This window comes from Hermetia illucens, chromosome 2 (assembly GCF_905115235.1).
Source record: "Hermetia illucens chromosome 2, iHerIll2.2.curated.20191125, whole genome shotgun sequence".
NCBI lineage: Eukaryota > Metazoa > Arthropoda > Insecta > Diptera > Stratiomyidae > Hermetia > Hermetia illucens.
This window is the reverse complement of record NC_051850.1, coordinates 172141683-172213771: the sequence shown is the minus strand read 5'-3', so window position 1 is coordinate 172213771 and position 72089 is coordinate 172141683. Positions and strand designations below refer to the sequence as shown.

Sequence of the window (72089 nt, the reverse complement as noted above, 5' to 3'; positions counted from 1 at the left end):
TACTGGTTTACACTCAGCATTCACAACGGTGAATGCAACACCTACCTAAAGTCTCTACCGCAATTTAAGAGTACGGTTGAACTCACAAAACCACAACCCCCATAAAAATCACACAAAACACAACCAAAAATACTCGGGCCGAGAAGATACCCCGCAATTCTTTTGAGTCATTAGCCTTCAGATGGCTGTCCTGATTCCCATGTTACTAGATAACCTCTGGTGAGGCTTCGTGACCGAAGCCATTTCAGACATTTGAAGGCCCAAGGTCTCGCCGCATTCCGCTGCTGCATCACGATCAGCAAGTTAATGTGAATACAACGTTTTCCGGTGCCACAACTTGGAGGTTCTCTTTCGATACTTGGTGTTGACTAGCATGACCTCTACAATATTTTTCGCTGCTAAGAGGCAATCTTGTTTCCTTTCTTCCCCTGCTGATTAGAGCTACTTCCGTTTTATGTTCAGTAAATGATAGTCCGGAATTTTTCAACCCGGAACTGATTATCTATGTATGATCGCTTCATTTGTGTAATCTCGATCCCGTCCGGTTGTTTTGCAACTATTTTTATTTATCTGTCATCTGCGAAGCCAAACTCTACTTTGTATATAATTAACCACAGTAAGGGATCTAGGCTAGGAGCCTGTGGCTTCCCCCAAGTTATCAGGAATGTTTTTCGTCCATCGTTCGAGTTGCAGTACAGTTTTCCCCCGGAGACAACAATGCATTTAATGTATTTCGGGGTCAGTAGTTTCGCCAAACCTAAATGGTTTTCTTCCACTTTGTAGCATTGAATACAGTTTTTACATCTAAGATTAACACTGCGCAGCATTTGGCTTCTTGTGTTGCAGCCTAAGCCAGGCAAGTCACCATATTGACTGCGGCAACGGTTGATCTCGTAATACGAAATCCGGTTTGTTTGTCGGAAAGGCCTCCTTTCTGTACCGCAATAACGAACAGTTTATTGTGCATTACTCCTCTAAGTAGTTTGGCAATGGTATTGATCAATTTCCTTCTCTAAGGCATGGCGTGAAAACTTTGGCAAACATACCTAGTGCTGCTCTAGCTGCTACTTTCAGGGCGATTTTCGAGATTCCATCCAGCCACGGGGTCTTATTTCCAACGAGTTTCCTTACTCCACCTAGAACCTCCTCATCTACCATTGCGGGAACTTCGTCGGAGGTTACATGCACTCCAGGAAGACTCCACATGCAGGGAGTAACATATTTAAACTTTGAGTTTAAGGGAGTCCCCATCTATGATATATAAAGAGGGCTTGTACAATTTTTTTTCTGAGTATAGTCGGGTGGGGTATCAAATGAAATTCTTCGATTAGTACTTTACGAAGCCGATATTAGTTTTGACATTGATTGCAAAAGGGATGAATGCGGAGGTGTGAAAAAGGTCAGTTACTTCAATCACCCGTTCTCAGAGACAACCAAACTTCTGAAAAAAAATATAGCGGTCTTTGCACATGATATCTGGGTCTCAAAATACTTTCTATACCAATACCTATTTAAATAAAGTTAATAATAGTATATTACCATATTTATTATGAGTATATTTTTTAAAAATTGACTCGTAACCCCCCTTAAGTTTATCCTAGAATCATTAACTATATAGGCTATACTATAGAGCATGATATTTTGTCTACGTGTAATTTCACGGTGTTTCTAATGATTAAATTGTTTTGAATAATGAAAATTTGCTTTTTCTGTTCGCTAAAGTCATTTATTGATCTTGCGAATGCGTTATTCCGGGAACCACTTGTTCCCTTCATCAGTGCTAACAAGTCCAAGGCTTGTTGCTTTTTCCCTTCATCAGTGCTAATAAGTCCAAGCCTTGCTGCTTGTTCCCTTCATCAGTGCTAACAATTCTTGGACTTGTTGCTTTGTAATTATTTCAGCTGATACTTTGGTAGAAATCGCACAACTACTTACAAAGTTACAGTAGATCGAATTTGCTACTTTTGTGCTAATTGCGGGCATTTTATGACTTTCAAAGGTAGTATCACACTAAAGAGTATAGTCTGGCAAATTAAATTCATAAACGTTTCGAGTTAGGTACAAGTGGGATGAATACACAATCAAATGTGCTTATGTAAGAAATACACAAAACCTTTCATACCTGAAGTGTTCAGCTTCCGGTTTCCCGACTTATTTGTATTGCACATTCAACTCCTCGAATTCAGGTTCCAAGTGAAGAGAGCTTTGAGTCAGCTTTCTGATAATCCTCAATTTCTATATTCCACCAAAGATTAGGATTTTTTCTTCGGAAAACTCTACAGCGTGGCATCGAGGCATCGCATTCTTTCCAGAAAAAGAAGTGTAATGTGTGGAAGGATACATTTCTACTTTCCTCGGTGATGTTTGGTGATATACATCGGCACTAAGAGTAGTACCATCACCACTTGTATACTCAATGGTTATACGGTGATGTTAAATGATGCTGTGATTTTAATAAGTGTTGTGATGTTTGGTGATGTTTGCATCGAGATCGGCGACGGAAATGTGATGTTATACTTTATGGTATTACATACATACATTACTTACTTATCTCTACTTAATAGATATGGTCTACCTTGTCTTCAGGCTTTGGAATATTGAAAAATTGGAATATGAAAAACTGAAAAATTAACCCTTTTATCCAGTTTTTTTATTTGAAAACTGCTACATTTATAGTAATAATATTTCCTGTCCGGATGGCACACTAATTAAAGCGCTAGGCTTCAGCAACATCTCGGAAAGGACTACGCTTACGACAACGACTTTTGACTATCAAAAATTTACTATGATTCGTTTCTGGAATGCGCACATGCTCCTCAACAACGATATCGAAAGTCTCCATAATGGTCGCTTTCTCAAACTGCAGCGACAATTCTGGTTTTGGTTGTTTCTGACGGCTACCGGAAGGCGTCCTCTCTTCACTTGGAAGCCGGTTTCTGACAGTCTCCTGACTACTTGATTGCGGTCCTGGTTAAGGAACGTCACAGCTGTGTAGTGCTATGCATTAATAGAGACTTCCGATATATTGGAGAACGATGGTTTCTATGAGCAATTCCACGTAGTTCAAAAGACGCGTCCATCGTTTTCGCGATGGGTGATCTGAATGCCAAAATTGGTTCTGACGACACCTTGCTTCGATATATGATGAGAAGCACGGCCTTGGTGACCGTGACGATAGTGGTGGGCAACATTGGATTGGTGACACATTGTTTAAGAACAGAACTTGCTGTAATGTCGATTGGGTCTAATTGGCCGACACCATACGACCAATCAGATTAATGACCGGCAGTAGATTTAGGAGTTGGCTCCTTGATGGGGGTAATAAGAGAGGCGTTGCCATCGACCTGGAAAAGGGATCACTATCTGGTGATCGCTTGCGTTTGCCACTTTTCGCAGTATTGTACGATCCAGCGGCCGCTCAACAGTGAGAGTGGTATCTTACTGATCGCTCGGGAGGTACAATGAGTAATGAGAATATCGATTAACTTTGGACCGCCATCCAAAATGCTCTTTTCCCGGGCGCTACGCAGGTCATCATTCGCGTCCCAAAGCGGCTGCATAAGATCTAGCTGACTACGGAATTGTGGCAGCGGATCAACGAAAGGAAAGGGTTGAGGGTTCTTTTGCCCGCTGCGGACGATGGCGAGCGTAATGCATTCGAACTCCAATGCCATACGAAATCCCGAGAAGTTAAGCGTAGTGTGCATTGTCACAAAAGGGTATTTGTTATTGTGCTGATCAGGGAAGCGGAAGATGTCGCAGAACGCAATGATTTCAGAAGTGTATACTGCATCACGAAAGAACTTGCGTGTGTATCTGCGTGTTCCCTGCCGTTGCAAAGATAAAAGATAAGATAATCCTGGAACACATCAAAGAATACTCGAAAGCTTGATTGACAGAAAGCAGGCTGGTTTTCGCTCACGGTCCTGATACATCGAGCACATCAACATCTCACCGATCAGTTTGGAATAGTGCACGGAATTTAGACCTTCACTTCACTTATTCTTGATTGATTTCGGAATAGCATTCGACGGCATGAACAAGGAGTATATCTTTCGTACTTTACGCAGGAGGGGTATCTCAGAGAAACTAATAGCTTCTATCAGAGCGCCATATGAAAGCGCAAAATGCTGCCCGAGGTTAAATCTCAGAGGAAGTCAGGGTTGAATCCTGTCACCGATATAATTTCTTCCTACCCTGTTCGAAAGAGAAGGAGTTCAAACCACCACCACTGTCGCTCCGCTACACCTACCTGCGTCGTATCATCGGAGTACGCTGGCTTGATACTATTTCAAACGAAGAACTTACTCAGCACGCAAGGCCTGTCGCTCATAGCGGATGTGATCGAAAGACGAAAATGGCAATGGGTAAGTCACATTAAATAGGGGCAACAATTGCATTACTGCAATCGAACCCATGCCAAACAGAGGAACCCACTCTCCCAAGATGACCAACGATTAGGTCGCTCCAAAACTACATGGTACAGAATAGAAGGGAAGGGTGCTTGCGGTTCGGGAAGTCGTGGGGGGAGCTGAAGCCCATTTCAGGTAATCGTGAAAGATAACGCATAGGTTTGATTGACGGGCTATGAGCCAGCAAGGGGTGATTGGCAATCATATAGTTTCGGAATCGGCATAATTAAGCTTAAAGATCATCTACATTCAGCCGATCGGCTAAACATCGTAAATACCGAAGCTGTTAAAGCCAACCGAGCGGCCAATAATTACTAATTTCCTGTTGAACTCGCCACCTCTATGTTCTTGGAAAAATCACCAAATGTTATAGGAAAGAACAGAAAAAAAGTTCAAGCCTACACATATGGAAAGTGAATGATGAAAAAGATGAAAAATGTTGACATAATTGAACTAACAAAGAACAAAAAAGTTGACTGACGATTTCGTCCAGGACAGAGGGAATATCCAGGCCGAAGTAAATTGTTTGTTGAGGATGCTAGTAGTCCTGAGTTCGCACCCACTTGGTGACGCACCGGACCACTTGGGAAATAACTTAATTCCTCTTTTGTGGTCCTCGGACTCATCTTTTTTGGGTTAAACACCAAAGTTTTCAAAAAGAAAACGAAAAAGTTGTCTGACGGTTTCGTCCAGGGCAGAGGCAACTCTTCAGACGCTACCTCACCTCTGCCTTGGGAGCAGCATGACCGAAAGTAACGACAGATTTTTTTTCCTTCTTTTTTGAAAACTTGGGTGTTTAACTCAAAAAACAGGAGTCCGTGGACTACAAAGGAGAAAATAAGTTGCTTCCCAAGTACCCCGAGTGCTAAGACTCGATATACCAGAAGAATCGTATCTGGTCGATTATACAGATGATGTTTCGCATTCAAGTCGGCTAATGGTGAATGTTGGGGTCCCTCAGCTACGGGGAGATGCCTTCTTATAGAAACAATGCAATCTGTCTGCTCTAGATGTATATTAAGCGCCTTGCCCAAGTGCAAAGACGAGAAGCTTTGCGAATGGTGGTTTCCTGTCGCACTATTTCCAAATCGGTTGTGATTGTAATCCCGGGAGTGATCCCCGTTGCCCTTTTTTTCTAAGGAACTAAACCCATCTACAGCCGCCAAAGTATGGCAAAGTGCAGCGACCGAGTGGTCTTTTAGAAGTACCTCCTTAAACATGTCTGCATCAATTTTGTTGGTCCTGCAGCTTATCATTATTCTCTTTAATACCTTCATATTATGCCTATATTAGGTTTTGGAAAATAGAAGCCTGATAATCGCTGTGTGTGTACTCTTCTTTGAGGTGCCACTGCAAGTCCTTCATCAGAGTGTCGTTTAGGAAAGTGGGCTCCACTACCGATTGTATTTCCCCCCTCCGAAACGTGTTTGCTCCTCAAGTTTCAGGATGTCCCCAGCGACATACGCCCTCGTCCATTTGTTTTTTCTCCTACCCCATCCTACTCTCCATTTGTTGAAGTCACCTTCTCTCGGTCTGTCCGCCCAGTGAGCTACATTGCTCTACGTTAAACTTGGGACCTATGTGGGGTATCAAAATCAAAGTTTCGAAACGTATGTTAGCTTTGACATTGTTTGTCAAGGGAGGAGTGCGGAGGCTCGAAAGGGATTTTTAATGAGGTTAAAACTGTTATCGAGGTAGCCCACTATACGCTTGAGCCAAAAAAATCATTGTATGCATAGTTTGGGACTACAAAAACATAATTTTGATTGAATCACTGATTGACTCATGGGGAGACCATCAACGCGGCACTATACCGTAAGACCCTAAAAAAAATAAAAAGGCGATTCGGAGTAAAAGGAGAGGAACACTGATAAAGAGAGTCTGCCTCTGCTGCACTACAATTTCGGGCCTCACACGGCCAGTGCCAAGAAGCAACTCCAGGACTCATTTGAATGGAACATTTTGAGTCATGTGAATCATTCTCCTCACTTGGTATCTTCCCTTACTATATGTCCCTTCCCCGAGGGTATGCATGATAGAAAAAGGGTTTCTAATGTAAGAAGAGCTGAATGGGGAGGCAGGTGGTGGAGAAGTGGGCGAAAGAACTACCTGGAGACTTTTTCGAAGAAGCATAAAAAAAACTACCCCTCTCCTCACCACCTACGCCGAAATAACCATGTATTTTTTGTAAATATTTTTTTTTAAGTCTACACAAATTAAGTACATTTATTTTCTGAAATTGGCTCGTAGAATTGCTAAAATGGTATAATCTGTAGATAATCAAAACGTGGAACATCCATTAAATTAATTTAACTTGTATATATTACCAGTTCGAGAAAAACAATCAATGCCTCCCTATCTATTTCGTATGCTCAAATTGTTTGAGAAGTATTGAGGCTTCGCGTGGCCTTTATGACATTTTTTCCAATTTTCAATCACGAGCCTGCAATTTGATAATGTATGCCAATCTGTATCACGTGCTTAACAGATATTTGAATATAGATTGGCCATCAGTTCGGTGTAAATAGGCCAAACCGCAATCAATCAATCGTAAACTGATGCTCGTGTGAATTTATTATATAAATTTGTGGAGATGAAGTGGCAATTCTAAAACTTTTCTCACACACTCTAGTTAATATGTTGCAAAATTGGGAGGAATGCAGATTGTGAAATTGGAATCATTATTATTTATCCCAAATAAAATATTTGAGACCAATGATTCCACCTTCATATATGTATAGAGTCAGCTCCCAATCATGTACATATTCTGATGCCTATTTCTTTTACTTATACATATTTACTTTTCCTTCTTCTTCTTGGAAGCGTTCAATAGCTTTCAGCAAGGCACATATTGTAAAATTCCAAGAAACATCGTAATTAATCATTAATTACAACAATTTAGACAAGGCATTAAAAGCTTCTTTAAAAGAGTCGTTCGACAGTCTAGACATTTCTCCAGACAGAGTACACCAAATGGTTTCGTCTTTATAGCTGGCAATTAAAAAGTTTTTTTTCAAAATTTGAAGAGAGTTTTAATTTTGCTCTAATATTATAACATATAATATCAAAACCAGTACGATTAGTCAATGAATGATTATATAAGGCAATTTAATCGAGTTTTTCTTCAGATAAATGTGAGTACATATAACAGAAAGTCAGCTCTTTTCCGATAGGTGTAATATGAATTGAAATACAATCCCTTTCGAACTTTTAAAGGCACACTAAAGATTGCCTTGAATTTAAGATACATCTCTTTCACGGCAATAAAAGTTGAAATTAAAGTTGTTCCAGTCTTTCTGCCATAGATATATAAATGTCCCTATGTATAACATTCCTGTTAGTCACCCCCAAAATCATTTTTTAGTAGCGTGGGAGCGGGCTTTGATTTATATAATGGCGCCCTTGTTGTCCATTCTCTCTAAGTAAAATGAGTGAACAAACTACGATTTATCATCATCGATTTATCAAAAGGAACTAAGCCCATCATCAGATGATCCACAGATGGTTCCTCTGTGATGGACACAAAATGGATGCTAGGAAGTCTGGACTACTTACATAGGTTCACTAGAAAAGTTAGCAATGAAATGGATCTATGGATATCAAGGCGTATATTTTGACTCTAGATTAACGTGGAAACATCACATCTAGCAATAATATCAGAAATCCTCCATATTGTTGTGATGCTATTGTTTGGAGATTATTAAGACCTCAGCCACAAATTTTGCTTGCTTATAAATTTAGCGACCCGCACTTGCGCGTGTGCGACACGCACATTGCTCCCACCGCTACAACACTCGACCCCCAGCTGATACCAAAGGGGGGTTTCAGTGATCAACTAAACGCATAGCTCCCTCAACTCGGCTGCCGCAAGTCAAAGTGGATGCGTCGCGCGCTTCTCGTCCTGGACGCGTTTTTCTGCTAGGTGAAGAGCTTTAGCCGAGCCAATGAGACCCGTTTGGTCAGGTTCCCGAAATTGTGACTATAGTAATATCGACCTCGTTCGAGGACTTCGAAAACGCCCTCATAAGGTAGCTGCAGCGGTTTCCGAGGAGCGTCTGTCCTAATTACAGTTCGAGATCCTGGGGTACGTCAGTCACGATTTTTACATGGTTGGCGGGTGGTAGCGGCTTCAGGCTTGGCATTACGTCCTTGAGAAGACGCAACAGACCAACAGACCAGTAGCGTTGAGACCTGACCTGATGTCGAGAACAGGGTCGCTGAGGAGTCTCAGATTCTCCCAGTATACTCTTCGCAATTGGCTGTTCGGAGCCCAAGTAGAACAATGGGTTATTTTGGGCTATTATAGCGACCTTCAGTGTCCTGTGCCACCTTTCGAGCATCCCATTGGACTGTGGATGGTGTGAGGTTATCTGGTGGCGTTTAAAGCCGAGGAGTTTGCTTAACTCTGAGAAAAGGGAGAACTCAAACTGCATTCACTGATCGCTGATTATAAGTCCTGGTACACTAGTTAGTTAGTTTAGCTAACTGGGGGGGGAGCCGCAGCTCCGAGCACTCAGGCCATTGCTAGGCCCATTGTACTATCCCCGCAAGTTGCCTATTCAATGGCTTCCCGCCTACGCTGTTCGCAGGCTTTAGCGAATCTTAGAACATTCTCCAGAGAGTGTGCAGATTCTTCATTGAAGAAAACCTTGCCAAGGTGGCTTAGCGATGCCGGGCAGCTGCATAAAAAGTGCAGGGCAGTCTCCTCCTCCTCCTCATATTGGCTGCACATAGCCGAAACCACTACCCCAATCTTTTCCATATGGTAGTTTCCTGGTACACTAAGGCATAGAATCCATTCTCGACAGGGAGCCTCTGCACACGATTGTGTAGTAATGTCTTTCAGAGGTATTGCCTCAGTCCACCGCGTGAACCTATCGATAATTGTGAGGCAATACCTGAAACCGTGCGAGTCTCGCAAAGGGCCAATGAAGTCGAGATGGATTGTGCCTGGCTTGGCGGATCGAGGGAACATTCCTATCGCTTTCCTCACATGCTATGTTGGTTTGCAATTCTGACATACGATGCACCGTCTGAGAATTAATGTCTTTATTCATTGACAGCCAGGAATATTTCGCGGTGACTAATTGATTCGTTGTCCGAATGCCTGGGTACGGTAGATCGTGAACGGCGTAAAATACTTCCTTTCGGAAATTGGCCGGAATATAGTATATACCGGATGTTGAGCTGAAGAGTGAGCTGAGAGTTAGTAAACTCCCTAAATGTGCATTTGAGGTTGGTCCTCAAGCTCTGAAGAACTGCGTCGTCCTTCTGCGTCTCGGCGATTGCGGGAAAATTTACAGTGGCCGAGATTTTGACCACTGCAACTCGTGACAAAGCATCAGCAACCCCGTTATCTTTTCCAGAGACGTTTTGAGTGTCGGAAGTGAACTGACCAATAAAACTCAAGTGCCGAAGTTGGCGAGAGGACACTTTGTCAGGCTTTTGTTTTAATGCAAAAATGAGTGGCTTATGGTCCGCGAATAATGTGAAAGGTCTGCCTTGAAGGGAATACCGGAAGTATTTAATTGCGAGGTACGCGGCGAGTAACTCACGATCGTAGGTGCTGTAGTTTCATTGAGTGGGATTGAGCTGTTTGGAGAAGAAGTTCTACGGCTGCCAGATTTGATTCACTTTTTGGTGAAGAGTAGCACCTACGGCAATATCTGAGGCATCGACGAATACAGCTAGGGTACATTTTACTAAGGGAATGTTAGAAGTTTAGCATCCACCAGGTGCTGTTTGATGGTCTCAAACGCCTTGTTAGCCTCTGGAAACCACAAAATCACACGGGAGTCGAGGATTGATTGATGGTGGGCGGCCTTGTGCAAGCAATGACGGTAGAAGTTTAACGTGCCCAAGAACCTTCTCAGATCCTTAACAGTTTTCGGCAACGGGAAGCTCGAAATCGCTTGTACTTTGACTGGGTCCTGTTGGATGGTTTGTGAATTCTATCGATACTTTGGATTTTCTCCGTTGGTAAGATGAATCCTTGGGTTCTGGCACAATGGCCTGCAGCTTTATAAAATCACCTTCTTCAACCGGCTTGCAGTCAATACAATGAACTTTATACGAAGCATTTAATCGTGTTAGTTCCATTGACACTCTTTTTGTTCGAATATCGGGTTTACTCATTTTCGATGAACTTTTGCAATGGAAATTTGACGTTTCAGTAGCTTTCGCGCGCTCTTGTTATTACAGTCTTTTTAACCAGAGAATCTCTCGTATGCGATATCGGTAATTGCTTTCAGCTCGTATGCGATTTTCACCCAGTGGCCTGCCACTGTTTTGACAGATTTCCGAGCTGTACCACGTGTAGAAGTTGTTGTTAACTGTCTTTGATATTTTCTTTTAAATTACACTTGGGGTCACCACTTGTAATTAAAATTATTTTTTTTTATTGTTATTTAATGTAAATTAAAGACTTTAATTGTAAATTATTTTTAATTTTATTAGTTAATCTCTCTTCCACTAGTGAGATTTGAACCCCGACCTTCCGCTACGATAGCGCAGCGCTCCAACCACTTGACCCATCGCGACGCTTCCATCCTGTAAGAAATATTCCCTCAGACATGCACGCTTCGAACAACTCCGCGAATATATCTAGTTCATGGCAAGCTTGAGGGCCTAATTCGGTATGTCGCCCCGACCCGGGGCTTCATTGTCGCCTAGCTACTGCAGATCTCCAACAGTTCATTTCTGGTGACTGCCGGAATAGGCATCACATTCAGAGGACGTTGAAAGGTGTCCGCCTATTGCTGGGAAAATAATCCCTAGATGGTTTTTGACTGGAGGGTACGGCATGTGATCTGCGGAGATGAACGATCTCTAAATCGCCCTGCAACGATTTCATGGACGCTTCCCAGGGGGTTTATGTCCGCCTGCGAACAGAGTTCCATAAAACATTCCCGAGCTTGCGGGCTTCCTTATAGGCTACTTTTGTACATAATTGATGTTATCGACTGCCCTCTGAGTCGGTCCTTTTGCTCGGGGGCAAGTCGATCAAAGGCTGGCCGGTTCAATAATTTCGTTAGTCTCTCTCCCAAGCATTAAGGTCACCGGCTACTTTCATTGGACTCTTCCTCTTGCGTCGAGAACAAGATTGCCTAATAAGTATTGTCTAGTAAGTATTTATATTACGGCAATATGCCGGTTATCCCGTCAGTCCGTTTCTTCGCACCAAATGCATTTGGTGTCCCTATTGCACTCCTTCGCAATATGGCCTTCCTCCCCGTAACTTCAACATACATCGAACCGATCGATGACGTAGTGTATGCCTTCGCGAAATGTCCAAACCTCAGGCATTTGAAACATCTCTTTAGAGATATATGTTTCCTTAGACGGCGAACAACCAATCCAATTCGAACTTTCCTTAGGGCCAACAACTTCTGCGCTGTTTTCAATGGCGGTCGTTTGAATGCCGTCATAAGTTTTTTTTACTTGAATTCTTGTTTCAAGGTAGTGCCGATCTCTTCTGTGGATGTTACTTCATCGTGATATATAAATTTCAATGTTTTTTGGAACGTACCCCAAGTGAGTTTATAACTCGGTTACGATAGCCATCAGCCAAACCTGAGATACCCCTTTTGGGTCCTCACGATTTTGCTGATATTTTCGCCTAGGTCCTTAGGTTGGGGTCAGCTTTTAGTATCATTAGTGCTCCCAAGATTCAGACCTCACTTGTAAAAGTTTATTTATGATCCCTGAAGCGTCTGGGTACTATAGGTCTTAGGACGAAACGTCGATTGGTACCATTGATGGAGCAGAAAACTTGAGAAACGCCTGCTCAATCAGCACCAACAGCTCTACTACCAAACCCTATCTCCACCTCTACATGGTGATCGCTGGGAGTTCTTTTTTAATGAAAAAACCGGGAGAAGGATAAAGGCGAGTCTCCAGCGCCTAACAACGGGACAAATTGTACCAGCTGATCTTCTAGGTTGAGAGTTGGGTAAGACTGATAACCCTACACGGAAAACCGATGGGTATGCATTCCGCGTTTGCGAGGCAATTTTAGAATTATAAACCTTATAAACGTTCACACCCCTACAGAGAAGATTACAGAGTCGGAAAAGGATACCTTCTACGAGGGTAGTTGGTGTCCCAGGTACGATATCAAAATAATACTTGGCGATTTGAGCAGTCAAATAGGGACGGAGCCCGTTTTCAAGCGATACATCGGCTCCCATAGCTTGCATAGGGATACCAACAATAAAGGAATGCGAATTATCCAGTTAGCAGTATTGCACGAAATTGTTGTTGAAAGTACCTGGTTTGCGCGGAAAGCGGTCCACAAACATACGTGGGCCTACCCAGACGGGACTACTTTCACCCAAATTGAACACGTGCTGATTGAAAGCCGCCACCTCTCAGCCTTGATGAATGTAAGAACATATAGGGGGGCCAATACAGACTCGGATCGTTAACACCTATAAGGGGGAAATAAATGCCGCAATAACCCAGCTAACAGATGCCCCTGAGATGAAGCATCAACAAATGATCTTCACAACCATCTGAAGAACGTTATCATTGATACGGCCACAACGTTACTTGGTCCCAGCCGCAACAAAAATCGCAACGGAACGGAAGAATGGTGCATACCGAGTAATGCTGCATTCTCCAAGAACGCGAGCACGCGCAGAGACTTACCACGAACTCCGTCGAGCGGAGAAGCGACTTCACAGACGGCAAAAGGTAGCCTGGGAGAACCAACAAGTCTGTGAACTAGAAAAGTACAGGGAGCAATCACACCAGGCGGGGAAGTTTTATAAACAAGTCAGGAGGATGAAGCCCTATACACGTTGATGCTCATCCTGCCGAGACAAAGAGGGAAATCTGATTTCCGACAGAATGGACATATTGGAGAGATGGGTTGAGTATTTTCATGAACTGCTCCACAACCAAAATATCGGCGAGTTGGAGGTCCCGCCAACTGAAGACGACGGACAAATGCTGCCATCACCAAGCATAGAAGAAACAGTCCGTGCAATTCATCGGCCTAAAATCCATCAGTCACCAGGAGCCGATGAAATTACGGCCGAATTGGTTAAATATTGAGGCAACGAACTACACCCAAAATATGGGACAACGAATCAATGCCTGACGACTGGCAACGAAGCATTATCTGTCTCCTACATAAAGAGAGGGATATCACCCAGTGCAGCAATTATAGAGGTATCACGTTGCTGAGTAGCATCCATAAGATATTCTCCGCTATCTTGCTAGGCCGGATAGCCCCATATGCCCAGAACATCATTGGCCCATACCAAAGAGGCTTCACTCTGTGCCAAGCGATGGAAAAACTATTGAACCATCTTTTAATCAACTTTAAAGCCGCCTATGACAGCATAGTCAAAGGTAAAACTGTACTGTTGATAAGTCTAACTAGGTTGACCCTCACAAATGTGCGAAGCCAGATAAAAGCAGCAGGATCATAGTGTCAAAGCTCTTACTTAACAAGACGATTATGTTGCCAGAGCTTATGTAAGTATTCCTCGGAAACTTGGGTTCTTAGCAAAAAAAGTTGGCTGGGTTCGAGATAAGAAGGATCCTCCGAAGAATTGTTGGCCCCCCACATGAGGATGGACGATTCCGTAGCCTACATAGCGATTAAATCTATGAGCGGTACCTCGACCATTTGGTTTTGGATCGAATCCGGCTCAACAGGTTGCATTGGGCGACCCGTCCCTAATCCATACGGATGAAGATGATCCAGCGCGGAAAGTCTATAAGGGCAATTTCTATGGTAGAAAAAGAAGACTAGACAGACTCTGTTTGAGATGGAGGGATGGAGGCCGGGACGCCGGCCAGCTATTAGGGATGTCGAACTAGTGGACCTCAGCACAAAACCGGGATGTCTGGATTTCCTTACTAAGGCAGGCCTAGACCTCTTTACTGATCCAATACCACAGATTTTGTTAGACCGAACCAAACTAGTATAAAGAACACACTACAAGTTAATTTGACAAACCCTTATGTTTTTAACTCTTTAACTCTTGTCTTATATGGGAGGAAAAACCATCGCCGAACAAAGAGTCTGTTGGAGGCTGGATTTCATCGGGGTTACTACATTTGGGAGATACTGCAAGATGAAGAACGGAGCGAGGTTAGGGATGTGTCGAGACAAAAAGTCATCCCGGCATTCTCGAAGTTTTGCTAAAGAATTTCGTTTTCAATTTGCTTTAAATGGTATTTCATGTGACATAAGAATGTAATCCATCATCTTTCAACACAAATGTCACGAGTTGGCCCAATTTTATTTGATCACAACTGAACATATGTACTTGATTCGAATAATATAATTTGGCAAGGCCAAACTCTTGTCAATTGGAGCCATTTACATATTTTTGTCTTTCCTTTGTAGTTTTATATTGAAATTCAGATGCGTATTTGTAGGACCACCTGTTAATGTTTTAGATATTACAAATTCTTGGGATATTTGCGTATCAGCTCTTTTGAAATATACGAATCAGCTTATACGTATTATAAAAGTATTTCAGTATGGAATGTTTTGTCTAGACCGATTATATTTCAGCATCCATAAACTGGTGATTGACATTTTAAAGCTAGACATGAGCGAATTCATAGCATGAACGTTAAAGAGGATCAAGCTGGAGCGAATATCCGAAATTTAAATCCGGTTCATGGATATGAAAGATACTTTTTTATCTCAGAAGCAGTAACCTTTTCAGAGAAGTGGGGATGGTAAATGTTGGGCTGTTTTCTTAAATGAAATATTTTAGGATACAAAAATCATGAAAGTTATGAGTACTGAGAAGTAGATAAACTGCTTGATGTACTGGTGGTGGAAATTTATCTATTCACCATTCCGCTTGGTAGCTTTTCGTTTTCATTCTGGAAATTTGCATGGAAAGTTTCATAACATTCCGAACTTCCTTCAATCTAACATTTTTAGGCCTTCATGTAACTAATTACCTGACTTTTCAACCATCTAATGAAAGAAGTAACTTCACGTAGGTTCGAGGAACCCTAGCTCCAGACATCGTGTGCTCATTTTCTCACGTTTTCGATTTCAGCTTGAACTCTGGATGAGTGCAAAGCAAAAGTCATGTGTTTACATATGTACAGAGCACTTAGTACAATTACAGTTTCACACAACAAAGTATTATCAGTAATGCTTTGTCAACTGCTGTTTTTCCACTTGTTCGTAGTAAATTTTCCATTGTTTGCCATGCCCATTCACCATTGCCGTCATAAGCTTCTTGTGCAGCACCTTATTGGCAGGAGCACTAGGCTCAAATGTGTGTGCAGTATGTGGAAAAGTCGAGGGTCGCGGGCCAACAGAGATAGAAAATTCCATTCTCTTTCAACGATTGTTGGAAATTGATGAATGCAAAGAGTGGAAAAATTTCACAGCTCACGCCTATCAGAGAAATGTTTGGAATGCCAACGTTTTCCGCAGAAAAGGCCGGGATGGGATCCATTGGGTTAGCATAGCAGCAAAGGCAAAAGAAGGCAAATTCATGTGGTTTATAGAACTCATGATGGTTTCCAAGCTATTCTCGATCGTTATAACTCCACAAACATTCCTCCATGTGAGACGTGACTTTAAAATTAAGTTGATGAATTGAACGTGTTATGTGTGCTCACCTGACCGTAGGCAAATTACCGCCGTAATGCTGAATAGTGCAAGACCATTTTTATCAATGAACATGAGCAGAGGCTTTGTATTGGAGTAAGGCACGTGTACGTAGGAGAGTTAAAGATGGTGTGAAATGTGCACTTATTTGAATAATTCAATACTCCTCCTACGTAGATGAGCATTAGGTAGAAAGCAAGCGGAACGTTTTTCCTGGATATTATGCCGACCCTGTGAAAATGAACCATTACAATATGTGAAAACTAGGTAACTCTGATAAACATATTAAAATTAACAGATGGGCGAAGCTGAGACCTTCCCATCGTTAATTTAAAATAAGTGGAATGAAGTGAAATCAAGGTGCAGTGTGCTCTTTTAGTATCTTCTAGAACATTGGCTCAATGCACCGAAACAGTTGAATAAAAAAGAGTGATGGGCGTCATATCCAAATTAAGTAAAATTTAGTTAGAACTAAGTAAACTCATCTTGTTTCTTCAACCTACCTAATATTACCTCATGTGCTGAAAAAATGATGTTAAGTAGGCTACCCGTGTAATTCGTTCTATTATACTTCGTCACTAGGAATTGATCCCTTGGTCGGTTTGATTGGAAATTAGGTCCTATTGAAGCTTTTAGAGTTTCTAAATCCTTACGCTATTAAAACCAAATCCAAAATCTAACGGTTCCATATCTTCATCTATTTGGAATACTAACATTTGTTTTCGATAGCCACCGAGCAGTTCCTTGGTGGAAGCTTTGTAAAATGGAGTTTCAAAGACTACAAAGTGCAGGTCTAATTAGAGATCTTTCTTCGGTCAAGGTTGGATACTTTTTGGTCTAAACCTCACTGCATACCTTTCCTATCCTTCCAAGGATCATAGGTGAAACGACTGAAGGAAGTTTTAGCCAACTTATCAATATTAAACTAAGGTCTTAGGAAAAGATTCAGATGCCTTGCAAAATAGAACAAAAAGATATTTCCACCGTGGTGGAACCAAGTTCTATCCAATCTCAGGAGGTTAATTGGTAATATTTAAAATCTGATACGCAGGCATACAAGGGTGCGTGAAAATTACAAGCTAATAGGAAGCTGTCCTGGTGGGATCACTATCATCGAAATCATCAACCAGTGTGTGAGACTCCATCGAAGAGTGGTAAGCGCTCATATTTCCTTCAAAAGTTGCAAGGCTCCTGGATGAAATCGTTTGGTGAGACCGTAAAACTGCTAGTATTTCCTTGTTACCGAGGGAGGCTGCAAGGCGGAACCCTGCTTAGAGGTTAAATAGCCCCGATGTTAGTCATGTGAGATTATCGAATCAATAATCATCAAGAATAAAATCAGCTGGCCTGCGATGTAATCTGCACGGCTGAATGGTCGTTGCATTAAAGTCAACATACCTTAGTCCGCTGCCTGATGTTGAGGGAATGTTCAAGGACATGAACCATCTAAGAGGTTCTAACTAGATTTGAATGGGAAGGATGTCTTTTTCAATACCATGTAAGAACCAAGGTAATCGAATTTCATTTTGACAAGAGCGCTGTGAACAGAGAAGCGTGCGAGGGTGGCCCAATCTCACCGGTGGTTTGATTGATGGTATTGGATGAAAAATTGGCATGAGCAGTCTGAAGGTGGCGATGTATTTCGATGACTTTGTGAACTCGATATCAGTGATGTTTCCCTTTGTTGAATTATGGAGGACGTGTTGGGAAACTTATGGACTGCAAGATGCAGACTATGCATAAGCCCAGTCCAGACCGGAGCTGAAGCTATTTACCACCAAATCAAAGGTAGTAAAATTCAACTTCCTGCGGTAAAATGGTTTAAGAATGTCATTTGTCTAAAATGTGAAATATCTGGTGTGATTCTTGAAGGAAACTGAACTGAGCGTTGAGGGTCTTCGTGAGGAAATGGGGATTCCAGTCAAGAATGGCTCTTTGGTTGTACAAAGCCATAGCTTGTCCTATTCTAGCGATTGGCTCTATTGTGCTGTGGCGGCGCTAAGTAAGAATCCAAAGAACCACGTGTGCAGATGATACTGATGCTCTGCATTTCGAAATATACTTCGACACCTCCTCGTTCTGGTACTTTAATATTAAATATGCTATGGCCAGATTGGATATTCGACGGTGAAGTCTATGACCATAGTAACATCATAGACGAAGTATTCTGGGAACTCTTGGCATTCCCAACGAACTACGTGATAGGCAAGTTCGCCAGTGTATTTCAAGCAGGATTACTGGCAATACTGGGAGCCTCTCGACAGGTGATATGACCATTACGGCTCTGCACTTAACGACAACATTCTTCAGGCTCATGGGCCAGTGCAGGGACGTGCTGAATATTCTGGGCAGCACGCTCATAGTCACCCCCCTCCCCATAATACGCCTTGTACAAATTGCGGGGAGGAAGGAGAAATCCTCGGACACTTCTTTTGCGTAAAAAATTGGATGGGGGAGCTTCTTTCCTTCGTAAATGCGCTTTAAAAATTTGAGCCGTTGGATTCTCCTTCATTTGCTCTTCCCACAACAGTGATGATGTCAATGAAGTGAAGTACACCCAGGTCTTGAAAGGAGGTAAGTAGTGAAAAGGATTGTCTGTCAAGAGAGTTGGGAAAAAGTGGTGGGGGGAGATTTAAGTGAATAGCAGATCTAGTGGCATTTGCTGACATTCAGAGTTAGCTAGTTAACCAACGGACCAACGTATCACGGTTGGACTGCTAGAGAGCACAGTTCAGTTAAGACAAAACAGAGACAAATAATTTAAGGTCGTCAGCGAACAGAAAACACGGACAGGTGGGGATGGAGGGGAGATCATTGTTAAAAAACAAGAATAGCAAGGGGGCAAGTATAGAGCTTTGGGGAACATCAGGGGAAAGAGAGAAGGAATGGGTTGGGTATGGAAACGGTATGGAAGGTAGGAAGAAAGCCAAGAGATGATTGAGGGGGAAGTGGAGTAGAGAGTGTTTGTAGAGGAGAACATTGTGGTCAACAGTATCAAAAGCTTTGGTGAAATCGGTATAAATAGCGTGTACCATCTGTCTCAACAAAGTTGGTAAAAGATCAAAACTTAAGCAATAGATCGGTGTTCCATGAAAGCATGCTGTTCTTTCACAATAAGGTGACCAAAATAAATAAATATGCCCGAAATGCGCGGTCAGTTAGTCTCTTAAGGATTTTCAAGCAAGGCGAGAGAAGAGAGATGAGACAGTAGTTCACAGCTAGTGAAGGGTAATCATAATACACAGAGGGAAGGAAATGTGTTGTTTACAGTTAATAAGGAAGAGGTTAGAAAGTTTATCGCGACCAGGTAAGACACTGGTGTCGAAAATAATCTAATTAACTCGCAAATTGGTTCCTTATACGATCTATCTATTGTAGGGAAGCACTGTGAACAAATGGTTCTTCAAAAATCTAACTTGGAACCCGCTTCACTTTCACAATAATAAGAAAACTAAATACCGCTAGCATCATCGCAACCGAATGCAATGTTTATGATAAAGTCGGGGTTCATTTTGACATTTTGGCAGAACATTTCGTTCAAAATCCGTCAATCAAAGCTGCAGCGGTTTTTCATTCCTTAAACTTTTTTTTTGGATTTGGTGTAGTTAAAGGAATCTTCCCAGACTTTGCCGACTATGAGATCACAATCGAAATCATAGCCAGAGTGAGGCGCCTTCTTGGAAAGAACCCGGAATTTATTCCTTCCCAAACTATGAAAATTGCCTGGAATAGATAGATATTCACCCTTTATACATGACTGTTCCGGTTAAATACTATCAACCAAGCAATATTTCGATTGTGGCAGGCATGGAGTTGTTGGCTAAATTTGCTGAGCTCCTGCCCTTCACCTTTGAAGGTGTGTGACAAAAAATATGTGGCAGTCCTGAACACAATCCGAAGAATAGATTCCATCCCTCATCGAGAGATTTTTGAGTGAGTGAGTTGCAATTCCGCGAACTAAATTGCTTTGCTAGAGACAAATGACAGGTCACTGAAACGGGGAGGAAAAAGTTAGTGGATGAAATTTGGTGAACGCTATCCGTTGATTGCAATATAAAAAATTTCTGGTACAGAATTCGTAATTCATCCAGGAGGAAGGTAGCTATCCACCTGATTGCGGACCGGCCTAGTTGGAAAGCAACATACTTCCACGGTTATGGTCCACGGACCCCTCATTCTTGGGTAAGCATGTTGCTTTCCAACTAGTCCGGTCCGCCATTAAGTGGATGAAAGCCTTAGAAATCCCTCGATTCTCAAACAAAATTCTAGTTTAGTCTTGGCCGGCTTAGGCCTAAATTTTACAAGGCGGTTTTTGCCTTCATTATAATTCATTCATTGAATTAACATAAGAGAGCAAACGCCTACTTCGGTCGTCCGATGAGTTGCCTTTGCTCTGGACGAAACCGCAAGTCATAACAGTAGTCTTGTTTCTACAATCAGAGCACCATATGCACCCTTTGTACACCAGCCATTTTCAGCAGGTGATTCAACATCACTTCACATGGTAGCATCACCAGTAGAGAAGTGATGATGATATTACTCTTGTGATAAGGAATGTTTACTAATGTCCGGACTGATGTGGTATGACATTGCAGAACATCATTACTGTCGACTACTACTTGAGAATCTGTTAGTGCTGTAATACCCCGCTCTCTTGGCAGGCTTTAGCGTGCAAGAATAACTAGTTTAAATTATAATATGTGATGTTGGTTATATAACATCATATGCAAAGCTGATGTACTTCAAAGTAATATCAAAATTGTGTAATACTTTGCAATATCACTTTTCGCAGTGATGTGATATCATATTATCTGCTAGGGTGATGTTTCATGCATCTATACTCTTTTGCTTGCATTTTTTCAAATGTGCCAGATAGATTAGTTACCTTTCAACAAAATTTGAACTAAACGTAAGGAAAACATTAGCTCTTTTGGGGTGTTATCATGGGCTGTCTCTCGTATTTTTCGCTGTTGGCTCGCGGGATCCTGGTGACAAATAATCACAACCACATCCATCATTCACTCCTAATGGGCTGTATATCTAACGGTTTACTAATTTGAATTATTACGAAAACATTTATAAATCAAGAAAAGGTGCAATTGGGCCAATGCATTTTCTGTTTTATTGTTCAAGAAACGTTTCATTCACTTGCAATGCAATTGCCATTCTTCTCGTATGGAATGTGCGACGATGCATTTATGGGGTCACATACTTGCATTCCTGCGCCACAAAACAACATTCAAAACATGCAACATGCACTGAAGCAGACGCAATGTCTTTTCGTTCATGGAAAACGACGATTACACGACAGCACGACAATGTTTATAATGTATCTTGAACTCTTAGATTTAAATTTAGTGCGCTCGAGGCACATTCTTTCCCATCATCGCAATCGCCACTTTGCATTCCAATGACTCACTAATTTAGTTGGACGCGATTTGAATTTTATGACTACAATGCATTTTCTGTTTTTTTCCAGTGACAAAATTTTTTTGGATTTATTTTTGGTAGTCAAACGGAGGAAGTTTTCATCGAGTGGAGGAGTACCGAAATTGGTGTCTAAAAATGTATGGCGTTTGTAATAAGGTAAGTTATTTACAAAAATGAAAGTACGTGCTAAGAGAATATCTGACAGCAGTAGTTTCCTGGAAACGGAAAGCTGAAGCCAGATTCTTGGGGCTCATTTTATGCTTCTATCGTAATTACAATTCACAATTTATTAAGACTGCATAGCAGCAGTGTATCTTTCAATGAAAATAGATAACTTCACGAGAAGACCTACTAACCGTCCTCCTATGTAAAGGAATTTCACCGGAATCTGGCGAATATTAGGTCGAATCTAATCATAGCTCGCTTATATTTATGCTAGTATTTGGTTCCGCATTCATAATAACTTCAACGAAATGGAATCTTTTCGGTAAAATAAAATAACTCCAATTTTGCTTCTCTGTTCAGTTTATGGTAAATATCTGAAAATATTCAGTCCAACATAATTGGAATTTTTATAATTTCTGGAGTTGTGGAAGGAGCAATCTTTGACCAAAATTAGAATGCTCTAGGAGAATTGCGGTATCTAGTTAAAGGAAACGATGAAAGCGAAACTGGAAAACGATGGTATTCTCGTAAGAATATGTAGTTCTGAAATAACTAGAGAATTGGGTTCCTATTCATCAAATTAAGATTTCTAAGGATTTTTCGCAATTATACTTTTATTCAATTCAATTCAATACGAAAAACGTGAAGAAATCTTACCTTGTGTAAGCATTCAGTAGGACCACTTTCAGCTTCGCTATTTGTTCTTATTCTTTCTGCAATACATTTCAAAAATTGTGTTACTATTTTTAAGGTTCTGTGGAGAATAAAACTTAATTAGAATGAGTTTATGGTGTATCTATTCGTCTATCTGTCACACTCATTTTTTTGGCAACAGTTATATTTGTTGACTCGAAACTGTGAACCTCCAAGTATGCAGTGTGCCCTTAGACTAGCAAAACGTCCTAGTTTAAGGGCATCCCATGTATTCAGAAAAAAGATCTAAAATGTTAAAAAGATTTCGACTATCACTTCACGAACTTCACGAAGCAGGTCCTAGTTTTGAGATCATTTAGTAGTGCAGATGTTAGAAGGGTCCATTTTCCAAAATTACTAAACCAAAACTTTTGAAAAAAGTATCACAAAATAGCCTTCATCCCGATAGAGAGAGAGAGAGAGAGCCTTCTTGTTTCGATTGCCCTAACCACTCTGCCTCCTTACCCCGTGGGTGGAGCTGGAAATGAAAACTTTATCCTAATGAAATCATACCTCCTTCAGAAGCACCATCAATTTTTAAGCGAGGGTGACCTCCGTGATTTTTCAACGTTGTTAGAAAGGTGGGTTTGAAGATTAAGCATTAACCTTACCTTATGATTATAACAAAATAACCCCCCCCCCCCACCCCTCCTCTGCAAGTTTTTAACCGCGTTAGAGATGGAAGGAAGGCCTTCCCTTTCGTCGTGTATGCCGCTCTCGGCCTCCTCACACTATTCCTTGGAGGGCACACCCTTTTTGAACCTACGAAATTTGGCCTTTTTCCCTGTATTCAATATCGAAATCATTTTTCCTTTCTTCCAGATTTCAACCATAAGCAGGGACAATATAAAGAGCTTTAAGATGATCATTCAACTTTATCATGGAGATCCCCTTAAGTGTTTAGACTTTTGAGTTTTCATACTCTTTTTGTGGCGAAAGTGACTTGAACAGAGGTGAACTCTGGAGTGTTTAGTTAAATGTTGGATTAACAATTTTCCTGCATCTTTTACGCTTGCTAATAAGCTTCGTTCATGAGGCCATCACTAACTGTTGAGATGTTAACCTTCATACGACCCTCTTTTCAACTAGCGTTGAGGGTCCTATGGTCATTTTTGACCACATGAAGAAAATGTAAAGAAATCATGAAAAAAATTCAAGAAACGATAATAATTTTTATTAGTATTCAAAACATTATATTGTTTTAACAGTCTTTGCACTTTACAATAAAGTGTCGCTTGCACACATACCTTTTACAATTGTTACAAGTAAATGAGGTTTTTATGTCTTTAGGGCAAAATTTGCATCGTCCTCTTTTGGCAGATTCCTCTTTTGTTGTTGTAGTGTTATTGGTGTCATCAGTTAAATTTCTGCTTTTCAATACAATGTCTGCAGACGCTAAGGCTCTAGGAAGAGACTTCCTCATCTGCATATATGGATTCACCAGTGCGCGACCGAGCTGCTCCAAAAAAAGTCGCCGCCTGTAGAGTTTACTTTTGTTCCAATCCGGTTCTACCTGAGTAAACAATATAAATGCATTATAACACGATATATCAATAATGTTGCAAAAAACTGCTACTGGCCATCTTTTAGTTTTTCTTTTCGTTGAGTAGCAAGCGACAAGTTTATCCAAAGTATCTACCGCACCTTTCGACGCATTATAATCTTCGATGATAAGCGGTTTTTTATTCTCCTTATTATTTATAGAATTAGTAGTATGTAGTGTGCTCTGTAAAATAACGCTTCGATTTTTCTTTGGTACATACGTAACCAACGTCGTATCTTTGGTAAATGCGAATTTCGAACTTTGTGCAGGCCACTTCTTTGATTCCAAAAGAACTCTCGGAATCGAAGGTTTATTTTTTCGAATTGTTCCAACTGATGTAATCCCTCGTTTCAAGAGCTTTTGTGCAAGTTCATAGGATGTAAAAAAATTATCTACCGTAATGTTGTAACCTTTCAATCCAGCAGTCAGGTCTTGAACGACTCGCATTCCTTGATTTCTTTCTGGTGTATTGTTTATTCTTCCGGTGTAAGGTTGTATATTCCAGACGTAGCTTGTACCGCTGTCGCAAGCTACCCAATTCTTCATTCCATATTTAGCAGGTTTCATTGGCATATATTGCCTGAAAGGACATCTGCCCCTAAAGGGAACCAGCTGCTCGTCAATGGTAATATTATTTTGCGGATTGTAGAGTTTTGGTAAAATATCTACCCACGAGTCCCACAGCTCGCGGATGGGTGCAAACTTGTCTGTTTCCCGGCGGCTACTCCTCGTGGACCGATCATCAAAACGAATGAATCGTGAGATCTTCTTGAACGTTTTGTTCGACATGACGGCTCGAAAAATTGGACGTCCTATTTCAGCATCCCACAAACTTTCAGTTGCTTCATTGTTAGATCGGTACACTCCTGCAAGAATCAAAAGTCCGATGTAAGCTCGCAAAGTTGGCGTATCGATATCTTCAAAAGTGGCTCCTAAGACTCTACGTCCTTCCCGATTCGTATTTCGCAAAATTATCGTTTCCAACTGCGGTGGTAGAAATAGATCGAATGATGACTGAATATCAGAGATCCTTGAAGCGGCGTAGCGTGTTATTCCGGGTTGTAGTGATGGGTTTGTACTTCTTCGTGAATGTCGGAAAGGATGTTCGTACCATTGTATAGTTTTGTCTCTAGATAAATATTCGGGTAGGTCTTCCAGAATAATTTCTTCAAGGTCGTCGTCCGAAACTTCAATTTCTTCATCGCCCGATTCATAATCTTCAATTTCGAATACTTCCTCGTCCTCGTCACTAAAACTCTCCGCTACTTCGATAAAGTCCATGCTTTTATGCAACTAAACTATACGGCAACGATTTACCAAATGATACACTTGTTCAATGACCTCGCGCTTTTATAGCCCTTCGAGGATGATGCAATACATTGCACGCTATGTGCAATAAGATGATGAAATACATTGCAACACATATAGGATGCTATGCAATACAAGAAAACAATTTTCCTATTGGAATTTATCCCCAGAATTCGCAAAATTCATTCGATTGGTCGTTTTTGACCCAAGGAACTTAAACGTAACATTTTTTACTGTGCAAGAACGGAGCATTTTTTAAAAATACTCTGGTGTCTAACATGTTTAGGAAGAAAATAAATTATCAGTTACCATATTTAAAGTTCATTGAATAACAAACAGCTAATACAGAGTCAACGAAAAATCAATTTTGGTCAGAAATGACAAGAAGAACGTATGAAGGTTAAAGGAACTTGTGTAAGTGCCTGTAATATCAGTATCGAATTTTTCAGTGTTTGAGACTCCTGTGGATTTGTTTTTAGATTGGAATGCTTTCGGTTTTGGAAAGCGTTGAAAGGGTCGAACACAAGGCGAGGATAATTATTCAAGAATGGTGGCATTGTTGGGTTTGTATTCGACTGGTTGCTGGTGGTATATATTGACTGGAAAATTCAACTTCAATATTCCCGAATTGAATGGTTATAACATTTGTTCAATTGACCTCGTCATGGAGTTTAAATAATAACTTTATTATTCGTGCGAGCCTCTCCACTGATATTAGATAGTACGTTTTTTTCGAATTACACGACAGCTACTTTCTGAGGGAGGGTCGGTGTTCAGTTATGTGCTTACATTCAGTATGCGATGCCAGCCCATAACGACAGTAATTTTGGAGTTCTTCTTTTGTCAATAGCTATTGCAATTGAGTTATCAAAGTGCGAAGGATATTGGATTCGGAGACAGTAGGTGCTGCTGTCAGATTGTGCTGTGTTGGAAAGCATTGTTGGTTAGAGCTTTTGAGTAAATCTGCTAGTTGCGGGTTTGGTACTTGGCAATACTGGGTTTAGCCTTTTCGACAAGGTGTTGTACATTATTTTTACACTGGTTGCCGGTCTACTTTTTCTTTTTCAGCCATTGTCTCGTTCAGTAGCGATGTCGGGTTGTCTTGATCGTTTACGCCATTTGGCTCTGCCAAATGCCTGATCTGAATGCAGTCCGGAGGCTTTAAAATCCCCATCCAGCCTATTAGGCCATCGTTGTTTCGGCAGGTCTTTTGGTCTTTTCCCATCGACTTTGATATTCAGACCAATCTTGGCAAGTCAAATCTCGCTACCGCGAATCGGATGACCATGTCATCGAAGACGACTCTTTCGAAATTTTGCCACAGTCGGTGCAAACATTTCCGATGTCGTGTTATGTCACTGGTCCAACACAACATTTTCGTCTCCATTAATGTAATCGACCAACATTCAGAACCATAAAGTACGACAGGGCGGCCACAATATGTTAAATTTTGAATTTGAGACATTCATTGGTACTTCGATTTCAAAGAATGTCAGTTGTGGAAAGCCACTTCATTCAGGCTACGTGAAGCAATTTCATAAAGCATTTTTTTTTTATTTCGCCTGCCTTCCTCATTTTTGATAGATGTCCCATGTTCCTTTTTTCATCAGGTAGAAAATATAGCCCTATTTTGAGGGTAATTCTGTGGTTTGTTCAATCCCTTCACCGAATTCCCGGAAGCTGTTTTGTTTTGCTTCTAATCCCGTGGCTATACGTCGTCAATACGTCTTTGTACCCTGGCGGGCTCCAATTTTCTTTCGTGCACTTTTGGAGTTTCTGGAGCTATGTTCTTATTTTGGTTAAGTTTTTGTTCCTTCATGGCACGTCTGTCCAACCAGGCAGTTGGACTGATATGCGTTAATAACTCCTCTTTTGAGGTCTTTCACAATTGTTTCCAGTTCCAGGTTGTTTCTATCACCCCACCTGTGAATGAGCCATGTTATAGCTCAGGCACATAAGAGTCCCTATCGGTTCTTCTGGGATTCTTTACTATTTCTTCAGGGTTAAGAGTTGCCGATACAATATTTTGAGGGCTAATTCGACATCCTCCAATTATCGGCCAATCCGTTTCTCAGAGTATTTTATAGAGTTATGTCTAGTGCCTATTTACGTACGTATTTCCTATATTTCATATTTCTGACCTATTGCTAAGGATAAATTCAGAAAGGTACTGACCTCTTCGATTAGTATAGCTGCTTCCTCAGATCTTATGATAAGGGGTGGTGTCGCAGCCAGAGACAAATGGTAGTGTCTTCCTTTCGTAAGATTTTACTAGTTTAACGACTAATTTCGGTGGGATCTGGATATAGCGCGAGACCGCAATTGCCTCCCGGCTTCTAATAAAACTCGGACAACCACGAGGTTTCCAGTCAGGAACTCTGAAAAACATAGATATTTTGGATTGCATTTAAGAAAGAGGCAAGCTCTTACTTTTTCGCACGAGGAATGTCAAATTGCTGTTATTCGTCTACCAAATCTGTAGTTAATGCAGCACTTACGGTGTTGAAATGTCTCCATGGATCTTTCATTTACACTGGTCGTAAGGAGTTTGCCTTTGCTTTTTTAGTGTTTTTAAAGGCTCCCAAGAACCGTGCATGAAAATCTTTATTCTGGTTAATTAAGACGTACAGAATATATGCCATCTCCACTACTGCAGCTTTCGAAAGATTGACAGTCATCATGTGTTCGCCTTGTATAACATCTCCCGCACATGTAGACAGTTCTACTTCCTTGGAACCTGACGTCGAAAGCGTATGCCGGTGAATACCTACTCCACACTTCATTTCTTGCAGATCTGCATGATAGCAAGTTCTGGGATGATTCTCCACTCCTTACGAGTATTTGCTGTAATGTCGGCGGTATTGCCGGGGGTCTCTTAGCTTCTGTCTTCAACTACCATCCTCCAGGCATTTTCGCTCTTTTCGGATTTAGGTTTCTTTTGTACATTCCTCTCTGTGAATTTTTGTGGTACTTTTGTTGATCTCTGCCTTTTGGTCAAGAATCAGCATGGTAAGATGGAGCTAACTCACTGAGGCGACTTGGTATGGGTAAGGCTCCATTCATCTACAGTCAGTAGCTCCTGATTACAAACTATCCGTTGGGCATGTTTCGCATAACACCCTGGATTGGCGGAGGTGTTTTTTGACTCCTCATTTTAGATTCGTAGCATGTTGCTAAGTGTCGAATCACCTTTTTAAGCATGTGCTGCATTAACATCCACTAACAATCTTGGTAAACGAAAGCCTTAGCTCCTGTAGAGCCATATATCAATACCAGGAGGAGATAGGTTGGCTTTCAGAGTGTTATATTCCGCCGCAGTCTATCCTGCAGTCCACTGTTTCATCCCTCAAATGTGTAAGTGATATGAATAATCTCGATGAGCACTCATATCATTTCATTACTCATCTCATTTTTAGAGTTGGAAATAGAGAATGGATTCCAGAGAGTCATTCTTATAGCAGCGTTAAAACTCGCTAATTGGAAAGGCTGCCGCGCTCAATTTGAATGAAGAAGGAAGGAAGGAATGGAAGAAATGGATAATAATAATAATAATAACATAAAGTATTTTCTAAGCGATGTGGGATTCAGACAGTCACTCGTCCCAGGACGAGACTGCAGTGCATCAAAATCCGTAAAAAAATGGGATTACCCAGGATATATAGAATCACTTGAACAAAGTTTGGCAGCAAAATGTAAAAAAAGATAATCAACTCTTGAGTCTTCATCATCATGATCAACGGCACAACAATCGGTATCCGATCTAGGCCTGCTTTAATAAGGAATTCCAGACATTCCGGTTTTGCGCCGAAGTCCACCAATCCCTAAAAGCTCTCTGGCGTCCTGGCCTACGCCATCGCTCCAACTCAGGCAGGATCTGCCTCGTCTTCTTTTTCTATCATAGACATTGTCCTTATGGACTATGACCCGCCTACCGCAGCCTATTGAGCCGGATTTTATCCACAACCTGACAGTTATGGATTTCATCGTTATGTAAGCTAGGAAATCGTCCATTCTCATGTAGCGGGCAAAAAATTCTTCTCTCGAACGCGGCCAAGAGTTCGCAATTTTTCTGTGCTAAAAACCTAAGCCTCCGAAGAATATATGAGGACTGGCAAAATCATTGTCTTGTACAGTAAGAGCTTTGATCCTATGGTGAGACGAGCGAAATAGTTTTTGTAAGCGGAAATAGGCTCTGTTGGTAGCAAACAACCGTGGACGAATTTCATCTTCGCAGCTGTTATCGACTGTGATTTTCGACCCTAGATTGGAGAAATTATCAACCATCTCAAAGTTCTAGTCTTCTGTCTTTATTCTTCCCGCTTGACCAGAGCGGTTTGATGTTGTTGGTTAGTTGGTTTTTGGTAATAACGTTGTCACTATATATTTTGTGTTGCCTTCATTGATGTGCAGCCCAAGATCGCGCGCCGCCTGCTCGATTTGAATGAAGGCAGTTTGTACGTCTCGGGTTGTTCTTCCCATGATTTCGATATCGTCAGCTTAGGCCAGTAGTTGGGGGGACTTAAAGAGGATGGTTCGCCTCGGATTTACCTCAGCATGGCGGATCATCTTTTCCGGGGCCAGGTTAAAGAGGACGCAAGACAAGTCTTACACCCTTGTTGCATGGTCTCGAAAGTGATCCTGCTGCTTTTATCTGGCCTCGCGCATTGGTTAGGGTTAGCTTAGTCAGTGTAACAAATTTCGTCGGGGCGCCGAATTCTCTCATGGCCGTGTACAGTTCTATCCTGGCTATGCTATAATAGGTGGTTTTAAAGTCGATGAAAAAATGATGCAACTGATGTCCATATTCCAACAGTTTTTCCATCCCTTGCCGCGGGGAGAAAATCTGATCTGTTACTGATTTGCCTGGAGTGAAGCCTCTTGTAGGCCAATAATATGTTGGGCGTATCGGGCTATTCGACCTAGAAAAATAGCGGAGAATATCTTACAGATGGTACTCAGCAATGTAATACTTTTATGATAGCTTCACTGCGTGATAATTCCTCTCGTTGTGTCTCGTTGCCAATCGTCGTTCGCTGTCCCACACCTTGAGCATAAGCTGGTGAACCACTTGGTGTAGTTCGTTCCCTCCATGTTTAACCAATTCGGTTGTTGCCGACTTATGATTTTTAAGCCGATGAATTGCACAGACTGTTTCTTCTATACTTGGTGGTGGCAGTATTTGTCCGTCGGTTTCAGTTGGCGGGCCCTTCAACTCACCGATGTTCGGCTTGTTGAGCAGTTCATCAAAGTACTCAACCCATTGTCCCAAGGTGCTCATTCTTCTAAATCAGATTTCCCCCTTTGTCTCGGCAGGATGAGCATCGAGGTGTATAAGGGTTTATCCTGTCGACTTGTTGGTAAATCTTGCGCGCCTGGTGCGGTTGCTCCCTGTACTTTTCTAGTTCACAGACCCTCCCCCCACCGAGGCTCCTTCTGTGGCTTCGTAACATCGGTTCTGCATGTAGGGGTGTCAGCCATACCTAATCCTTATCCTGGAGGACCAGTTGGTACAGTTTGTCTAGTTTTTAGGCGCGGGAGGCTCGCCTTCATCCTTCTTTATCTACAGCTTTTCGTTAAGAAAGAATTCCCAACAGTCACCACGTGAAGGTGGAGATAGTGTTTGGTAGTGACGGTCACCATGTGGAGGTGGAGGTAGGGTTTGGTAGTAGAGCTGTTGGTGTTGGTTTAGCACGCGTTTCCCGGATTTTATGCTCCATCGTGGGTACCAATCCATTCAATTCGGCCTGGGACCTATACTACACTTTGATCATCACATTAAGAATATTATGTAGTCCCAACATCTTATCTCGCCTGAAAATGAATGTTAAGATTATATCTATTTGATTTTCACCCCAACTCGTTATTCACATTGGTTATTGCGTTCGCTCCCGAGGCACGAATTAAGTTCTTACTGATCCACCATTTTTCTGGAGGGTCCTTTGTCATGATACCTTTCGTTTGCTCTCTATAATGAATTTTTATTGTTGTCTATTTATCTCCTGATTTTTTCCTAAATGCTATTTCTACCTTTTTTACTCTATCGCATGTAACCCAAATAAGGGAGCATAACTTATGACGTTTCTAAAGCAATTTAGGGCAACGCACTCCAGGTTCTCAATAGAAAATTCAACGCATCCCATTGACAAATTTCGCTTTTGATTCCTAATCTATGTCGACTATCCCACGCGCCGGATAAATTGGGTGTCACAGAACTCATTCGTAGAAAAAAAACTCTTTCTGTGGTACCTTGCTTGAATACTAATAGGAGCAGTACGCACTGACTGATAATTGCGTGCGAAATGACGTCAGGGACCATTTGAACGCCCCACATTAAGTCAACAGACTGATAGAGAAAAGGTACCGTAAATGAACACGTAAAATTTTGATTTTATACTCGTACGTTGCACGGGAATGGGGTAGTCTTCATATTCATAGGTGGAAGCAGCCAGAAGGCTCGCACAATTGACGCAATGCACACGTTAATGAGCGTCGCGAACCGGGAGTGACGCATTTCGCAATTATGCGAACATTGTCTGCGGCGTCTAATTGTGGTCACATCAGCAATAGCTACGCAGGAATGCGAGTTGTATCACTAAAATTATTAATTATTGCTCAGGCGTGAATGTGGATATGCGAACAGAAGCAACTGAGACTATAGTAAATGCGTGAGTATCTTCCTCAATCATCACATCAAGTGATTAACCTACTCAGAAGTTAGCTGAAAATTATCTGGAAAATTCTGTAGAGGAACTAGCGTTCCGTTTCGCTGAAGTGAAGTTGCTTTGGAGTAATAAGGAAGATTGCTTTTGCACTTTGGTACTTGCATGCAAGATTCTTCCGATTTGGATCAGATAAAAACCTCTTGATGTTCTTCGTTGACGACTATCCCACAGTTATCGAATTTCATGAGTTCTTTCCATCCTGTTTTTTCTGTACTTAAAAACTTATTAAAATCTAAAAGATATGAAAATCACTCATACAAACAAACGCTTATCACAGTTCCTTTCCTTTTGGATGTAACCAGAAATCTTCCTGTGTGCTATTGAAAAATATTTATGGTCAACTATATATAATATGTCACTACCGTCATCATCGACATCAAAAAGTCGCCGACCCGAGTTAGCTTCGATAAGAGGGCGTTAAGAAGACATCCGGAATTCCAAGATAAATTTGGGTCCCACTTTGATATCAACATTTAATGTATACATTTAATCTATACATATACAGACATACCAACAAACTTCATGTATCCAGCTTAAATTCCGATACGACCGAATATCTCCACGAAATATCTCAGAAAATCAACAGGCCAGCGCTAAGAAGGAAGCACCTAATGCACTTGAGTCAATATTAACAGGATATGTGCCTAGCCACTCGAAAAAAAGAACATGGTCTCCTCAATATTCGCCACAGACGAGAGGTTCTAAATTGACAGACAGCATTGAGAAGATTCCAAAAAACCCAAGTAGATGACCCCGAAAGACTACGCTTGAGGGGCTGCATGGCGCAAGAGACCTTTTATTTGGATGAATGACCGACTAATCTTCTGGTTTGTTAAAGTAGTTAACACTGTGCAGCGCCTACAGTCTCTTTGATTTTATAGTTCCTTTTCGAGCCAAGCATCCTTTGCTTTTCTTTTCCCACAAAAGATGTTAAGGTCGTGTCTGGACCAGAAATATTTTAGCGCGCCGATCTTTTTACCAAAATGGTATTACCATCTTTTGCCACTGTCACTGTTTCGGATTATAGTTTGGTTGAAAAGGATCACTTGCTAGTGATTCTTCTCCGGCTTTTCCTGATGGCAGGAATGCATCTGCAAGAATCCACTTTTAATATTTCGGGGTAGCCTTAAACTGGCAACACGACATCATCCCATAATCATTAAAACCGTTTCAGTTTTTTTATGTTATATTCCCATTCAAGTGGTTGCCGTCCTTTGAGATTGCAGTAAGTTCGAGGAATTTTTCGGTAGACCACAGAAAATTCCTTTGATGAGCGTGTGAGCGTTTTCGCATATGTACCATATCTGATTTAGGGTCGCCATCCATCGTACGTTCGAATCATTTGAGAATGGTTGGAAAGATGAATGGTTCTTAACAGGCGAGTAATCACCCTGACAGTATCAACTTCCTCAAATGTATTTTAATTAAAAAAAATGTGCATTGTGGAAACCAGGAACGATATCGTATTGTCTGGGGACATTTAACTTTGTGGGGCACTTTAAAAGGTATTTAGCATAATTCAGATGCAAATTCCAAATACAGGAATTAGAATGCTGAAACCGAATTGCTTTCAACAAATTTTCAACATCGATTGGAAATGGAAGCTGAAGTATCAAAGCAAAGTACAAATTGCCCAAAAAATGGGAGGCAAAAATTTATTTACATATTACATTACATATTCGGAAGAAGACAGGTAGGTTAGATGCTGCTGGGAATGATAAGGTTCGTTCTCTTCAAATCTCTCTTTTCAACTCTACTCCCGTAGAGGGCTGGGTTAGGAGGATATGCAATAAAAAGATTCCTCCTCTCTAACCACCTTGAAGAGTTGCGGCGGTTATTGTCCATAAAAAACCATGACTCCTCACAAATTGGACTATCTTGATGTCACAACAGTAAGAGTAAACTTTTAACTTTTCTCCCGGAAGGAGCAGGGAGAATACGGAGGGGGAGCCTTTCTCTCCAATGTCGTTGAAAAATTGTGGCGGTCACTCCCTTAATAATTATGGAACCTCAAAGAGGATATCGATGAAAAAAAAAGCTCATCATCATTAACGGGGCAACAACCGGTATCCGGTCTAGACCTGCCTTAATAAGGAACTCCAGACATCCCGGTTTTGCGCCGAGGTCCACCAATTCGATATCCCCAAAAGCTGTCTCAGGCAGGGTCTGCCTCGTCTGCTTTTCCTACCATAGAAATTGCTCTTATAGACTTTCCGGGCGGGATCATCTTCATCCATACGGATTAAGTGACCCACCCACCGTAACCTATTGTACCGGATTTTATCCACAACCGGACGATCATGGTATCACTCATAGATTTCGTCATTGTATAGGCTACGGAACTGTCCATCCTTATGTAGGGGGCCAAAAATTCTTCGTAGGATTCTTCTCTCGAACGCGGCCAAGTGTTCGCAATTTTTCTTGCTAAGAACCCAAGTTTCCGAGGAATACATGGGTTTTACCTTGGCTATGCTATCATAAGCGGCTTTAAAGTCGATGAATAGATGGTGCAACTGTTATCCATAGTCCAACAGTTTTTCCATCACTTGCCGCAGAGAGAAAATCTGATCTGTTGCTGATTTGCCTGTAGTGAAGCCTCTTTGGTATGGTCCAATGATGTTCTGGGCGTATGGGACTATCCGGCCTAGCAAGATAGCGGAGAATATCTTATATAGTATAAATACAACTAATAAGCCTACAGATGAGCAATGATGAAGAGAGCAAGTGGTTCCCGAGATATCGGTACTTGCAAGAATAAATATCCACACCAACGAAAAAGAAACAAAAAGTTTTTTATTATTTCAGATCTTCACCTTATATTTTATATACATTTAATTTATTCAAAAAAATTCACCTTGAAGATTATGGTCTCATGGTTTAAAGAGCTTGTGACATCCATGTTGATTGCCTACAGCAAAGCTACTTGATTTTGAGATTTGCGACCTGTCGAATCTGATATAGAAGCCTCGACAGCTGGTCACAAGCTTGTAAATTTCCCAACTGTATAGCATTCATAGAATTCAGCTCGTTAAAATTGTCGAAATCCGTATATCGTCGATAATTGAAAACCACAAAGTACGAATGTATGTGCTGCTACCTGGAAATATTTTCAACAAGAAACGATTCCTGGGTATTGGCTGGACCCGAACAGCTTTATTTATAGCCTAAATTCTCTATTTTTATTTATTCTTCAGCCTAATAAGCCTAAGAAGCGACACTATCAGATTTCAGCCTCAGCTGTCCTCAAAAAGCCGACGCCTTGGCTGCAAACGAGTCGTCCGTGCACTAAATTGTGGGAGTCAGTTACTTCCCAACTGAAACAGCTCGTCACTACGTAGATAGGTTTTTTTTTTAAAGCGGAAGCCATAATTCCAGGACCCAGGCCTTCTGTAGGCCTTCTGTACTACATGTCTATCTTCTTAGACAATCGCACATATTGAAGAGGGTACGTGGAGATTGGGAAACTGACGCCGCAACCACCTCGGTTATTGCACGGTCTAATGGGGACTTAGGACTCAAGTCGCCAAGAATAATATAACGCTAATAAATCAAAACAAGGCACCCCAAAGACATCCGCAAGCAAAAGGACGGAACAATGGGCAACTCTAACGACAATCAAAGAATGTGGAAACAGTACTTCCGGAAGCTATTAAATCCTAACTTAGCAACCAAATACGCATTATCATATGTTTTTGACGGCCCAGAATATGACTTTGCATTACCTTTACCACCATAGATAACACCGAGTCCCAAGTTAAAATCCAAAAACAGCTAGCCTAGCTCAGACATAAAACAGAGAGGTGCCCTCGCTCCATGCTGTTCAATTTGCCGTTCGAGGATCCATATCACCATCGCTAGCACGCTGGCCTAGTGCATTTATGGTGTGGTACAGACGGATGATATTAACGTTATGGCAGGCTCAATAGTTGACCCGAAAAAAAAAACATTTCGCCTGGAATCAACGGCAAAAACATGACTCAAACACTACAAAATCCTCCGGTGATAACCCATCTGACTGTGTGATACTAAATGATTACTCAACAGAGAATGCTGTTTTTGGAATGGTTATTATTCGGCATTGGGACTATGTAGATAGCTAGGGTGGGAGGATTAGGTGTGGTAGCGGTTTGGCCAGTAAAGCAATAAGTTTGTCAGTCGTCATCTTTCAAAAGCTTCATTGAAAGGAAAAGCTCCGATTGACACTTGGCACCCCTCCATGTGGGATGGCGCTCCCACATTCTGTAGAAAAAAAAAATTGTGCCGGCCATAAATGCGTTCGGGCGACCGTGATTTCCCGATTAAGTGCAGGTAAGACTGAAAATATCAGTGCCCGTTAAGCAGCTGGATAAGGTAATAGTCAATCTCACGTTTTTGCCAGCGACGGCTTTCTTATTTCCCTCGCCTTATCTGAGGTATATAAATCTCCGTTCTTATTCTTGGTACTATCATATTAGCAAACGTAACTCACAAAGTCACTCAGCGTTACCCTAGGCGCTTCACCATACTGAGGAAGGCAGCCCATATCTCGGAACTGTAAAGATGGACAGTTTGAACCCTCTCCCTGGTCATGGCAACGACTTCGGTTTTCCCCAGAGCTAGGGAGAACCCGTGTTTAGCTATCCATCTGCTAACTCGCCGCATCATCGCGATGAACTTGTTCAACCATGCGTGCGGCGACCAGTGCTGCAATATCATCCACGTATCTGACCAGAATATGATTAATCACGCCTAAAGGTCGCAAAACCAAGGATGGATACATGTAGCGTCACAAGCGACATCACTCGCCGACAGTGGTAACTGTGTCCTTCAACCAGTTTCATCTCTGCGACTACTTCTTCAATAGCATCAATTTAGATCGAAAGCGCCAGTCAGTCTTGGCTTGATGAGCTTTTCAAGCAGCTTCCCCGCTGTGTCCATGGTACTGAGTGGACGGTATGCTGTCGGTGCGTCTAGATCACCTTTTCCCTTACACAAGCCTCTCAACTTTCCAGCGGAAAGGAAAACCATACATACTTCATGCTTGAATGCAAGTTCATCACTTCACAGGGAATACCATCCGATCGTGGTGTTTCTTTGACTTTCATGGACAGGATCGCCTCCCCTAGTTGTTTTAGAGTAAAGAGAGGGCCTTCCTCAATACTCTCGACAGTGTTAGATCAGATAGGATGGACAGGAAAAAGTGCCTCACTGCTTCCATGGAATGAGTGATCGATGAGTTCCGAGTTTCTGGTAATCAGCTTGTACGCGATGCCCATAGCTGCTTGTTAACATCGCTGACTAGCTTCTGCTATCAGTGTGTTTTCTGCTTATTGATTTCTGGCGGAGTTTCTTTTTCGCTCTCTTACATTTTGCGAATGTAAAGTTTACTTCTTGTTCACTGAGCAATCCATCGAAGTCTCAGGCAGTTCCTTTGTAGACCTACAATTTCAGCCGTCCACCAGTATCTTCCTAAGATAGAGTTTCCTTTTGGGCGCCAATACACGCTGTTTTCTCCTCGTCTCCTTTTATCGATTGTTTGTTCTCCCTCTAGCGGACTGAGGGTACCACGCTTTGTGCTGCGCTAGTGATATATTTTTTCATCAGCTCTTTTTTGGTTATTTTCCACGAATTTTGCTGGTGTATAACAAAATCCTGGAGTTGCTCAAACTCCATTGTGCCATTTTCATCATCCATATTGATATTTCGCGGGACGATGGTAGTGGCCTTCATTTTCCGTAGGATCACACAAGACTCCATTGATAGCCTTTTGGACAAATTCCATCCTCAGCGTTGAGATGACTTGAGTTTCCGCTTGGTTAGGGAGATCTTCACTCTTTTTTTCGGACTAAGGAGTGTCACGCAACTCGGCCTTTGTCATCTTTTCTCGTGGCCCTATTTCCGACCTCTAACGTAAAGGCGTCTTTCCTTTTTGGTCCCTTCCATGTTGTGACTCGTTTTTTCACCACTAGCCGTCTTTTCACATCCAGTGGACAGTGGACCTTTCTATTTTTTCTGCAGGAGACCATCGCGTGGTAACTTCACGCTTCTTGCTGCCAGCAGCGATGGTCGTGGTGTATTGCCGCTCCTTCTAAAAATTTCAACTATTGACGATTGTGTCGTCGTAACTATTGCTGTCGTTGTTGTTGATGTTGTCATTGAATTTTGGGTCCCAGCCGCAAGTCACTATCCTCATTAGAAATTGCAGTCGCCTTTAGTGATCCCCGTGATTGCCTATGCCAGTGGGGAGGTCACGCGCAGGTAAACACAAATCCTTATAAGAGTTTGTATTCAGAGTCAGCAGCCGCTAGTCAGGAGTCCATCTCAACTATGCCTGCGCTGCCAACTTGGTGGTGTTATATGTTAGCTTTGAACATTTTTGCAGCCCTGCCAAGATTATTTTCGGGGCGGAGGCGGTTGTAACATTAACTTGAAAGCCGTTTCCACGAAATGTCACTCTGGTGTAGTAAGGCAACAGGATACTACAACTGTCAGCTCATGGGTAACCTGTGTATTCCGAATCGTTTGCCAAATTATAAGTTCTTGGCATGTCGGGCCGTCGTCGTTATTGTCGTTCACGTTAGCTCTTCACCAGGCTATCAACTGGGTGGTGTAAATCGGCTCATAACAAGGATTGTTGCCATCCAATAACATCGCCCTGTCTGTCCGAACCCATTTGGCCGATACTAATTGGAAAGTTTAGTAGTTAAGCCTAACCTTCAAAAGACACGTGTCCAAATTTGACAGCTGTCTAACTATTAGTTTTTGGGATAGAGTATTTAGAATGAAGCAACTTTTGTCAGTCTAATTAAAATGGATAAAAAGGAATATCGTGTGTTAATAATGCATTAGTTTTTGACAAAAAAAAATACTGTTTGGAAAATCAACCGTTGAGAAGTGGTTTGCTAAATTGAACGATGCACGTAGAGGCAACCACCACCACCAAAGCGTGTAACAACGCAACAGTCGGCTGGCAAGGCTATGGCATCAGTATCGACTATCTTTCGAAGGGAAAAGCCATCAACAGCGACTATTACATAGCCTTATTGGAGCGTTTGATGGATGAAATCGTGGAAAAACGGCCCCATTTGAAGAAAAGGAAAGTGCTGTTTCATCCAGACAATGCAAAGGGTAACAAATCAATGAAAGCGATGGCAAAATTGCATTAATTGGGCACCGTATTCTTCAGATCTGGCCCCCAGTGACTTTTTCCTTTTTTTCAGAAATTGGGGAGTCCCAAGTTCGCATCCACTTGATGCCGGACCGCCCCTCCTTTAATTTTTGAACCTTGGTTGTTAAATCCAAAAAGAGGAAACCGTGGACTATGGGGAGTGCGAGCAAATTGCTCTGCATTTGGTCCGGTGCAGCATCAAGTGAATGCGGACTTTGGACTCCCCAATTCCTGGAAAAAAAGGTGTCTAGCTGTCTACGAATTATAAAGGGGAGCGTGTTAAATCTGCGAGCCGCTTCGGTCACGCTGCTCCCAGGACAGACGTGAGGCAGCGTCTGATGAGTTACCTTTACCCTGGTACGAAATCGTACCCGCCTTCGTTCCTCTTTTAATTGACTTTTTCCCATTCTCAGACCTCAAGAGAATGCTTGCTAGACAGAAATTTAGCACCGATGAAGGGGTTATCGTCGAAACTGAGGTTTACTTTGAAACGCCGAGCTTTATTATTGCAGTTTCATTCTTAATAATGAATCTATCTGACCATTTCTAACCTAATGTTTTTGGTCCATAATTTTGGACATTAGTATTTTTACTTTATCTGAGATCGAAATTTAGTGCCCTCTTAAAATAATAAATCAATTTCTTTGTTTCAATGTAAATCGCTTTAATATTTACAAATGAAGCAAGATTCAGTGGGGTAAAAATTTCCATACATTCCTCAGCTGTTTATTCCCCAATATTTACATCTAAGATGCGACTTAAGCACCTTCTTATCTTTATTTCGGCGTTATTACTATTTCAGCTATCACATTTTTGCTATAATCTGCAGACGCAGATATACCATATATCACTTGCGAATTTCTTATTCTCAGCACACATTCCCACCGTCTATTGCTATTATAGTATGTACCATATATCGACCAGTTATTTTCGCTTCTTAGTCAATTACCATGAAATATCATTGTCATCCTTCAGCTGCCAAGGATCGCAGACTACCTCATACCTGTACCTATGAGAAAGTCACCAGCAGGTAAATTCCGTGAACTTTTGTGTTTATGAATTTTTAATCAGACAATGAAAGTTATGTGTCTGCAAGACGTCGCCTATAAAAAATTCACGAGATTATCTGCTTCAGTCATTGCTTTGTTCAGACGATATGTGAAATGTACACTCCAATGAATTAACCTCTCTATTCCAATTTTCGCGACTGAGTTCACTGAGTCGGCTATATGGATTCGTTAGCTTTCAGATCTCACGCAAAAAGTCATGTACCCACGGATTGCACTCTTTCAAAATTCTTATTTGGAAGTGACGTATCTTTTCTACAAAATGGGTAATTTGAGAACGTATGATATATTTATGAGCATGCAAAGGTGGAAAGTCTGGAAAGACCTGCATGAAGTATTTCTTTACATAGAAGGTAGTAACAATGACATGTAAAGGAGATATGTGACAGTTTATAAAAATATTGACCACCCTCGGCTGGAAAGTGATTTCTTACGCTGTGAAAAGTCCGAAAGTATCTTCTCTGTTTAAAAGTAATTCACCTCTCTTCATCCGAATATGGGTTGAGCCCCGAATTCTGAAATTTTATTCATTTTCTCCATGCATTGTTGTAGTTGATTGAAATATGTTTCTGATTTCATTGAATGGCTGGCTCATTCTACACTAGAATGCCTGAATTCCCAAGAATGGCAAACACTACAACGACACTTGAGCTGCACAACATCCCTTGACTATGCCCATTGTTCTCTAATGGTTACTTCAGTCTAGCCATAGGAATTCCTTTCATCTATCTGCAAATAATCCGTTTTTCGCCGGAATTCGGGTTGTATTTCTGTAACCGGTCGACACTCAAAAGAAAAACACCGAAGGTCCTAAATTGGACACAAACAATTTTATGATTAATTTTGTCTACCTATGGAAAATGTATTTCAGGAACTCGTTTCTCGGCCGTGGCCATTGACAAAGCGAGCACGAAATCTCTAACCTAAAGCGAACCACCCAAAGCGCAAGTGACCACCAGAGAAAATCAGTGAACCCGGCATCCTCATACTGCATTGCCAATGTGAATGGGCAAAAACAAAAATCTGCTTTGAAAGGCATAAGAAAAAGAGAAAACAAATTTGAAGACTTGGATGATTGTTCCATATCTCGTGAGAAGATACGAAAGAATTTCGCCTACATTTTCCTCGAAAATCGGGTCAACGTTCTACGGCAAAGGCTCAATTGGGAAGGCTCAGAAATAAATCTTCAGGGCATGCAATCACGGGACGAGAAGTCCACAAAAAAATTCAACACTAAGTTCCTTTTGATTTTACACGTATAGCGAAAACCAGGGTGCTAGGGGTTGTTGGGAAGGAAACATAAATTTTGGTTTTCCAAGAGGTGTACGTACATAATTACGGTATTCATTCGAGCAGGACTTCGGGGTGTTATTTTAGTGTTTTGGGAAAATGGAAGATGGGCATAATCCGGATGAATTGTAAAAAGGGATATGCTCAATTTCCGACCTTGAAGAAGAATACCATATGGGAACCACTCAAATGTCACCATTTAAGGATTTCTACTTTTGCTTATTTAGAATTGACAACTTAAGATTGTCAAAACGCATCCATCACGGACTAGCTAACAATTTCACTTGAATTCAAAAAAGGTCAACATTCAGTTTGCAATTTCGCCCCTTTACACCTATTCATATTTTATCCTTCCTCATTGGTTTGGATTTTATTGTGCGGAGGTCTTATTACGGCAACATCATCAGGTTCGGTTCCTTTTATAAATTCCTGAAGACTCAGAATGATTTGCTGTTTGATTATCGTATAAGCGACAATTTATGGGTGTGTAGGAAGCAGGCCTACCCGCCAACATGAGCGATAGTCCGATTCGAGAAACCCTTTCACTGTAGCGCCTGCCATCATTAAAAGACTTGTCCAGGTATGCAATGAAACAGATCAGGTCAAAGGATTGGGTAGCAATGAGGATATACAGACGAATATAATACAATATGAAGGTTTGAAGATAATGTGGCGTCTTGATCGTGTAAACAAGATCACGTAGGAAGTGTAAATGGAGAATATAGTTTGCGTTTTTTTGAGAGAAATTAATTGCAGGGTTTCAGCTGAGATTTTAACAAATAACAAACCTAATCAGGTACGAGCAAAGGTGTTCAAGCCAACTTCAAGGAAAATATCAAAATTCAATGATACACATATGTAAAATGCAGATTTTCAACAAAAGTTGCAGACAGATTAGGGATACTTATAAGCTAGCACACGGAATATGTGGGGTTTGTTGAAATGCGCCTACTGCAGTTATGGGAAGGGATGACTATTTGGTAACTGGCTAACTCGTCTATTTTAAAAAGGAGTTGGTTAAGGAATGTCTTAATTGATATTTCACCGTCGTCTTCAGGAGAATTGTAGTCACTGTAACTAAACTTATGGAGGTCACCATAAAGAGTCTACTTCGATCTTCGCCTTGCTTGGTTTGTAATTACTCAATAATTTTATTCCTCTAGCACCGAGTTTCACTTTTTCAAAGCGGAATTTAAGGTTTTGTGTGAAACAAAACCCTATTAAAATCGGTTTACTGTCTGCCCGTCTGTCTGTCTGTCTGTCAAGCGCAAACTTGGTGGAAAGGTGGAAACTGTGAACGCTCACCCATACAGGGAGTTACATAATTCTACGTCGAATTTGAGAGGGGTTCCCATACATGCAAAAGGAGGTGCACATTTTTTTCCATCAAATATAGTCATGTGAAAGGTCTCGGTTAGTACTTTCCGAAGCTGGTCTTAGTTTTGACATTTCTTGGAAAGGTAGGGAGTGCGGGGGGTTAAAAGTTATTATTTCTTTAACGAATCCATTCTCAGAAACTTACTAACCGAAGAATCTGAAGCAAATCAAGTGGCTGCCATTAGATGGTGCCTAGGCTCCAAAATACCCCCTTACCGAGGTCAGTTCAAATAAAGTTAATAATAGTGCATTACTATAATTTTTAGTTATTGCCTGCAAAGCCCCCGTCAAGTTCATCCTACTACGACGACACTTTGCAGAAATATAGACTATATAGCATGATTCTACTAAGTTTGGTGGAAATTGCACTATTACTAACAAAATTATAACAGGCCAAATTTGTCGCTTCTTTTCAAATTCAAGACTTCAATATCACTTGTAAGTGGGTATTTTCACATAATATATGCATATATTATGTGCTATGTACTAATGGGACAAATGCACACAATTCATCTAAAAATTTGATTGGTATTTCATGTTATCTCTGCAATTTTAACCGATTTTAAGTTGATTGCATTAGAAATAGAGATATCAGCCTTAGAAATTGGATTAATCTTGAGAATTTTTGCTCACGCTAGACTGAAAAAGTACAATCTTAGAGAGGCACTGCCGCGGCAAGTTTATGGGATTCTCACCCACTAAAACCAACCCGGCTTCAGAACTTTTCCCATGATGTTCTGCGAGCTTATGCCAATTTTTACAGAGGTCTCCGAGCTCCTCCTCTTGTGGACAGTAGAACCTGCTCAAGCCACTCAGGTGGGTAACCATATTCATGGTAAAAGGGAAAATCATTCAACCTGAATCGGTGCAGATACTTTTAGTAATCACTATAACCTGACAGGAATTGTATAAGGTAGTAATCAATCTTCTTATGCCGTCCATTCCTCAATACGGGAAATCAAAGTGTCGGTCCAGCCGCCATTCCGCGAGTTACCTCACCGTTGCTGCCACTTTTCCATCGACTCCCGCCCTGTATCCGTTTCAGGTAAATTCATTCTCCTTTTTTCATGCACGCAGCGTGCCTAACTTGCCAGAAGGGGAGGGGGGGGGGACTATTCCCGCAATAACAGATGCTGCCTCGCCTGAGATTGTTCTGGAGGCGCTGCATACCCTTGACCCCAGTAAGCGGTAAGCCATGTTTGCCATCCTCTAATCGCTTTCACACATTAGAACTTCCTTCCAGAAGTAATCTGTTTCTTTTGGCTTTAATCCCCGCTAGCAATATACTGGTATTATTATTACAGGCATAATCTAAGTGTCCCCTGAAATTGATCTTCGCGTTAATCATTACCTCCAAATATTTGGTAACCGACTTTGAAATGATTATGTGGCCACAACCAAGAATCGTATTCCTTGGTCTACGGTGGGTAATCAAGACTACCTTCGAATTTGTTTCGAAACGTCAAACCGAACCATCTCTACCCACGCTTTTATGGAATTAATGTTTTCGTTAGCGTACACTTCAACATTCTCAGATCCACTGCGAAAACGATTATCGTGGCCTCCTTTGCCACTGGATGGACAAGGACCCCGTTTTTCATCACGTTCCACAGGAGGGGACTCAACATTGAGGCTTGTGGTACTTCTGCTGTGTCGGTGTACTGCTTGGGTCCCTCATCCGTATCGTACCAACGTGTCCTTTCCAAGAGGTAACAATCGAGAAACTTAGTCAAGTAACTAGGGACACATTTTTGACGTCCATTGTTAACTAGGCACAGCCCTTTTTGGAGGTCGACGTCGATCGTTGAATGAAATTGAAGAAAACCAATTGTATGGATCATCCCTAGATTCTATGATATGGATGAGTCTATTATAGATTATCCTTTCGAGCACCATTCCTACCGTGTCGATAAGGCAAATCGGGCGGTATGATGGTAGATGTCGTGGTTGCTTCTTGAGGTTCTGTAGCGAAACTCATTTTTGCCTCTTCCACCAGCCGAGGCAAATTCATTCTAACATGCGGACTTCAAATACGCTGGTAAACCAGCTAAACTACGGGTTGATAATAATAATAATCGTTGGCGCAACAATCCATTTTGGATCAGGGGCTTGAAATGTGTTAGAGGACTTCATTCGTAATGGTACATTACAGTAGTATACTGTAGGAGGCAATGTGGTCAGCAATGCGCTCGCTCGAGATTGTTACCCTGATTTGACTCAGGTACTCATTCGCAGCTGAGTCGACTGGTATCCGACGTCAAATCAAGATACAAATCCCACTGCCACCAATGAGATTTGAACCGCGACCTTCCGTACGACACGCTTGTGCTCTAACGACTCAGCAGCAATGACAGCACCCAAACCTGGAGTTTTATTATCACCAAGTCTCCAGCAAACGTCTGCAAGTTCCTACTTAGTCACCGCAGGTATTATGTAGACATCCAATACTTATCTATTTTTTTTGTGTTCCCTTTATTTGGAGGAAAGAGCGCCTTCACTATATCGCGTAGAAGATGCAGGCAGGTCAGTTATAGTGTTTGCCCTATCACCTTCTTCACAACAATGCTGTGCAATGCTTTGGTTTGCCTCCACAGAAAATTCCTGAAAGCAACGTGGTTAAGAATGAGCTTACGACGAAGGTTCGCATTTATTTCGCGTTTCTCGTCGTAGTTTGGTCTTCTTCTTGACGGGTGGTAGATCCTTTTTGCTCGAAAGCATACATACCGCAACTGTGTGATTTCTTTCTTCCACCAATAGTTTGACCGGCTATTTGCAAGGACTCACCGTCATTTGTGCTACCCTTTCTGATGTCACATCACCGGAGTTGTGGCCTCCCAATAGCATCTCTATGAATGCATCCTTTTCAGACCTTTTCATGAAGCAGCCCCACGGGAGTGCAGATCGCCGCATGGCCGAACTAGAGGAAAATGATCTGGCCTTCTTATGAGTAGAATGCTCGCTGAGAAATAAGACCATTCTCCTATCCGTCTGTCTATCCTTCACATTCATTTCTTCAGAAATGGTTACACCTATTAGTAGAAAGGTGGGAACTGTGAATCCCCTCATGTAGTGAGTAACATTATTATACGTTGAGTTTGAGGGGCTCCTCGTACATGCAAAGTTTTGTATACCCACTATAGACATGTGGGATATCAAAGAAAATGTCTCTCTTAGTAAGCAGATATTACTTTTGACATTAGTTGAATAAGGAAGGCAGCGTCTGATGAGTTCCCTCTGCCCTGGATGGAACCCTATATCGTCTTTCTTTTGCGCTATGTTCCAAAAGAAGCGCCCGTAGATCATGAAAAGTGGAAGTTGCTCTTCATCCCGTCTAACATCAGGTAGGTGTTGAGCAACTTCAATGCAGGGGCTGCCTGGGCTAATGATATTTGTAGGACTCAGAGTTATTCCTGGCATTTGCTTCACAAATCCGTCAAGGCAGTTGACTGTCAACTGTCTTTTTACTTACCATTGATTTCGGCTCATTCCTCATCCATTACCAAATGAAAAGGTTTTAAGAAACTAATAAACAGAGCAAATAATATGCTGAATACCGCAACTGGACAGCTGCATATTTACGGGGCACCAAGGTCGAAAAACATTGGGCCAGATGACGCATAGTAACGAACCCCACATCTTGTTTTATTGTTTTCCAGTCAAAAATGGATAACGAGTGGTGAACAACCTAAGGATGCGCCCTCATGAATGGGTTCCTTCATGCCGATCGTGTGCTGGACTGAAGTTTCATTGGACATTTGTTTCGCGCTAAGCTGTCAGTATCCAACGACCGCAATTCCTCAATGGTGGGAGCAAAAATTTCAAGCTCACGGGAGGAAGGGGATGGATTCCATCGAAACCCTCCCCCCCATCCCTTTATCCAGCGACGAGAGGGTAGGAGGGAGGGGAAACCCTGACACTTAACCACTCGATTGTTGCAAATAATCGAGAGGTGCATTTATTACACTAGGTAGAGAGATCATGAACCTAGGGGAATTCAGCAGGGGAAGTAAAAATAGGCTAGGTTATGTGGCGGCTTAGGGAACAGGTAGCACTAAAACGATGCTTTTGATATCTCGACTTCGGTCATAGAACCTAGGAAACCAGTAGGAATGATAGGTTAGCACGGACTATGTAGCTAATTGAAATTAAACACTATGCGTAACAGGTAGTATCAACTGCTCAAAGTACAGAAAAGTCCTCAATAGCAATCGCAGATGACATGCAGAGATAGACTCCTGTTTTTTTCAATGGCTTTTTTAAATTCCGAGAGCTGCTGATTGTTGATTTGGCTTTGTAACAAAGATGCACTACATCGGAAGACAATTTTCATAAGTCTCGTGGATGCGCCTGCCCGTCTTCACCAAGAAAAATCCACGCATAGGTCTCCTGGTGTATGGTACTCGTCTGAGTGAAAGGTGCTCTGCCGTAATTGACGTTATGCTGTCTGGATCAGATTTAAAGGGTGAGAAATTTGGTTATCTAGGGCGCCTATTTGAGCACTGACCGAACATTCGGTAAGCGATAATTTCTTAGATAAGACGGAATTTTTGTTGCTGGGTGGAGCGACCTCGCCATTTGAAGCCAAAATTACCCAGGCAAACCCCTGCAATAGTGGGTTCAGTGGTTTGCATTGGTAGAAAAAGGCTGCTAAAAATGTCAACAATCCGCTAAGAGAAGCTGACTTTATATAAATACTGATCTTTCTGGAAAAAGGGACGTTAAATCCTATTACCAAGAACAGGAATCCGTCAATTATAATGAATTCAAACCGAACACTTCCAACTGCGTACACTGGAACTTCCAATTATCAAATGAAATTTGAATCAAGTAACGTTAATGCTAGTAAGAACACGTGGGAAACCGGAAGCTTGGTGTTTCAAGTATGCAAGACTCGGTGGATTTTTCATGTAAGGATATTAAGGTTTATTTGTAAGTATCTCGGAATGTACACATATTTAGTACTTTACATTATACCAGCATTCCACATATAATGTCTTATGGTGCAATAATGCAATGCTTGCAATGCTTCTATAAAATTGTTAATAGAAGTAGGGTTTCGGTCAAACTTTCCAAAATTGTGCTTCATATCACGACCTTCTAGGATGGGCTTAATGATAGGATAGCACCATATTCTTTTAGGGGGTGTGACCTCCACAATTCTTTCACGGGGTTCCTTCCAGGCCCATCTCCCTTCACGGTAGGATTAAAAATACAAATTTGACCAAAACTCTTACTTTAAGATGAAATAACTTTTTAAAGGGGCGGTGTTCAACACCCTGAACTCAATGTATCATGATTTCACATAAATTTCATTTCAAAATCGGAAAGACTTGCTGCAAAAACATCGTGCAGACAAACAGATAGTTTATTTTTGGTTGGTTATATATATCTGTTCTCTCTGGTTTGTGTTCCTTTAAATGCATAATTGCAGTGCAATGCAGAATCAATTCAAGTTTTCTCAATTTGGCTGAACTGTGGTGTGGGCTAGCTATGACAGTTCGAGTAAAGTGGAGTTTTCAAGCTCGTTCCCAGAAGGGGAGGATCCCTCTTTTCAAACCCGATGAAAACTCTTGGTTGTCAACTGACCCAATGCAATAGAAAAGTGAAGCCTACTTTTCCCTAACTCTGTTAAAAAATGGTGGTAGCGCCTTTAAAATGTTATGGCGCCCCAAAAGGGGGCTATTTTCATGTCAAAATGATAAGGTTTAATTTGGAGCTCCATCTCCGCAGACAGAAAGGAGGGTATTAAGGGAGAAGCGAGAGATTTTCTTCAAAAGTGACGGCGCTAGGCTCACAGTAGCTACTGGTCTATCAATTTTAAACTTTGAGATCTACAACTTTTTAAGGGAGATAACCGTCACGAGTTTTCAATGAGTTTAAAGGGACAGACCACACACCTCCCCCTTCATAAATTTTCCAACCCCTCGGAGGACGGGGTTGAGAATTCAATCTTTATCATAGCCCACAGTTCCTCGATGTGAAATACAAATGACGCATTCCTAATCAATGGTTGATCTTCAGTCAAATCGTGATAACCGCGACTGGCAAAGTCTTTCAGGAAGCAGACAGCCTTGCTTCTTCCTCATTATCCATACATATGACCGGTATACATTAAAATAGCAAACACGACCAATATGCATATTTTCTCGCATAAGTCCAAGAGTAAAAATAGAAAGGCAAGATTCGTTTCCTAATCTTTAAGTTTAGCCTAACATGGATGCTTACCTTTCTATGAAGAGTATCTGAATGCACTATGATGAAATTTGTGGTTTTCGTTGCCTTAGAAACTGGAATTTGAATTGCATTCCGTTCTCGACATTAACGGTGTTCCTCAGATGCGCACTTTATGCTGGTCAATGATTGACCATAACGAGTTCATTCTTCTTTCCACAAGGTCGTTGAATCTTCGTTCGTTTATGGTGAATGGACTATAGCATCATGCGTCACCATTGGCTAAATTCACTGAAATTCAATTTGCTTCTTAGTTGCAGACCTGCCCCTAAGGAATACACCTTCAAAGCCCAACACTAATTTTATTCGTATTGATCATTTTTGGTTGTATCTTTTCTGAATACCTGCAAACCTCCTCACAGTGCAACCTAAACATTGCATTCTCAGAACGTCAGTATTTGTTCTATTATTGCAGGTTCTCAAAAAGTCCAATGCTTGGTATGCTTGTGCCCTTCCTTCCAAAGATTACCACACTTTTAAATCACAACATTTTGTGGACAACTCCCCCCGTATCTTATGGCTTTGTTCATAAAAATGCAAAGTAAACAATCGAAATAAATTGCCATGAGTTGTTTAACAACAATTAGGAAAACGATCCCATCACGGTGCAGTGAATGTTTTGACTCACCTCGGTGGAATTCGTGAAATTTGTTTACCCACAAAACTATGCCGCAAGAAGAGACACTTGTTATCATTTTAATGTTCAGTACTCGACGTGCAAGCAAGTCTGGGTTGTTCATGCCTGCCAGCATGTAAACAAACATGTTCCCATACCCTCGATTGATAAATCGTCGACATGGCAAACAGATTTCTTGCTTCACCTCCGTCGTCAGACGTTTAGTTGGACTCTTGAGCAAACGCCAGGCTGCAGACTTTAGATAACAGATAGCTAAGGGCGAAGCCACAATATACAATAATAAAAAAAATCGCATGGGAAAGTTCCTCCACTCGAACAGGTTTGACGGTTGACGGGTCTTATTGATTTGGAAGCATTTACAATTTGTACAAAGCTTGTTTCTTGGAACTGTACTGAGTCGCGCTCAAACCACAATACGTCAGTATAGTACGTCAAGGCAAGATGGTAACTTTTATGGAAGTACTTTATGGCTGAATAGGATGCGATTTGTGTACTCGTACAAGATGCAGTAGATATAGGGTTTCCGTTCATAAAAATCAATCCTTCCGCCCGTGGCTGCTTATCTATCATTGACCTACCCCAACTTATTGTTATCATTGTATCTATGATCGTTTATAAGGTTCAAGGAGATTGCTCTATTAGAGACACTAAATTTCGACTTATAAAAAAAATCTCCATCTTTCATCTGATCAGAAAGGTATGATAGAATACTCCTTATATCAATTGTTTATTTTTAATACGATAATTCCTTGTTTTCCTACACTGGAAAGGCACACTTCAGTCTGGCTATTGTATTTGAAATTAGGGTTGTAAAAGGTCGTTAAGGGGTGAGTGTAGAAGGGTCTTAATGAGGTCTATTTTCGGAAGTAAAGTGGCAAAATAGGTATTTATTGTTTAAATAAAATTATTGGCTATATCTTTGGCTTCAATTTAAAAAAAAACCTTCTTAGCCTCTTTCTAGCCCCTCTACGCTCCAGCCGTTTGGCGTGTAACAAAAACGGCGTCCATTGGTGGACACGATTGCAGCCCACCGGTCAGTGTGAAACACAAAAACCAAAATTCTTAGTACTCAGATGGACACTTATCGTGTGAAGCCTGTAAGTCCCCGGCTTAAGAAAACAGAATTTTGAACAAAATCGATTTAAAAAAAAGAGGGAATTCTTTATGAAAACTTAGATAAAACGATTCTTACCAGTCTGAATCACTTCTCGGGCTGTACAGTACTCCAACCTCATCGATGGCTTCCTCTTCGCCTCTTCTCCTAGCTTGTTTGTAAAACAAAACCTTATTAAAATCGGTTCAATGTCTGTCTGTCTGTCCGTCTGTCTGTCTGTCTGTCCGTCTGTCCGTCTATCTGCCTGTCTGTTTGTCTGTCTTTTTTTTTTTTGTCGGCGTTGGAAGGTGGAAAGGTTTAAAACCTACTGCCGGCTCCTGCCACGCAGTTATGTGAGACTTCTACTCACTAAAACCACCTCCTTCTCATTCCACTCTCCCCACGGAACTATCAAGTATTGCGTCGCGGGGCTGGATCAGCTTTTAACTGTCGCTCATTATGGTTCTCTCCCTTCCCTGTTTTCGTCGTAGTCCTTCCTGCCTAAGCTGTTGGTGAATAGCTTGCAGTTCCCTTACAACCTGGTTCCAGGCATCCGTTGACTCCAGCATAAACCCCACAATGTTTTCGAGTGTTAAACGCCTGTCTGCGACCGCTTCCATTCTTGTTCGGTGCGCGGTGAACCTAGGGCAATCAAATATGACATGCTCCGCATTCTCAGCCACGTTACCACATCTTGGGCAGCATGGTGATTCGTCATGACCAAATGGATGTAAATAAGCACGATAACTTCCATGTCCACTCAAGAATTGTGTTAACTCGTAGCTTAATTCCCCATGGTTTCGTTTAAACCATCTCCGAATATCCGGAATGATGCGGTATGTCCAACGACCAGTTTGGGACTCGTCCCATCGCTGTTGCCACCGTTCGATAGATTCCCACCGTGCCAGCTGCCGTCGAAATGCGCTAGACTCTCCAGCTGCATACGTTTTGTCGTAGAGTCGCCGACTTTCTTTCGCCAAGATGTCTATGGAGAGCATCCCTGCTAGTACATATGCTGCTTCTCCTGATGTTGTCCGATATGCACTGCATACCCGGAGTGCACTTAACTGATACGCCATTCCCAATTTTCGACAGTTCACTTTGTTATTCAGAGCAGTTGCCCAAACTGCAGCTGCGTAGAGTAGCACGGAACTGACTACCCTGGAGAGCAGAAGACGTCGACTTTGTCTTGGCCCACCAATGTTCGGTAGTATGCTCGAGATCGTTGTAGCGAGGGAAGACGCTTTAGTTGCGGCGTACTCAATGCGTCTTTTGAAGTTGAATCTTCTGTCAATAATTACTCCCAAGTATTTGAGCGATGGTTGGGAGTAAATTGTTTTTCCGCCAACTTTGATTTTCACAGTTGTGTTCTTTCTTCTCTTGCTAATGAGAACTACTTCTGTTTTATGCTCGGCAAGTGAAAGGCCAGAATTTCTGAACCAGGAATTGATCTCCTATATCGCCTCATTTGCATAGATCTCGATCTCGGCTTGGTGCTTTGCAACCACCGTTATTCCGATATCATTGGCGAAGCCAATAGTTGTCACGTTGTCCGGTAGGCGTAGCGTCAACACTCCATCGTACATAACCAACCACAGCAAGGGACCCAGGACAGAACCCTGTGGCACTCCGCAAGTTGTCGGGAATATTTTTAGCCCATCGTCCGAGTCGCAGTAAAGTCTTCTCCCAAGGAGAAACTCGACCACAATGCGTACAATGTACTTCGGGGCCTCTATCTTGACGAGTGCCTCGATGATTTTTTTCCATTTTGCACTATTGAACACATTTTTTACGTCGAGGGTTATTACTGCACAGCATTTTCCTTCTTCTATTGCAGCCTGAGCTAAGCCAGTCAGCATGCTGATTGCGTCGACAGTTGATTTCGCCTTACGAAATCCGAATTGTTTGTTGGAAAGGCCTCCTTCCTTTTCAGCAACAACGAGCAGTCTGTTATATATTACTCGTTCAAATAGTTTGCCAATGGTATTGACCAGACATATCGACCTATATGAGGAGGGGTCACCCAATGGTTTACCTGCCTTCGGAATGAGTATTAGCTTCTGTACCTTCCATTGCTCGGGGAATTCTCCTTCCCTAAAGCATGCCGTGAAAACTTGGGCAAACATACCTGGTGCTGTTCTGGCGGCAACTTTCAGGGTCTCTCTGTCTGTCACAGGCACTTTTTTCAGAAACGGCTATACCGATTGACATGAAATTTAGTGAGAAGGTAGGAACTGTGGACCCCCAGACATGCAGTGAGTAATATCCTCCTACGTTAAGATTTAGGGGGGTCCCCATACATGAAAAAGGGGGGTGTACATTTTTTTTTCACCAAATATAGTCGTGTGCAGTATCAAATGAAAGGTCTCGATTAGTACTTTTCGAGGCCGGGATTAGTTTTGAGATTTGTTAAAAAGGCGGGGAGTGGGAGGGGTGCAAAGTGATGATTTCTTTAACTGAGCCATTCTCAGAAACTACCCAACCGAAAGATCTGAAAAAAAACCTTGAAGCTGCCTCTATACGGTACCCAGGCCTCAAAATACTCTCCATAGCGATATCTGTTCAAATTAAGTTAATCATAGTATATTACCGTATTTTTGGAAAAATTGAGTAAAACCCCCCTTAAGTTTATGTCAGAGTTATAAAAGTTGGTAGTAGTATAAAATATAGTATGAAGCATATTATCTCCATTGATCATGAAATTCAGGCAGGATGAAATCATACTATTAGTAGGAAAGTTACAGAAGCTCAAAATTGCCTTACCGTGTAAATTTACAACCCGAAGTACTAAATCTGATATGCTAAATGCATATTCTTAACGGGCTACGTACAAATGGGATAGTTCTACACTCAAATATACTCACACAAGAAACAAACAAAACCTTTCATACCTGAAGCGCTCAGCTTCCGGTTTCCCGACTTGTTTTTGTTGCATCTACTGCTTGGGTTTCTGACTTTGCAATCCTTTCTGCATTTTTCTTTTCTATTGCCCTGAAACATTGGCTTCCTGTAGTCACACCTAACTGTTCCTTAATCTTCATGAGAGTGATGTGCCCTTCATTGAACTGGCAGACAGCAATATTGCAAGCAGTTTCAACTACCACTTTGCCATTGACTAGTGTCTTTGGTGCAATCTGCAAAATCATGCGGTTGAAACTTTCATTTGCATTTTGATTAGAGATTCCTTCACATCTTGTCAGCAACTCTTCTCTTGTTAGGTCCTTATAGATTGGTTCCATTGTAGCTATAACTTTATAGGGAAGGTCATCCTGGTGCTTGTATTCTTCATTTTTTACCACAGCCCGCTGCCAGCCACACCATGAAGTTTCACCTTGCGGGCGGTCAGTTGAGGCACGGCGGTAATAGGTGGCCATTATGGACTTTCTCATTTGTTCTACCTCAAAAAGGTTGCTTCTAATTGCATTTCTATAATATTTGGACAACTTGTCTGTTTGCACACCAGTCAACTCGCCTTTCCCTTTCAAAGAAGGGTTAAGCTTTACTAAGTTCCTAAGTCTCGAGCCCATTCTTTTGCTAACATGGTTAACACATTCTTTTTTTTTAACAGGATGTTCTTCTCCATATGATTTAGCCTCAGAGATTGTTTTATGATTTTTTGTATCACCATCAGCTGGGCATCGATGAAGTCCTTATATTCTTCACTGCCAAATTTTACATGCTTTGTAAAATATGGTACTCACTGAAATGGCTATCACTTTTGCAGTCAGCACTCTTATAGCAGCTGCAACGCCAAATAAAGAAGAAAATCCTCTCTTCATTCAGGATCTACCAATTGAAATTGCAATACCTCCTAACTTATAACCTAGCCTGGGTACAGGTAGTTTTGCCTTTTCCTTTGTAGCAGCTTTGTTCATACAATAACCTGGAACTACACTAGAAGCTTCTCGTATCTTCTTAGTTAGCTCATAGAAGTAACTTTTGGGGACTGGCATTTTGTAATGAAGCTTCAGGAAATAGAATGATCAAACGACCCTCCTGACTGGCCAAAGACGACCTAGAGGGAAAAGCTATCCCAGAAACCTAAAAAGTTGACCGTGAAGGTCCGCCCGCAAACAAAAAAAAAAGAAATTTACCAAAAAATAGATTTTTTTGAGAATTGTGGGGTCCTAAGTCCGCATCAACTTAATGCTGGGCCGGACCAAATGGGGAGCAATTTACTACCCCTTTCCTGGTCCACGGACCTCTCGCTTAGGGTTTGCACCCAAACTTTACAAAAATGTCAGGCGGTGACGGCTTTACGGTTTCTTACCAGGGCAGAGGCAAATCATCAGACGCTGCCTCACCTCTGCTCCCAGGGCAGAGGCGAGGTCTGACGATTTGCCTCTGCTCTGGTAAGAAACCGTAACGCCCTCATCGCCTGACAAAAAAATAAATCAAGGAAAAATGTAAATGAAATCAAAGAAAAATACAAAAGAAAAATGAAATCAAAGAAAAAACTTACATGGTTTTTTACACTCCGCGCTCGGTGTGGCGTAAAGAAATTGCTTGACTCAAAAAGAAAGGAAGAAAATATATGTATACGAAAATACTACTAAATTTAATGCAATAAAAATATACTAGAAGACTCTTCTTTTTCTTTTCCTAGTTTTCTTTCCGGGGTCCTCCCAGGGACCCACATGCCAGCGGGAAAATGTCTCGCACACACTCCGACCAGAAATCCTTGCAGTCTACAAATGCGAAATTCTATGGATGCCACACACTCAATGAGGATGGTCTCCCGCAGCTCAAAAATAAAACTTCACCACAAAATCACTACACGATTGTTCCGGCGAGAAACTGAGGAAATTCAAATTAGCGGCAGCAAAGCAAGCTCCTCTTTGAGAAACGTTCGTTAATCACGTCCTCTTGGCAGACTATATTTTCTATCGCTTTTCATCCTTCCGTCTCACGCCCATGCACAAATTTACCAAAACTTGATTAACGTGGTTACAAAATTAAAACTATGCACCAATAGCTCATCAAACTAATTCGTTGACTTTCCGACTAAGGCTCCACGAGATCCATCCCTTTTCTCGCTAACTTCCTTTCGGAATCCCAGCGTTTTTCAATTCTCGTTTTATCATAAAAACAATCTACTGGGATCCAGCTTACTTAATGTCCGAAGCTGAATTCAGGAAACCAAGAAACCAATCAACTCCACTCCACACGGCTCCAGCAAAAACAATCAAATTTTTAAATCCCATCGGCCGTTGATTAGCTGTCCATCCACGAACTGGTTCCCATGCCGCTTCGCTCGCCTTGAACGCGATTGAACTCCGAGAGTTCATATTTTAGCAACATGCACGTGCGCCTACATCATCATTATCAACGGCGCAACAACCGGTATTCGGTCTAGGCCTGCTTTAATAAGGAACTCCAGACATCCCGGTTTTGCGCCATGGTCCACCAATTCGATATCCTTAAAAACTTCTTGGCATCCTGACCTACGCCATCGTTTCATCTCAGGCAGGATCTGTCCCGTCTTTTTTTCTACTATAGATGCTGCGCTTATAGAATTTTCGGGTGGAATCATCCTCATCCATACGGATTAAGTGACCCGCCCACCACAACCTACTGAACCGAATTTTACCCACAACCTGTTTTTTGGTGCTGATATTGCCACCATGTATTTGGTCTTGCCTTCATTGATGTGCAGCCTAAAATCTCGCCTGGATCGCCGCCTGATCAATCTGGATGAAGGCAGTTTGTAGGTCTTGGCTCATTCTTCCATGATGTCGATATCGTCAGCATAGGGCAGTAGTTGCGTGAACTTAAAGAGGATCGTACCTCTCGCATTTACCTCAGCCTCATGGATCACTTTCTCCAGGGCCAGGTTATGCATGATGGGGTATTCACTATTGTTCACTTTAATTTCACAAATGCCGATATTTCGGGAACCACTTGTTCCCTTCATCAGTGCTACCAAGTCCGAGTAGAGAACTTGTTAGCACTGATGTAGGGAACAAGTGGTTCCCGAAACATCGGTATTTGCGAAATAAAAGTCAACACTAGCGAATAGGAAAAACAAGTTTTATTATTTCAAAAGGTTTCATTTTTTGGCTGACTAAGAAACCTACTCCGAGGACATGGTTTACTGGATGGTTACTATAATATATTGTGTAGTGACTCTTCTCCACGAAAATGGTCCCTGTCCAACGCATCTCCTATAACGCTGTTACATCAGCCCTATATTGAGACAGGGTACCAGCCAGCTTGGCAGCACCATCGCTGAACAGGGAGCGCACGTTCCATGAGAAAATGTGCAAATCGTTATTCCTTTGTCGCTGTCGGGTTCGTCGTTGTCTAATCCGTCCAGTCCGAGGCTCCTGTTCTGGCTTCGTAACAAGTTGTTTTCCGTGTAGGGTTGTCAGCTCTACCCAACCCCCAATATGGAGGACCAGTTGATACAATTTGTCCCGTTTTTAGCCGCGGAAGACTCGCCTTCATCCCTCTCCGTCTGCAGCTTTTCGTTCAGAAAGAGCTCCCAGCGGTCACCACGTGGAGGTGGAGATAGGGTTTGGTAGTAAAGCTGTTGGTGTTGGCTCTCCTAGGTTTTATGCTCCAATCTACGGTTCGCCCTGGGACCTATGCTACCTTTTGACAGTAGGAATTTAATATAGTATTTTCAGGTTGTCTAATAATCCACAGGCTATCGTACGTATTTAACAAAGTGCGTTTTTGTACCTGCTAGAGCATCTTCACATTGTTAATATCTATCTAGTGCCCTTCGTCTAGCATATGTTTGTCATCATCGAGTTAGAAACTCTTCTATTGTATCTTCTCGCTGTTTCTGCCTCCCTAAGGTGTTCTGTGAATCTTGTGGTTACCAAACTTTTTGTTTGTCCAATGTAAACTTTTGGACATTCAGTGCAAGATACCTTGTATATTCCGCTCATTTCCTTTCTTCTCACAAGACAGGTTTATTTTGAGTTGGATTCAGTGACAAGAATGTCAAATTTTTGGAAGATTCGTTTTAGTTTATGGGCCACAGGGGAGTAGGTAATACTTCTGCGAAGTGCTAGGGATAGTCCGTTGGGTGCTCGTCGGTTTTCGGTAAATGTCGAATGAGAGGTGCCCATTGGAGCGCATAACTATTAAATCTAAAGTTTGACGTTTTCCTCCATCTCTTAGGTAAATGTGATTTTCGGGTATATTGCGTTAATAGTGTTCAACGTGGTGTCTATGTTGGTTTTCGGGAGAATCGTCAAGATGTCATCGACATATCTCGGCCACGTTTTCGGTAAGACTTCTTTTTGCTGTCCTGAACTATGTTTACAGAAGAAGAAATGCAGCTGCAAAGGCAGGCCAGGACAAGTAACAGCAGAGAAGCTCAGATCTTTAATGGCCTCAAGGAAAAACCCTGTCTATTATCTGAATGCTTATAAAGCAATTCCTTAGTAATTATGGACGAGCAACAATACGAAGACCGGTATTGGAAAAACTCACAGAAGGGAACTATTTTGAACTTCGTAACGACCCGGCTTCCATCAAAAGGGTGAAGAAAACATTAAAAGAATACTTCCTGATTGTATCTAATCTGTCTCAACTACGCATGCCTAATCCTTTCTTGCCAAGAATTAGACGCCAGCCTAAGGTCTACCAGAAGGATAACGAAATGCGGGAAATTATAGCAGCCTCTAATTTCCCCACGTATAACATTGTGGCTGGTCAATGAATATCAAAAACTAGGACGGTAAATATGTGGTTATAAGTTCTCAAGAAATTATTAATTGACTGCAGAATATACCCCCACTATCATATTACTCTACTATAAGAGGACTTAAATCGTTTGAATTATGGTAGCCACAAACCAAGCCTCACTATTGTTAGTCAAAGAGCGTCAATGGAAATAAGCCGTAACATTGTCGTACATACTACTTTGATCGCCGTGTGGCGCTTTTAGCACTCGGTTGTCCTTTTTAAGTGTGTGTTGCTCAACTATCCTGATATCCCCACCAGAGTTTGGCGTTATTTCATCTTCAGTTGTGAAAGTTAGGTCGACTTAAGTAAATGTGCCTCTGAGCGTGTTCACGATTTTCGAGAATTTTCAAAATGGATTTGAATGAGCAACAACGAATTTGCATTAAATTTTGTGTCAAAAACGATTTCAACGGTGCGCAAACCTTGCAAATGTTGGGAAAGTGTTTCGACAACGATGCTTTAAAGAAAACAGCCGTTTTCAAGTGGGAGGAACGATTCAGAAAAGGTCGCGATTGCGTCGCCGATGATGAGCCAGCGGCAGGCCATCGACATTGAAATTCGAAGAAAACGTTGACAAAATGAAGGAACTGTTGGCCAAAAACCGCAAGACTTAAATTTCGTGCAAAAGAAGGATAGTGTGCACACCGCCATGATTTTCATGGCTAATTTTGACCCAATATTCATCAAACGCATTACTGGAGACGAGACGTGGATCTATGAGTACGACACGCAGTCCAGACATCAGGCGCGTGAATGACGCGCGTCGGATGAGCCGAGACCGAAGAAACCGCTCCGTTTCCAGTCAAAGGAAAGGGCGATACTCACGGGTTTCATTGATTACCACGGCGTGGTGCATAGTGAATTCTTGCCACAAGGTCAGACTGTCAACAAGGAATACAATTTGGGTTTTTTGAAACGTTTGCGTGAATTAGTCCGTCAAAAACGCAAGGATTTGTGGGCGAACAAATCGTGGATCTTGCACCACGATAATGCACCGTCGCACAATGCTGTCATTATCCGCGAGTTTTTGGCTAAAAACAATACCAACATCATCCAGTAACCACCGAATTCACCTGACTTGGCCCCATGTGAGTTCTTCCTCTTCAATCGAATCAAAAAATCGCTGAGAGGAATGCGTTTCAGTATTCGAGAGGAGATAATAGAAAAATCGAAGATGGCCCTAGTGAAGTTACCTAATATGGAGTTTCAACAGTGTTTCTAGGACTGGATCAAGCGTTGGCATAAGTGCATTGCAGTCCATGGGGACTACTTTGAAGGGGACAATATCGATTTTCAAAAATATACAGGTATTGTTTATTTTTTAATGAATTCCGGGAACTTTTTCATCAAAGTGGTATATCCTCTATAAGTCGGATGTTCGGGATACATTATTAAAAAGACATAAACATTCATGAATCATTTCTGGCAAATTACTATCAGAGGCGCTGCCAAATAAACAATGGCAACGCCTTTCAATAATGATAAAATGCAATAAAAATAAAGAAAATCTGTCAAAAATTAAGATTCCGTAGACGTTTAGGCTTCAACCTTAATGGTAGTAAAAATTGTATATGGATTTGTGTATCTTCTCGCTACTCATGAGAATCAAATCTTTCTGCCTTGACTGTCTTCGAATCATCGACCTGAGCAGCCTTTTACAACTAACCTGGATTGGGGTAGGGGTCGGAGTGATATATAAAATGAAATATTCTCACAACGTTAAATCGGCCATTTAGGAAGGACATCACCCTGGATCTCGTCTGAGGAGCAAAAACCTGACCAATTACATTTTAATATGATACTTGTCTAGGGCCACAATAGCTCACTATCCTTAAATTAAAGACCTACATATATGGCATTAAGCGGCAACATTGCCATAAAAACCTCAATAATTCTGAAAATCAGGATATATTATTAAGAAGACATAAACATTTACAAATCATTCCAGGCAAATTGTTAGCAGAGAATCTGTCATCTAAGAGCAGCGCAACGTCTTCTCAATAATAATAAAATGCAATAAAGTTGAAGCAAAGGTTGCCAGAAATGATGAGCTGGAGGCGTTCGGAAGGCTTAATCGCTTGAGTAAGGCTTTAGCCTCTACGGTAGTATTCTCTGAAATGCCGAGCGTTAATAACTCTGGGTATCTTCATTCTGCCGCCTTCTTACCTGGATTCGAACTATTGCCACACACAGAACCAATAGCAATGCTGCAGGTATCAAAGAGGAAAAATTGATTTATGTCATAACAATATTTTTATGTTTATTGCTTTCGGGATTTATGATTTTGTTTACAAGTTGTTCAATGTCTCGCAAGGGTCATCAGCCTTTAGATGCAATGAACACCAGTGCACTGGTTGCACATTATCGCATATATAGTGTATAATTATAAATTATAAGCTTTACAGATTATTGTGCCTGTCTTTCAAGGGTCATTTAGATGTCTCATCTTATCAGATCTTTACAGGAAGACGTTAGTCCCGTGGCATTAAATAGTCAGCATTGATTGTTTTTCAATTGAATTAAAACAATTGATTTCCTCTTCAATGAATCTTTCCTTTCATATTAAAGGGTCCTTTTGTTGAATGTACAAAGATTGCTCAAAGAAATTGGGCACCTAGGCGCATGGGAATTGATCGCTCTCCCGCCATAGTCAATTAAAAAAAGCAATGAATGGACATCTGTAATAGGAGTTGTGAAGATCCTATTTTTCAATTCATTAGTTGTTTATTCAAGCAAATGCTGTATTTCGGAATTCAGTCGTTCCCTTCTTCAGTGTTTACCATGGCGCAGAGTGCAGGGTTCATAGTTCCAAACGGCGGAGTCACGCCAATGTTCCAGCATGGAATTAGTGATGTTGCCAGTAGACGGGTGGCGAATTCTAGATGACTTCCCAATGAGCCACCATCAATACATAACGTTCGAAATGGTTAACGCTATCTCTCGACGTGCACAAGCCCGGGGCTCTCCCTGCGCGTGGAATGTTCCGAAGCCAAACATCAGGAGATTCCTTGAAGCGCTCAGTACAGACAGAGCCACGTTATAAGACACTTCGAGAATACATGTGCTCTCTTAAATTAAGTTATGAATCTAGTAACGACCCAAAGACACCCGGCCGTGAAACGCCTTCTATATATTAGAGGACGGTGCAAATTGTCAAACTGCCGAGAGAATGTCATAATCTTCGCCCTTTGAGACAACGTTTAAACGGTGGGAGAAGCCATGCACCACAAAGACAGATCAGCTAAAAAGAGGCTCCGCAGCGTATTAAACAAAAGTGAAGCTCCTTGTCGTCAGGAACTGGTAGCAGCAGTCGACGAGCTAGGTGGAGGTGTGTGGAAACTCGGTTAAAAGCCAATCATCAGAAAAATCGAAGCTCTGCGGAAACGATGTTCACTTAATGCCGAACAGACAGATCGTGTTGTATTGGACATTATTCGCTAAGGATCCTGTTCAGGTTGATGACAGCAACGCGAAAGGCTTAGAGGATTACCCATTTTTCAATATGAAATCGCTGAAAGGTCTTCTCTATCAAAAATGAGAAGGCGTCAGGACTCAACGCTATTCCGGCCATTCTGCTTGGCATAGGCGAGAAAATGTGCGGTAATCTCATGAGGAGTAGATTGCTGCTGGAGACTTATCTGCACATTAAATGTTGTCATGGAGGTTGAAGATAAGTCCTCCGCTTAACGCTTGATGTCAAAAATGCCTTGCAGTAAAGTAGATATTCTGGATTGACGATTAACTCAAAAATAAGCTTTTTCAAGCAAATCGAAGAAGCGAAGGACAAGGCCGCAATTGCAGTTCCGGTCTTAAGTCGGTTGATGGTAAATGTTGGAGGCACTTCAATCTCTAGTAGGAGATGTCTATTCATGAATGCAACGGAGTCCGTTCTGTTCTAAGAGCAATGAGGTGTATCGCAAGCGTCATGCGCAAATACAGTATTACGCTGTCTCAAAGCAAGCTGTGATAGTGATGCTATGCTATTTTCCGGACAGCATTTGTCAGGGACACGCCGAAGAGTGCTGACAGATGTATTGTGTATTATGTTCGAGTTCTTGTTCTCGCGAAGAAGATTGATCTCGACCGATGGAGGGATCGAATGGCAGGAGGTTCTTTGAACTAACAAATCCCTGTTTCCAGAAGTGTCGTAGGCTATTCCATTTCTGGTGAGTTCAGCCAACACGTCTGTGGCATATATTTCCTTGGTTCAAGAGATCTTGGCCGTTTGGGTGCTTGGTTATTATTTACTTTTCTCATCGGAGAAAGCCCTCTCCTGATTTTTAATTTAACTTTTCCAATCTTCTCCGTTGCCCATTCTAATCTAAAATCCAATACCGTCACATTTACAGATTTTAGAGATCGTTGGAAGCAGTCAGTGCCCCTCTCTTGATGGGGGAAAAGCGCGTGGATGATTTTCAATAAGAGAATATGGCACGTGATCTGTGAAGTTGAATGGCATTCGAATCATTCCAGCACAATTCCGTAGGCGCTCCCCTATGGGTTTACATCCTCTTGGTTTGAAGGTTTTGTGGGCTTCCTTATAGGCGTGCTCTTTTCGTTTTTGATCGACCCTGCCTACCGCCTTCTGAGCCGCTCTTCTGACATGGTCACATGCTGGTCAGCTCACTATTCCACCAGTAATTAAATTTTTTTACTGGAGAATGTGCATCTTCTAGGTATGGGCTCGCCACATGCTTTAACGATGCATTACGTCATATGGAGAGCTATTTCCGTAGAAGCACCTGCTTGCCTCTGTCCAAATCTGCAAGTGTTTGCAGACAGCTAAATGACTTTCTTTCTCAATTCAGGGCCCACAGGGCCCCCCATAGTCAAAAAATATTGTCTGGTGGTTTCTGTAGGTGTAGCCCTCGCTCACGTCCCAGCATATACCATGCACCAGTGCAGGGCTAACAGAGGTCAGATTGTGTGGGTCGTGGCAGCTGTACACATATTATTTTACCATTTATTTTCGCCCATATAAACCCCCGCCATTTTTCTCATGATACATTGTATGGTGTAACGACCGACGGCTCATATCGCCGTTCTTCTGGTCGAATCTGTGTCCCGTACACTACCATGACTGTTTCTATAAGATTCACTTGCTTTCATCCCCTTTACGTTTTGCTACGCTAGCCGATCTTTGGGCTTGACCCGCATGCTTTCCACCATTTCAGCTTTTGGTTCCACTTTTCCAAACTATCTGCATGTCCTTTTTTCTCTTAGGCGCTTGTTGATTTCCTTGAGGATCCCCCTTTTTTCCGTACTCTTTCATTTAGCAGTAATTCGATGCCGTCTGATAAGCTGTCTCTTAGGACGGCTGTGACACTGTTGGAGCAATAGGTTTCCGCATCTCCTAGGAATTTCTTTGCTCCTCTTGCTATCTGTTATAGAGGACTCTAAGCCTTTATGACTTGGTACACGCTGTGCTTGTTCTTGATAAACTCGGATAGCTTTATTACTTTTGCCACAAGCTGGATAAGGGTACTTCTTCTGAATCAGGGCTCTGTTCTCTATGAATCCATAGAAGCGCATCAATTCTTTCGCTGATTGGTCTGAAGTTTGCTATGTTGCTGGCCAAATTTTTACGTACGGCAATAGTTATGCCTCATTTTTGCGTTCCACATTTTTCAGCTTTTGGAAATAGTATGTTCGAGAGTAAAATATCTCACTGCAAAATAATACACTGCCAAAAGTAAGTAGGCGATAATTTTCGACCTATTGGAGGCTCCTTTTTGGTCTCCCTGGCCATTTTGTTCTGTGCGAAAGTTGTTAGTCTGTTACGCAACCCCTAATCTCAACCAGTTAACTTATCTCTGTTTTACGGTGCAGATAATTTGCCATTCACCATTTGGTTCTATCTAATGCCTAATCTGGATGCAGTCGCGGGGCCTTTAAATCCCCATCCCGCGTATCAAGCCACCGTTGTTTTGGTCAACCTTTTGGTCGCTTACCATCGACTTCGATGTTTATGTTAAAATTGATGTGAAAATTCCTAATCTTTGAATGCATTATGAAATTCTGTTAGCTGAGTTTTTCTGAATAAATATATGTATTGAGTATATCCTAACTGTTAGCTCAAGCGTTTTTGGTCGAAGATAGCGTAAACAGCGATTTATCTGCCGGCCAGAATTCCTTCATATTTGAAAGGAAAAATAACAGCCACAATCTGGTACCGAAAAAGGATGAACGAGACGAAATTTCGAATTTTTGGTTTCGCATTTCTGAAGTTTTATAAGCAATTGCTGGAATAAAGTTTGGTTTTGGTCACTCCAACTTCTATTTCTTTCGATACTCTCTACATAGATATCAATTACAGAGTCCTGAGAATCAGGAAATTGTTAATGATTTTTAGAAACTCTTCTTTGAAACAGAGGAAAAAAATATCGTTGAACAAAAACGTTACAGAAGTTCAATGGAAATGAAAAGTCCGCGCTCTCACTACTCTACATTACCCTTGCAAACGCAGACATTTGTCGATAGCGAACTCATCAGCTTTATCAAAATTGAATCACGATATCATAAAAGCGATGGATGGGAGGAGTATTCGAAGGAATAGGAAGTCTCTAGAATCGCGACATTTTCGAACACAATATTTCTAAATGTTTAACGCCTTTCGACGACAGCTGTCAATCTTGTTCGGTGTGTAAAAAAAACAACCACGTTAACGAATCTCGGACAGCATGGTAAATCTCCGTGATCTATTCTCCTTCTCCACTCAAGAATTATGTCATTTCGTGGTTTAATTCTTCTGACTTCGGCCAATCCATCCGAGATAGTGCAGTATGTCCAGGACAATACTTTGATAGTTTATCGAGTAAATGACCTAGGACAGAACCTTGTGGTACACTGCAAGTTGTGCGGAATACATATTTTGCATCGTCCATCGTTAGTCGCCAGTCTTTTTCCGGGAGAAGTTTGACAATAATGCGTACGGCACTGTAATTTGACTTAAGCTGCGAACATTTTGTTAAACTTTGTAGCATTGAACGCATCTATGTAGGGCTATCATTGTGCAACATTCGTCTTCTTCTGTTGTGGCCTTTGTTGGGGAATTCGCCATATTGACTGCATTTACAGCTGATCTCGCCTTATGAAATTGGAATTGCTTATTAGAACGACCTCCTTCCTTTTGGGCAGTGGGAAGTTATTTATTGTATATTATTCGTTCAATTAGTTTGTCAATGGTGTTGGCCAGTTACAACAGTTTTTAAGAGGATGGGGCGGGGATGACGATCAGCTTTAATTCAACTTCCATTGTTCAGGGAATTTTTCTTCTTTAAGGCTGTCGAAGCTTCGCGTGGTGTTGTCGTGATTACCAATTTGGAAGCGATATTCAGTATTACATTCGGCAATTTTTCCTCGTGTTTTTGTATTAAAGATGTAACTCCTCGAATTCAGGTCGCTAAGAGCGCTTCCTAGCTTGAAGGCAGTTTTTCTGACATACCTGGCTTTTTGTAAATCCGCCAGGAATAGCGTTGTTCTTCAGAATATAAGTCTCAATCTGCTGGCTTTTCTACATTTTCTTTTCTCCGGATCCCTGCGTCACTTGTTGCATACTTTATTACACCTATTGGTACAAAATTTGATAGGAAGCTTTGAACTGTCACGCATGCACAAAATGGGGGGAACAATTTTTTTTACCGAAGGTAGCCATGTAGGGTATCAAACGAAAGGTCTTGATTAGTACTTTAGGAAGGGATCCTAATTTTGACGTCAGTTGTAAAGGGGGCTAAGAAGTGACTATTACTTTCACGGGCCCATTCTCAAAAACTAACCAACCGAAAAATCAAAAACAAACCATTATGGCACAACTATATAATATCTACGCCTCAAAACAAGTTGGGGGGAAATCCTACTATCATCAAAATTTCTGTTTGTCAAAATTCGAAAGAAGGAAATCACGGGGCCTGCACATAATAAGGATACTATTCGTCCAGAGACATTAATGATTTGCTTTTGTTTAATGGAAAAGTATTTTTTTCAGATCATGATCATGGATCATGGAAACTCGGGACTCACAATTCAGGGTACTTTTATGTGGTCGCCAAACGAAGAATTCTTGAAGTTCTCTGATCGAACTATGTACCGTCAATGAGAAGAAACTCAAAATTTCCAAACATTGTATCGATATGGTCACATGTTCTATGTATTTCCAGGTTCGTCGAGAGTGGTTGACAAGCTCCGCTTCTCACGGGGCCGCAGATTCTGGGAGAATGAAGTCTCTGCTAAAATTAGGTTGATTGTGTAATTTTGGCAAGGGCCCTTATGATGTTCAATCCAGGCCCGAATTTTCTACGACCCTGTGGATGAATAGTATCCAGAGTATCCTGTGGTTATCCTTTTAGTTCTCACTTGACGTAGAAACAATATACAGGAGGAGATTCGTAACAGTCGTAATTGAAAGGTTCCTTTCTATTCAGGGTATTGGAATAGAGTTTCAATCATGTATTTTATTCCTTGAAAATTTCTCGACTCTGCAGGTTTAAAGTTTCCAAAATATGTAGAACTTGTGTGATTAGAAGTCAAGAAGAGCCTACAGATCACAAGGATCGATTCACCCCTATTTCTGTATTCTGCGATATATTCGGCTTGAGAACTACTTTGCAGCATTATTCTTTCTATATTTGGGGGCCAAATGGTAAGATTCAACTGCATTTTCTTCTGCAGCATTTCCTTTTCGGTCCAATTGTGGAATAAGTAAATTTTAATCTACTCACTCGAAACGGAAAGAATCCAAAACGGTTCCATTGCAATCTGCAAAAATGCATGAAGCGATGATTTGCGCTGACAAGCAAATTGCTTACAAAGTGTGCACTTCCACATCTTAATTGGTTATTTCCCTCATATGCAAATCGGCAGTTGGAACGCTTAAACATTTGTGTTTTTCCATGGCGTTTATGATGCATTTAATTAGGGCCTTTTTTCCTTGCAAGTGAAATAAAAAATGGAAAACCCTGCACGATGGAAAAACAGATTGCAAACAATAACGTCGAAAAATCATTTTACACACAATAAATTTTATAATTTGCAATGCACTGAGCGCTCTTATTTCATGCTCGAATTACGCATTTATTTACATACTTGATTGTGGGCCTTTTATGAGCGGTACGTTTCCAAATAGGTGACAAGCACCCAGGCTTTCTTTATTCTGCAGGATATGAATATGTGAAAGTGCAACGCGTTTGTACTATGTAAAGCTAAGGCATTCAATGCAGATACTTTAGAAGTGAATTTAACTGCTGGGTGAATAATTGCATCTAAAATTGAAAGTTATACTGGCTTTCCCACTGCAGTAATCAAATAAGATGCGCTTATATGCATAGTGAAAACCATCTTTTGTAGTTGAAACAAAAATGCTCCGCCAAACAATAGGGTAACTGCCCCGAGTAACAACAGACCATCTTTTCTTTTGATCCAAAATTGGATAACCTCCCTTAAATGCAGTATTGTTGCAATATTTATGTATATTTGCGCTTTTATTATCACTGTTGGCCGGCGTTTATTGGAAAATTACGAGCAATTCAGGGTGCATGGACTCAATGTGAAAACAAGGGAATTATTATGATATATTACAATTTATTCCGTCCTACAGTTGTTAATAGTCTTATATGCAAATTTAAGGCCTCCTCGTTTTACAAACTTTTCAGCTCCGTACATCGGAAGTATTTACTGCAATTGCAGACCAGTATAATAACTTGAGTCTGATTGAATATGTTTATGCGGGAAGTAGCGAGGAATTTCGATTTACATATGTAGGACCGATACCGTGCAAAAAGTATGATTATAAGCAAATGATACATGGCTGAATAAATTTAATGAACTGTTTCGAATTATATGTACGTACGTTCTGCGATTGTATGGGTATCTGATCATGTTAAATTCATATATTCAATGAAACGGAAAGCAGCAATTTATGCTTAGAGCAATTTTATGGAAAAAAAATTTACTCTATGGATGGATATGGAAATCTTACAATCTGCGCAAGATAGCAGTAGTTTGGGATTCATAACAAATAAACGCTTGCCGTACCCCATGAATAATTGAATTATGTAGAAATAGATGCATTCGCGTGCTACGAAGAGTATAGTTCTGGACCCATTTTCGGGGCTATCTCACCGTTCTTTTCATCTCCCCATACGAGCAGCTAGTCCAAAATTCGCAGTTGCATCGAGTCGAGGTTTTATCACAGGCACAGTGTGCCTCGGTTGTTAGCGTTTAGGTATCCCAATAGTAACATGCAATACCTCAATTAAGGTGTTCTGAGAATTGCAAACACATTCCGTATTTTATGTATAATGAAATGATTCCCTTGATGCAAACCTAGGTTAAGGCTAGGTTAGGTTGAGAAATGGGGGTAGTTGTAGCTCCAAACAACTAGAATATGCATATATATTAGGCCTGCTTTCTGGTGAAAACGCTTATTCAACGCCCTTCTGCTAACGCATTCACAGCCTTTTACGATTCTTCGCCAATGAAAACAGAATTACCTTTATCAAAGGAGGTCCCAGGGGGTTGCATATGAACGCAAAGTCATCTTTTCCCCCTCCTCATATTCGCTACACAAAGGCTTTCACCATATGGTAGTAATAGAAGCAGCAACACTTTGTCTTTGCGCTTTTTGCCTGCCGACGGGAATTTAGCTGCGCGTGAAATGTTGGGAGTTCTCCTTTCAAAGTGACCTCAGTGCTCAGCTCCAAATAGCGGCTCTGTTTCCATCATGGTGAAGCCAGGTACTTAGAAAGCTAATTTGCTAGCCTCCTTATTGCTAGCTATGTTCGAGCGCCCTGACGTCTACAACACAACAGGGATGTTCCGTTCTGTCGGCCAAGTTTCAGCAGCAAATAGTGCCAACTCTATACTAGCTTGTTCTTTGTGAGCATTCCAATTTATAGTTAATCACAAACGCAATATTATTATTATTCTGTTAAGGGAAAGTCGCATCGCGTCCTTAAAGAACTAACTCCTCTTTTGCTTGTTATAGTCTACATATTAATCACAGTACCTCAACCAAGCCTATAACCTTCGGAAACTTTAGTATATTCCCGACCTCCAGATTTTTCTACTTTACATTTGGTATTAAGTGTTCTCTCAGATGGCTCGACTTATTTTACGCAAGTGCTGGACACTATCCCAGGAGGTGTATAGAGGTTTCAAAACACTCCGCACAAAACCTGCAGGCAGTGTCCGTAGCTATCCATAGGTGCTAGTTTTGCCGACTGTGACCAGTGAGAATTCCCACTTTAATTCGGAGGTTCTTTTTGGTGAGGTTTAGGCAATCCTTTGTGCGCATGGGTTCGTATCCCGCAATAAGCATCATAGACTGCTCCATTCCTGGTAGGCCCGTCCAATATAGTTCCCTCGACTTCATTTCTTAATGTCATAGCCATGAAGTCGTTTTCGATTCCACAAAATGATTCTGGCCCGTGTAAAAGCGTGCCTGCTCGCTTCTTGGCTAGTTCGTCCGCTGCCTCATTGCCTTCTAACCCAGCATGGACTGGGACCCAGGATATCCAGACCTTGTTCGATGAGGCGAGCGTATTCACTCTCTCAAGGCATTCCCATAGCAGTTTAGAGTTCACCTGGTTGGACCTAAATGCCTTGATCGTTGCTTGGCTGTCGGTGAGAATAGCAATGTTCGGTCCCCTGTAGTTCCTTTGTAGATTAAAGGAGGCACATCTGTCTATGGCGTATATTTCCGCCTGTAATATGCCAGTGCACCTACCCCAAGTACATTTTTCTTGGACCGATGACACCGGAACCCGCTCCCTCTGCTGTGAGGGATCCGTTAGTATATCACAATAACGGCATTCTCGATTTGGTATTCACCAACATTACTGGCAGCCAGTTTATTTTACTTTCTAACTATCGGCCGTGATGCATCTTTCCACATATGTGAAAGATAGCTGCTGTTTTTTTAAAAAAAAGACGGCATTCGACTGGCCGAAAACTACCGCTCTATATCACCTCTTCTCTTCTTTCCACAAAATTTTCGAGAACTATGTAAAAGACTTCCTTTCGTCTCGTTTCTTCCACCTTATTTTGGGAGCATAATGAATTTCGACGGGATTCGTCAAGTTTGACCAATTTGCTAGAATTTAATAACTTCGTTGCAAAGTCTTAAATTACTTTAATTACTACTTCCAGTGCTACCAAGCGTAAATCATAGTCTCTTGTGAATGGAGGTCGTGCTTGACTGTCGCCATTTGGGTTTCTTCTGGAAGCATCCAGCAGCTTTTAGTTCAAAAATTTATCAGTATACATGGTCTGTTGCCACTTGGTGCGGGAAAAATTTCCACCCTTCTTCGCTAGGGTGATTATCTACCTTGCCCTAACAATTACAAGGTAGAAAACTTGGTGGGCATAAGTCCGACTACTTGCTTGGCATCCCTCTATAAATTCATTATGTCCACTATTAGTAGAAGGGCCGATGTGCACCTCGAAATCAACTACATTCTATCCAAGGAGCAGAAGGCCTGCTCTTGAGCATACTACTACGTTCAAATTCCGAATTCATTACCCAAATTCAGCAGCAGAGCGAACTGACTTGCTTCATGACGTCGGAAGCAAAGCCGTGGTTAATATTTTTACAGAACATGACCACCAAGTCGATTCACTACGCACTCAATTTTACAGTAAGGGACAGGCGAGGCATACTGCCGTTTCTAATGTAGATTGCGGGTTGAATCCACTTGCAGGATCGATCTGTCAATCTCCTGAGTGGGGAGGAGTTGGACTAGGAACGGATCGATGAGTCGAAGTCGAAGGCAATGCACGATGAACTTGTGAATGGTCTCTGGCAGCTATTTGTTGAACCAGACGGCTACGATGGACCTAAAACGTATACAACAACCTGCGGAGTTCCACAAGGATCAGTCCTCGGTCCTCTCCTGTGGATAATAATGTATGACGGAATTCTAAAGTTGCAACTACCCAAAGAAGTGACAATCATTGGTTTCGCAGACGATATCGGAGTAACTATCGTGGCACAAGACATTGATGAGATCGAGGTACTCACAAACGAGGCAATTTTTGAAATCAGGTCTTGGCTAGAGGAAGCTGGTTTGACACTCGCGGATTACAAAGCGAAGGAAGCAGACGTCGATAAGGATCAGGATTGGAGAACACATAATACAGTTGCAGCCAACGCCTAAATACCTAGGAGTTACGGTTGACCAAAGACTGAAATTCAAGTCTCATCTTGAAAATTTAGCAACCAAGGCTTCCGAAGTGGCTACATTGTTGGCAAGAATGTTGCCAAATATAGGTGGTCCTAGGCAAAGCCGTCGGCTCCTGATCTCGAGAGTCGTTAGCTCCATCTTGCTTTATGCAGCTCCAGTCTGGGCATCGTCTTTGAAGGTGGAAGCAAACAGAAGAAAAATCGCAGCCCCATACCGATTGAACGCATTACGTAGGTCATGCGCTTACCGTACAACTTCAGATGAAGCAGCTTGTGTGATAGCCGGCATGATCCCCATCGACATCTTGGCGAATGAGGGTCGACGCCTGTATGACCCATCATATGCAATCGGTGAGTCTTATACCAATCGTCGGCAATTGGCACGAAGTGATTCTATTTTGGAATGGCAGAAAAGGTAGGATGATTCACCTAAAGGACGCTGGACACACAGGATTATTCCAGATGTCTCTAAATGGATCAAGCGAAGACACGGTGAG

At 41.6% G+C, this 72089-nt stretch overlaps 1 protein-coding gene across 1 annotated transcript; it reads right to left on the bottom strand.

Annotated features, from left to right (window-relative positions):
- Nucleotides 1–22186: 22186 nt before the first annotated feature.
- LOC119648615 (piggyBac transposable element-derived protein 4-like) lies at nucleotides 22187–45597 on the bottom strand. Its single transcript, XM_038050385.1, has 4 exons — nucleotides 45538–45597; nucleotides 23547–24826; nucleotides 22264–22360; nucleotides 22187–22195 (listed from the first exon to the last, which is right to left on the bottom strand). Exons 1-4 carry the CDS (start codon nucleotides 45595–45597, stop codon nucleotides 22187–22189), a joined length of 1446 nt encoding a protein of 481 aa, XP_037906313.1.
- Between the last annotated feature and the right edge of the window lie 26492 nt (nucleotides 45598–72089).

Bases quoted from the DNA above. Each gene is read 5' to 3' on its own strand.
- LOC119648615 (XM_038050385.1), bottom strand. From the start codon at position 45,597: ATGCTATTGGGAGGCCACAACTCCGGTGATGTGACATCAGAAAGGGTA. The intron at 24,827-45,537 runs GTGAGTCCTTGC...CTACCACCGCAG, and splicing joins AAAGGGTAGCACAAATGACG to TTGGAAACGATAATTTTGCG. The intron at 22,361-23,546 runs GTATGTGTGCAA...TATTCTCCACAG, and splicing joins ACTTGTAACAATTGTAAAAG to AACCTTAAAAATAGTAACAC.